The sequence below is a fragment of the Lampetra fluviatilis genome, chromosome 39, assembly GCF_964198595.1.
Source record: "Lampetra fluviatilis chromosome 39, kcLamFluv1.1, whole genome shotgun sequence".
Classification (NCBI taxonomy): domain Eukaryota; kingdom Metazoa; phylum Chordata; class Hyperoartia; order Petromyzontiformes; family Petromyzontidae; genus Lampetra; species Lampetra fluviatilis.
Window position 1 is genome coordinate 6096940 of NC_136313.1, and position 70938 is coordinate 6167877.

A 70938-nucleotide genomic window follows, 5' to 3' on the forward strand; every position below is an offset into this window, starting at 1 on the left:
CCGCTATAGTAAATACTAAAACAGTCAGTATATACCACTACAGTCAGTCAATACTGCTACAGTCAGTATATACTACTATACAGTCAGTACATACTACCACGGTGAGTAGCTACTAGAGTCAGTAGATACTATTATAGAGTGAGTAGATACTGCTATAGATTTTGTAGTTACTACTATAGTCAGTGGATACTACTATAGAGTCAGCAGATACTATACAGTTAGTCGTTACGAGTATATAGTCGGTAGCTACTACTGTAGGCCCAGTAAATACTACTATGGTCAGTAGTTATTACAGTCACTAAATACTACTACACAGTCAGTAGCTACTACTGGCTCAGTAGATACTACGATACAGTCAGTAGATACCAGAGGTGGGACAAAGTCATTGTTATGCAAGTCCAAGTCGAGTCGCAAGTCATCAAATTCATGACTCGAGTCTGACTCGAGTCCAAGTCACATGACTCGAGTCCACATCTCATAGGTGGGACAAAGTCATTGTTATGCAAGTCCAAGTCGAGTCGCAAGTCATCAAATTCATGACTCGAGTCTGACTCGAGTCCAAGTCACATGACTCGAGTCCACACCTCTGGTAGATACTACTACAGAGTCAATAGATACCACTTCCTCTGTTGTATGTAAGGTGTTGTTAGTATATATACCTACGAGGGGTAAAGATATTTTTTGAGGGGGGGGTAGACCACAATTTTCGGAAACATTTTGACATCAACTATTTACCCTACACTTTCTACAACTTTTTGGACTTGTGAAAGCCTCTTATATATTTGTTGGTGGAGAAATGTACAAACAGCCCACCGGGTTTTGACAATACCTTAGTATCTGTGTATACTATGAGATCTCTTTTACCAGTGGCAAAATATAATAGTAGGTTTTTACCCTTTTAACTGGTACAAAACTGACACCTTTATTCAAGGCATCATGTTTGCAATGACCACAACACAAGTAGTCAAAAAAGCAAACAAAAAGAAGCAACTCTGATAAGGATGATAATATGCACTGTCCTTGAAGTTGATTGGCCCACACCCGAGACGGCTTTCTTTAGAGCCTAGTCCCCATTGGTGTATGGCCAGATGACACCAGAAGGCGTACAACTCAAACACAGTGCAATATCAGAGTATTGAGAGCTCGGGGTAAGCATTTACACTATGATATCTCTTTTACCAGTGGCAAAATATAATAGTAGGTTTTTACCCTTTTAACTGGTACAAAACTGACACCTTTATTCAAGGCATCATGTTTGCAATGACCACAACACAAGTAGTCAAAAAAGCAAACAAAAAGAAGCAACTCTGATAAGGATGATAGTTGTACGCCTTCTGGTGTCATCTGGCCCTACACCAATGGGGACTAGGCTCTAAAGAAAGCCGTCTCGGGTGTGGGCCAATCAACTTCAAGGACAGTGCATATTATCATCCTTATCAGAGTTGCTTCTTTTTGTTTGCTTTTTTGACTACTTGTGTTGTGGTCATTGCAAACATGATGCCTTGAATAAAGGTGTCAGTTTTGTACCAGTTAAAAGGGTAAAAACCTACTATTATATTTTGCCACTGGTAAAAGAGATCTCATAGTGTAAATGCTTACCCCGAGCTCTCAATACTCTGATATTGCACTGTGTTTGAGTTGTACGCCTTCTGGTGTCATCTGGCCCTACACCAATGGGGACTAGGCTCTAAAGAAAGCCGTCTCGGGTGTGGGCCAATCAACTTCAAGGACAGTGCATATTATCATCCTTATCAGAGTTGCTTCTTTTTGTTTGCTTTTTTGACTACTTGTGTTGTGGTCATTGCAAACATGATGCCTTGAATAAAGGTGTCAGTTTTGTACCAGTTAAAAGGGTAAAAACCTACTATTATCTGTGTATATATATGTAAGGTTTTTAAGAAATATATTTTTCACCCGGGCAAAGCCGGGTACTTCCGCTAGTGAATAATATTGGTCTCGAAAGCCTACGTGCTAAATTGGAATGTTTGTTCGCGCCTTTTCAAAAGCGCTTTTACCAATATTGCCTGTGCCCTGCTCGTTAGTTTAAGCTCGCCTTGGTAAACACGGGGCGGCAAACACATCCCTTAAAGAGCGGCCTTGAAACATCCAGCCACATCTCGCTCGAGAACAATAAAACATTCCTCTGGATTTCCCGAGGAAATATTTTCCATCTCTTATCTTATCTCAGTATCTCAGCTACCCCCCACCTCACCTCCACAATCTTCCCTTCCCCTTTGTAAACATTTTTATTTTACCCAGAATTCTGACTCGGTAATAAATTGTCTCGTTCCACCGAGAGAGAGAGAGGCTGCTCGTTTTGTTAAGTCGCTGCGCAGTTGGTTCCAAATATTCTCAATACCCGTTTGAGTTCAAATCCTGCGCACGGGCGTGTGCGTGTGTGTGTGTGGTGGTGTCGTGCCGTCCAGAGTCTTCAGAACGATGTTCACCATGGGAAAATGTATCCTGGTCTCATGTCTCATTTGGATGGTGGTATTGAAGGTAACGTATGGTGCTTTAAAAATAGATGCTGTATTTGAGTTATGTAATGGCCGCAAATATGTATTTTATCTATAAAATATACAATTTGGAGTGTTGGACCTACTGTGTGTAAACTATAGACAGTATAAACTATTTTTTTTATTTTACCAGGTAAGGCCCACAGCTATATGGCTCTTACCTGGTCACAAAAGATAGCTAAACGAAGTGGCTTATGTAGAAATGTATAGCAGACAAATACTTTAAAATAATGTTGATTCTTAATGTGCAGGGAAAATCCGGAACAATGTATCGCTTTAATTTTAGTTACATACTGTACCGAAAATCATCATTGATAACTGCATCTCGCCTGGCCTACCCTAGGTCGACTCAGCCGCAAACGAGTTAGTGACGGCCTGGCCAATCGCAGCACTAGGGAGATAAATGTTGTTTGGGAATGCCGCTGGCCACACCGCAGCTAAGTTCATAGGAGCTTACTCACAACACCTGTCGTGTTATATGAAGCATGCACGCTGTGAATCTTCGTGGTTGTGTGTGTGTCTTTGTGTGTCTGGTGAGTGGTGGCACAGCGGTTAGCGCACTGCGCCATGAACCCGGCGAACCGAGTTCGATTCCCGCTCACGGCCAACATCGGTGACGAATATCTGAACCGGTCCTGGGCCTCCCCTTGGTCGACTCAGCCTTAAATTAGTACCTGATGCGGTGTTTGTTAAACATCGACACTGGGGGAGACATAGGTGGACACGCGCCTGGTGCTGGCCACCCATCCCCTCGTGTGCTGTCCGGCCTCCATAGGTGCTCGCTAACATCACTAGCCCCAAAAGTATGTTAAGGTTATACGGGGGGGTCTTTGTCTTTGTGCAGGTAAAGGCATTCGGGCGTGGTGCTGGCCACCCACCCCCTCGTGTGCCATGCCGGCCTCCATAGGTGTTTGCCAACAGCACTTCCTCCAAACGTCTGTAAAGCCTAAGCCGGGGGGACCTTTGTCTTTGCAGGTCGAGGCATCAGGGGCCCCGCGTGTGAATGCATCCCAAGCGCAGGACGGGATGTGCCAATGCACGGTTCTCGTGGCTGACTCCGTCTTCCCAGCCGATCGAGTCGAGTCTCTGCAAGAGACTTCACGGACTCTGGCTTTACGCGTGGAGGCGCAGGCTCAGAAGGTGCGTGCTTCAGTGGGGTACAATCACGCGTGGGGGTTGGACAGATCATTCTCATCTGCAGCGCCACGAACCCGCCTGGAACAAGCTTGCCGTACACTCGACTCCATCATTTCATTCGAAGTCACAGTAACAACAATGCGCTTGCATACAACAACTAACTCGCAGCCACAGCTTGCTTTGAATTCAGATTTTTTGTATTTACTATATAACATTCATATTACAGATTTGTTTTGGGTTAGATCGCGTAAATATTAATTTGTCGTTAAACCCACAACCACCCAACACAGCCAATTAGTAAGGTTTGTCACGTAAACAAAACGTGTCAATTCGTTACTACTTCAGGGAGTAAACCCACAACATTTACGATTTGAGTACTGTGACATTTTCTTGATGATTACAACCGGCTTCATCAGGCGATTTGCCGGAATTGTGAAGAAGTCTTCCTGTTTCTGGTATTAAATGGAGTAAGATGATGTAATCAATGTGTGCCCATCAGGTGAGAAGGTCAAAAACCTTCATTAAGAATAATATTGGTCTCAAAATCCTACGCGTTAAACTTTATTACATTGTTCATATATATTTAAAGAATTTAATGATGTGATGGCACTTTGGGTGTCAGATTTGTGCCAGGAAGGCACCACGTGTTAAGCAAAAAGTTGACTTGGCTTGACTTCTCTTTTCGTACGACGGGAGAAGCTTACAATTGGACACGTCCAGTGCGGTGATCCACTCAGTAGTGGTTTCCTGAGATGCTGAGTGGAGAAATGGAAAAAGTGGCAACAGATCTCGGTGTATGTATATATGTTGAACTTCTTTCACACCGTACGTAGCCAACCGCGCTAATCAGAGGTGCGGGGGAAGGACAACAAACTAAACACAAAAAGCAGTTCTAAAGAAATTAGTTTTAATCGAGATGATGATGATGATTGAAAAGTGCGTAGCTCCCAGTGGCTATCGGAAGCAATAGCGTTCCAGACGGCCGCAAAAGCGCATCTCAAAGCACGCGATGTGGTGACCACCGCCTTTGTTCGATGGCCAGCCAAAAGCCGCTGCTGGGAGGATAACCACCGAAGTTCGCGTGATGATTGATGGTTTACGCTCCTTGATGAGATCAGCAAGGTATTGTGTGCTGCTGGGAGCTTCAGCAAACCGAGAGCATGAAACGTCGGACATCGTGCCGAACAAGACTCGGCACAACCCGAAAACACACTGGGGACCAACGCAGCACCCGGAGGAAAATCCACGCCTGCAAAGGGGAAACGCGATGCTATATCAACGATGAGATCCATTTTTATGCCTCGTGATGGCTGTCTTCCTGTGTCTATTTGGTGATTGAACAACTTAGCGCCTGTGTACGACTTCCACGACGACTGTTGTAAGAGTGCTTCTTTATTCATTGTTGTACTGCACAGCTCCGATCCTTCCCTCTCCGGGTAAGTTCCCTTCTACAATGCCATGGACGAGACGTCTCTCTCTCTCTGGTCCACCCGCGAGGCTCGCTCCGCTCTCCCGGTCTCGCCGTTGGCTGGCGGCGTGCTGGAGAGAAGGGCGAGCTTCACTGGGGAACGCCGCCACGTGGCCGGTGGCGAAGAGAGGAGATGACGAGCAGCGATGAAGTCCAGACCCCAGGCTCCCCACACCAACCACGAGTCCTCCCCTGCCCTTGCTTATGTTCTCCCCGGCGGAGCTAGGCTCCGCCTCTAGCCACGCCCCCTCGAGGAACCTTCCCGATGGTTCCTGAAGCATTCTTCTTGACTCTGCCCGTCACCTTGGGTCCAGATGTTATACCCTCTTAGGATTGGATGCCGATGACATAATAGTGCCCTCTGGCACCCACTGGATGGCTCTCTCTCACTCCACCTGTATTCTTGCCGGGGAAGGGTAAAGCCTACAAAAATAATGTAGTCAACACTATGCCATATCAGACAGACAGACAGAACGAGTTCATTATGAATTGAAACAAGCTATTATTCTCGACAATATTCTTAATTATTATAGGCGGAGTTCCGTATTGTTTTTGCTCTACCACGGTCTCGTGGCGAGGCAGGGGTACGCCACCTTCTCGATGCCCACGGTGGGAGGGAGCTTCACAACAGAATTAGAATCTCGATTTAGACGACATGAGGAGGAATCCGATGAGCTATGAAGCTCTTCACAGATTTCCAGTAGGGGCACGGAGTCAGAACGTAACAGCGACAAGCAATAACAAAAACACGATAGGAGTGCAAAAGTATAGGAAAGGTAAACAAATCTCTTTTTAAAAAACCAACAAATACTACTAAACTACTCTTTGGTTCTTTCGGTAAGGCCACGTACAAAAAAAACAAGTTAAATAATAGAATACGAGGTTTCGATTGCAACACAAGCAATCGTCATCAGGTAGAACTAAATTTGAGAGAGACAACACACCGACAGAGAGACACACAGACAGACACACAAGCAGAGAGAGACAACACAGAGACACACAGAGAGACACAAACTGTGGCAAAAGAATCCCACTCATTGCATCCCGCCTCCCGATGATGAGCACGTGTTGGCTACGTACGGTGCGAAAGAAGTCCGACGTACAGGGACTCTACTTACGAACGAGTTAGGTTCCAGGGGTTTGTTCGTAAGTCGATTTGTTCGTAAGTCCAACTTTACTCCCGTCGTTTCTGAACATGTTGTACAGCGTGTACACTAAACACGAGGAATGGATTGAAAAGTTGTATAATCTCCTGTAGATGTAGATGCCACTTGTTATTCATGTTCTACAGATGTAGATTCCACAACCGCCATCTATTGCGCGGCGGTTGAACTTACGACTCTCGGTCCGAACAGGCAAATGGAGATACAGACAGGTTTGTTCGTATCTCTGAAAGTTCGTAAGTCGAATGCTCGTAAGTAGATGAGTCCCCGTACGTGCATTTCTCTGAAATTAAGCAGCAGTTGAGCCTGGATAGAGCTTGGAAAGGTTTGCTATTGGCTGCTGCGGGGCTGCATGGTGGGCAGCAGTGGGATGTGCCAATGTGTTGGTGTCACCCGACTTGCATGTCACTCGTACGACGATGACGACGACGACGATGACGTTCCATGTAAACAGCTGCAGCACATGGAGGCGACCGTGTCGCTGTACGCGGTGAGACTCGCCAACTTGACCCGGAGGCTCGAGAGCTCCTTCCTCGGCGACGTTTCCATCACGGAGCTCGACTTTGAGCTGCTGCGGGCCGAGGTGAAGGAGATGGAGTTGCTCATCCTGGAGCTCAAGTCGACGATGGCCGTCAGCAATCCCGTCCTGGAGATCCTCCTGGAAGAGGTAACGAGACCCAACGCAGCAGCCGCAGCCGCAGCAGCAGCAGCAGCAGCGGCAAACGACGACAACTTGAATGTTGTATACAGTAGAAATGAAAATCGTGTCTCAAGGTGCCTTACACACAAAAAAAACAAATCTTAAGCTTTATACAGATTTATATAGCAGCGCCTTCATAGAAAGCACGTTATAACAATGCATACATTGTGCATGAGATGGTAGTAGGGCAGGTGGGAGAGGTTAAGGAGGGGTTAGGGTTGGAATAGTGTTAGGGGTAGAGGTAGGGTTAGTGATAGGGATAGTGATATGGGTATCAATAGGGGTAGGGGTAGTAATAGGGGTAGTGATAGGGGTTGGGGTAGTGATAGGGATTAGGGTAGTGATTGGGGTTGGGATAGGGGTAGTGATAGGGGTTGGGGTAGGGGTAGTGATTGGGGTAGGGGTAGTGATTGGGATTGGGGTTGGGGTTGGGGTAGTGGTTGGGGTTGGGGTAGGGGTAGTGATTGGGGTTGGGATAGGGGTTGGGGTAGGGGTAGTGATTGGAGTTGGGGTAGGGGTAGTGATTGGGGTTGGGGTAGTGATTGGGGTTGGGGTAGGGGTAGTGATTGGGGTTGGGGTAGTGATTGGGGTAGGGGTAGTGATAGGGGTTGGGGTAGTGATAGAGATGTATCCCCCTGCCTTAGAGGCCAAGGCAGGGAGATATGCGAGAGGCGAGGGAGAGGGAAATACCGCGGTATGGCCGAGGAAGAACGATGTGGCCCACCAGGGCTTCGCTTGGGCAGCCAGGGCATGGCCAAAGAGTCCCAGGGCATCTGCGGTGGCCTGGCACCGTCCACCAACAAGTATTCCTGCCAGCCCTGCTGGCAGACACATTTGGCAGTCGTTGTGTAGCAATGTAGTTATGCTATTTGAACTCCAATACTTTATTGATATTTATTGAAAGTGACTCGCTTACCCTTTATCTATTTTGCACTCCTATCGTTGTTTTGTTGAGGGTGAGGGGGGTGTTTGTTTTGTGTAACTTTCGCTGACACGCCTCTTACTGGGCACCTATGGGAAAAAGAGATTTATAGCTCATCGAATTCTTCTTGTGTAGTCAAAATCAAGATTCTGATTCTGTTGTGAAGCCCCCCCCCCCCCCCCGTGTGTCGAGGAGGGCGTGTACCCATGGCTCGCCACGAGAAAGGCGGTAGACCAAAGACAACGTGGACTCCACCTATAATTAACAATAATCTAAAATAATCGTTTTATTTTTATTAACAATTAACGTGTTGCGCCTAAAACAAAGATTCTCATCCTGAATCCCAAGCAGGACCATCATTGTCGTCGTGCGCGGCGTGACCCGAGTGAGATTTGACTGGGTTCGAGGGAGACACGGCCAAAACAAATGTTGATCGGCTCTCCCTCTTACAGCCACAGACCTGGGGATGCGTGACAGGAGGTCACAGGGCGACTGAGTCAGCACGGATCGCTCAAATGCAGGGTTCGAATCTCCGGGGGTTCAGCCGTCTGTGTGTTATGCAGTGGCGGATTAAGATAGTACGGGGCCTGCAGCATACGTTATAAAGGGGCCCTAAGTAATCATAAAAAACATACATATTAAAACACAAATGTTTTACTTGCATAGTAAATTCATTGTATTTTTTCATTTGCTATACAGCCAGATAATAGACACATCGCTAATATTAAACACCCAGTCGTTCATAAAAGTTTAAGGTGGTATAGTACTATAGTAATAGAGCAAGTGCAGTGAACCGGAATTAATAGCTTGAAAGCATTTAGCGCGGGGCCCTTGAAAGTGCGGGGCCCGTAGCTACTGCATATGTAGCTAGTTTTGCGACTAGGATAATCCGGCACTGATGGGATGGTCGCTGGGTTCTCAGTGCCACTGGGTGTGGTGAGTTCACATGCCTGGTGACAAGGTGTCTATTTGTGTCTATTTGGTGACTGGACATCTTAACACCCACAATAGATCTCTTTTACCAGTGGCAAAATATAGTAGTAGGTTTTTACCCTTTTAAACTGGTACAAAACTGACACCTTTATTCAAGGCATCATGTTTTGTACCAGTTTAAAAGGGTAAAAACCTACTACTATATTTTGCCACTGGTAAAAGAGATCTCATAGTGTAAATGCTTACCCCGAGCTCTCAAGACTCTGATATTGCACTGTGTTTGAGTTGTACACCTTCTGGTGTCATCTGGTCCAACACCAATGGGAACTAGGCTCTAAAGAAAGCCGTCTCGGGTGTGGACCAATCAACTTCAAGGACAGTGCATATTATTATCATTTTCAGAGTTGCTTCTTTTTGTTTTCTTTTTTGACTACTTGTGTTGTGGTTATTGCAAACATGATACCTTGAATAAAAGTGTCAGTTTTGTACCAGTTTAAAAGGGTAAAAACCTACTACTACCCACAATAGAGGTTGTTTTGGGGTTAGATCGCGTAAATATAGAAATGTGTCGTTACAACCCACCACCACCCAACACGGTCAATTTAGTAAGATTCGGCACGTAAACCGAACGTGCCAAATCGTCACTAGTACAGCACACCGGTGTGTTGGAGAGCCAAGCCACAACATTTACAAACTGAGCACGACGTTTCGCCAGTAGTAACAACTCGCTTCATCAGGCGACAGTCAGATTTGTGGAGAAGTCCTCCTGTTTTAATATTAACACCTGTATTCCGGCCGGGAAGGGTAAATCCTAATGTTTTACCAACACTATGCCATACAGACCGACAGAACGGGTTAATAATTGATTGAAGAAAGCGATGAATGTACAATATTATTAATTATAGGCGGAGTTCCATATTGTTTTTGCTCTATCGCCTTCTCGTGGCGAGGCAGGGCGACACCCACGGGCGGAGGAAACTTCACAACAGAATCAGAATCTCAATTTAGACAATAGGAACAGGAATCCGATGAGCTATGAAGCTCTTTCTTCACAGATGTCCAGTACGGGCACGGGGTCAGAAGGTTCCAGCAACAAGCAATACGAAAAACACGATAGGAGTGCAAAAGTATAGGAAAGGTAGCAAAAATATCTTTAAAAACATACAAATACACCTAAACTAACAACACAGTCACCGAATGGCCTCACGACCCAGCGCGACAAATCATGTTCTTCACTCAAACGTGACTTAAGTTTGGGAACTAAACACATATTTTTGTTCGGCTGCCATCCACGTTGTAAACGTAACTCCGCGGTGGCGTCGCGTGTGCTGGGATGGTTCTGTCCTCACACCCCTCCCCCCGCCGTGTGTGACGTTAAAATGTTCACTTCGGACCCGTGGTTCTTAACCTTTACTGCGAACTTGCAACCCCCGTTTGTCCTCAATCGTAAGAAAATGTATGTTAATAAATACCGAGGTTCCACGAAACGAAGTAGTTGTACTTACGTGCCCGTGCTAAATTTGTGTTTTTGATTATTTACCTTCTAAATAAAATCTGGCCATCTCTCGCACCCCCAGACAGGGCATCTCGCACCCCCAGGGAGTGCCTGAGCCCCAAGAAGAACCACTGCCCTAGGCTAAACTTAAAGCCGTCATTGCAATATGGAACGCGATGCAAGCATACCTGTAAACCCATACGGCTTACCCCGTATTATTGTACAGGGAAATTGAGTGTTCAGGTCTATACGGGCAAAAAATAATAATGTGTCTATTTGTTTGTGTGTCTCCATTGTGATGGGACTTTGTAGGATGAACGTTGAGATTTATAAGGGGCACCGGGTGACCAGTAAGGTCTGAGTTGGTCTGTAATCAGGTAGGGCACTGATAAGGGGTTCACAGGTATGGTATTTACACACACACACGTGTGAGTGAGAGTGAGTGTGCCTCAACCCTGAATCGAGTACCTGGTGCGGTGTATAAACATCGCCACTCGGGAGACAAAGGCGACCGGGCGTGGTGCTGTCCACCCACCCCCTCGTGTGCCGTGGCGGGCTTCATCGGGGCGCTAGCTAACAGCAGCACTTTCCCCAAAAAAGCATGTGAAGGCTATACGGTGGATGGGTGGGTGGGGAGATACTCTTAGTTCTTTCGGTAAAGTCACGTAGGTAAAAAATGAAATTAAAATTAATAAAAATAAAACAATATAATCACGACGTTTCGGAGGCAACACAAGTCTCCGTCATCAGGTGGGACCGTCACAGCCAGATTTGCTGCATCAAGATTTATTGTTTTATTTTTTATTAATTTTAATTTCATTTTTTACCTACGTGACTTACCAAAATAACTAAGAGTATGAATCCTTGCAGTCACGAAAGCTTCAAATCTAGGGTGGGGAAATATCTTAGCCTTTGTGTTGTGTTAAGATTTCCCCAGTCACGAGGGAGAGGAGGAGGAGGCAGAGTTTGTTTTTGTTTTAATCGAGCCAACCCTTCAAAATGCAGATTCCCCCCCTCCCCCTGCCCTGCGTGGCGATAACGAGAACGATTTCCTTGGCATCAGGTGGGCAATGCGAGCGCGACGGTGAACGCGCTCGAACGCTTCGACAAGAACAGCGTCCTGGAGGTCCGACGGCAGGTCGCGGGGCTGCGGAGACGTCTGCAAGAGTGCCAGTCTCAGAACCACAGCTCCACGCCTCGTCCGCTCCCACATTGTAAGACGCTGCGCACAGCGCGAGATGGGTGACGGACCGAGTTACTCGAACATTTGCCCTTCAAGGGGACAATGTATATATAAAGCGGTGGTATTCGCTCGTTTTTTAGAGGGGTCACTTACGCCGATAAGGGGCCGTCCATAAATGAGGTCACGCACCTAGGTGGGGGGTGGGGGGGGTCAGACATTTGTGACGATGTGTGACGAAGGGGGAGGGTGAGAAATGTGACGTCACATCAAAATGCACAACTTTAAATGAATATAGACAACACGTTCTACTTATTTAAATAGACTTTTTAATAAATGTTTTCTCCTACAACATCAGAGTGCAGCGCCACATTAAATACGCACTACAATGACAATAGTTTAAAGCGATTTGAAGCATGTTTTAAAAATAAATTGGGGGGGGGGCGGCAGAGCTTTGTGACGTCATATTTGAGGGGGGGTCTGACTTTTTGTGACGTCGTATAACGAAGGGGGGGGGGGGGTCAAAATTCGTCCAAAATCGCGTGACGTCATTTATGGACGGCCCCTAAGACATCGTCAATGCGAGGGTCGCCACGCGTGTGAAACCATTACTGGGTTTGACAGCAGCACGACGATGATGATGGGGGGGGGGGGGTTGACTTCACTCTGTGGATTGTCGGGGGCCGCACTAAAGGCCACCAGGGGCCCACGGGCCTTGTAATGAAGAATGCTCATGCAGAGTTATAACGCAGCTTCAATCAGGCCACAGTTATTTCTAGACCGCAGAGGTTTCCATGTGTTTTTTTTAAAATGAAATGTCAAAGTGACCCCCTGCTCAGACAAGTGGGGTGATATCGCCATCCGCTCTTAACAGCGCTGAGTCAGCAGTGGAAAAAATACACCCACATTTTTATGACACTGGCCATTCTCACTGTAAGATAACCCACTAGAGCACTGCCATACCACAAAACGTTGTTTTTTGCCCCACAGGGATGAGATGTTAACTCCCTCGCCTGGTATACAGGAGGTCCTGCATTCGATCCCGACCCTGATGCCTGTATATTTGGAGATCGCATCTGTTCACCGTGGACGTGTGGATTTTTCTCTGGGCCCTCCGGGTTTTCCCTCCACATTTAGAATCAACATCCGTTTACAGTGTTCGGCTCCTATACATTTCCACCTGATAAGCCAATTCGTTGAGCTCTCATTTTTGATAGCCAGGTCGCTTAAGAAAAAGAGTTATATAGCTCAATGGGCCTTACCTGGTACCATTCCCTTGGCCCCTCCCACCCACACCCCATCGCGAGCCCCAGGCAGTGAAGGTACGAGTACCCACCTACTGCCCAGGTAGCCCCACCCACTAATCGAGTAATCCCACCCACGACTTCGGTTGCCCCGCCTACGGCTTAGGTAGCCCCGCCCACTACGCAGGTAGCCCCGCCCACTACTCAGGTAGCCCCGCCCACTACTCAGGTAGCCCCGCCCACTACTCAGGTAGCCCCACCTACGACTCAGGTAGCCCTACCCTTTGCCCCCATCATGAGTCGAGCACGAAGCCAGATATTTTAAACTGGAACACAAAAAAATCTAGATTTTTGCAAATGCTTCGGAAAACTGGAAGGGACTTCTTATCCCGGGACCATCCTGGCCAAAGCAGGAAGTTTGGTAACTAGAACCTATGGCAGTGGTTCTTCTTCTTAACCTGGGGTGCACCTCTGCACCTCCTGGGGGTGCGAGATGCTCTTTCTGGGGGTGCGAGACATGGCCAGATTTTTTTAGAAGGTAAATCATCGAAAACACAAATTAAGTACGGGCACGTAAGTACAACTACTTTGGTTCATCAAACCTAGGTATTTGTTAACATTATACATGTTTTTACGACTTAGAACCAAAGGGGTTGCAAGGCTGCAGAAAAGGCGAAGAAACACTGGACTATTGTTTCAGCGTAAATAATGCCCCTCCAGAGATCACTGGCTAGATCATTCCCCAAGGACCTCAGCCAGACATCCAGACAGGAAGGAACACCTTCAGCACGCCTTCAGTTGGGAGGTGGTGTTAATCCTGGCAGCATCAAACATGAGACGCAAACAAATCCTTGCCTTTGATTCTTTCCACCTGCTTATTCTTATTCTAAGCCGAAAGCCCCATGACTTCTGCATGGGGTCGGCTCAGATTTTCTTTCTCCACGCGGGAGAAAGAAAATGCCACAGTGCCACGGTGGCGAGATGTTATCTACCTCGCCAGGTATTCTGAAAATCGTGAGTTCAAACACGACCCTGATACCTGCTGTATATTTGGAGTTTGCAGTGTCTCTTTCCCCATGGTCACGTGGATTTTTGCCGGGTCAATCGGTTTTTCCTTCCACATTTAGAATCAACGTGCGTTTAGAATATTTGGCTGCTATAAATTTCCACATGATAAGCCACTTGGTTGAGCTATCATGTGTGGCCGCGTCGCTTCTGAAAGAAAGCTACATAGCTCAGTGGGGCCTTACCTGGTAAAATAAAAGTAGTTTTTAACATGTTTGTTGGTTCTTTTGGTAAAGTCACGTAGAAGGGAAATAAAAAGATAAAAAAATAAAATCCTCACGACGTTTCGACTGCAACACAAGCAATCATCATCAGGTGTGGATTTCACACCTGATGATGATTTCACACCTGATGACGATTGCTTGTATTGCAGTCGAAACGTCGTGATAATTTTATTGTTTTATATATATATTTTTTACTTGACTTTACCGAAAGAACCAAGAATATGAATCCCTGCAGTCACGTAATCTTTAAATCAAAATTTAGTTTTTAACAGTTTTATATTTCTGCGTCTCATCTCTCGTCACATTCGCTGCCCTCGCATCCAATTTCTCCACATCCTCCCACGGCAGCCTCGATCTCCCTCTGCTCCTTCAGTCCTGCACCAGTCCCATCTCCATTATCCTACCTGAAGGCGTTGTTTCTTCTGGATACGTGCCCATCTATCTAAGTCTCGCCTCCCTTACCTTCTGGAGAATATCCGTAACCTGCCGCGAAGGCGCTGATCGTTTTTTTTTTCTTCACCACATCTCTTGCACGACACGGCAGCATTGGTTGTATCACCGCTTTATATTTGTGGGAAGTGTTAGCTTTAATGCGTTTTCACGCAACGCGTCTTCGGCTGCGACTCGCGATTCTTCTCTCATCGTAAAACGCTTTCGCGCAATGCGCGCCGTTATAACGTGGAATGCGCACTGTTATAACGCGGAATGCACGCTGTTATAATGCGGAACGCGCGCCGTTATAACACGGTTTCTAAGCAGTCGATGACGAACTGCTTTCTGGAGCTGCACGGCCGAGCGGCACAGTGATACGGCACGCAGAATGATACAGTAACACGTCGTACCCTCATCTCAGTTTTTCGTCCCACCATGGGATGACTGTTGGCCGATTTTAAAGTGCGAATGCGGTGATTCCTTGCTCGACGCGTTTTTTTTTGCTGAACGTGGGAAATCTTCAGGATACGCACCCACCGTGTTAAAACCGAGGGATCACTCTAACTCGTTCGTAAGTTCCAATTCCGCCATACCAACAATTGGCCACTTCACCGGACAAACCTATTGCACGTTGTTCTGTCTCACGTTTACTTCCGCCCCCCGTCTCCCAGGGAGCTGCGAGCGTAGCGATCTTGTCGGCGTCGGCCAGCCACTGCTGCACCAGCTCAACTGGCGCGGTTTCCCCTACAAATACGGCGCCTGGGGCAAAGACGGTGACCCTCCTGCCGGCAAAGAGGAGTCATACTGGGTGGCACCGCTCAACACGGACGGTCGTCTCATGGAGGTCCTGCGAAGCCACAAAAACTACAACGACCTGCTGACATTTCGTGCCGCGGTCGACAAAAACCTTTTCACAACCGACTCCCGGGGAAACAAGATCTACACCAACACGCCACAGGGCGCGGGGATGGTTGTGTACCGCAACCACCTCTACTTCAATTGCTACAACACGCGGGACGTGTGCAAGGTGAACTTGGACACCAATGCCGTGTCGCGTAAGCCCCTTGCCGATGCCGTGTTCAACAACCGTTTCTCTTACTCCTCCAGCACCTGGCAAGACTTTGATTTCGCCGTCGACGAGAATGGGCTCTGGTTAATCTTTTCCACCGAGGCGAGCGGTGGGAACGCGGTGTTGGGCAGGGTCAACGAAACCGACCTCTCGGTGGGAGATATCGTCAAGACGAATTTGTACAAGCCAGGCGCGAGCAACGCGTTCATGGCATGCGGGAAGCTCTACGCTACTCGTACGGTCAGCACGAGCAAGGAAGAAGTGTTTTACGTGTTCGACACGAGCACGGGTCGCGAGACGGTGATGGAAAAGCCGATAGTGATGGACAAAATGGTGGAAGTCGTCCAAAGCTTGAGCTACAATCCAATCGACAACAAGCTGTACATGTACAACGATGGCTATCTCGTCACCTACGATTTAATTTTCAAGCAGTAATAGCCATGAGCCGGGATAAGAATGTTCAGATATAAGTGTGTGCTGAATGTTTTTTTTTGCCGATAAGTTCTCTCTTGCTCCTTTCGATGATGTTTTTGTTACTCTTACTTGCATTATTATGATGATTATTATGATTATCCTAGAAATCTGCCTAGACTACGAGATGCGGAGCGCCACTCATGAGCATGGCAGCTTTCCTCCGAGCCGGGTGGTGGGGTTGGGTGGGGGGTGCGGCACGCCATTGGCTACGTACGGTGCGAAAGAAGTTCGAGGTACGTGCGTGCGTACGGACAACATACACGAACGGCACGTGACGAGGATGGGATTGATGCGGGCCCGCATCGATCGCACGCCGTCCAACAGCTGTCACGACGGGACGGCGGCCGACGTTTCCCACCGGCCTTAACCCGGCGGGGGAACGGGCGCGTGAGGACGCGCGATTCGAGCATTCTTCAGCGGCTACTCAAGAATCTTCATGGCCATAAAGCACCGCAGCGTAGCAATTGATCATATTGAACGCATCAATAAATAAGCGTCTGAACGTCAAAACATTCTTTGCGTTGTGTGTTTTAAACGACGATTCAATGGTTTAAAGATCAATGAAGGGACAAATGAATGATGGAGTCTGCACGCTGCTGCTGTGCTTGCTTGTGTGCACAGGCGCGGTTCGTCCACTAGGGGCGTTGGGGCGCCGGGAATGAGAATTTATTTTTCTAAAAAATACTTTTCTCTCCATTGTTTTGTTATGTTTCAAATATATATAATGTTCATTTCAAGTTGATATTGCCCAATGAAGATAACATTGGAAGTTGTTCGTATTAGAAACCGCTGCAACGCCACGGTCTGATTTGAGCCTCGGGGAGGTCTCGGCGCGGCTGTGAAGGCGTCCTCCGAGTGAGACATTTTCCCTTAAATTTCGATTTAAAGCTTTCGTGACTGCAGTAATTTATATTATTGGTTCTTTCGGTAAAGTCACGTAGAAGGGACATAATAAAATAATGAAACATAATAAAAATTCTCACGACGTTTCGGCCACAATGCAAGCAGCCGTCCTCAGGTGAAGAACAGAGCTGTCGGAAAGCCAGCGTCCTAATGAACACTGCTAAGCTTGGCAGCGTATTTTGCTGCCAAGCTTAGCAGTGTTCATTAGGACGCTCTGTTATTCACCTGAGGACGGCTGCTTGCGTTGTGGCTGAAACGTCGTGAGAATTTTTATAATGTTTTTATTTTTTTATTTTTTTATTTTCCTTCAACGTGACTTTACCGAAAGAACCAAGAATGAGATTTCCCCTTCTTCAGTCATCGCGATCAGCTTCGAGCGTCGTCGCCGCTCCACTTTGAGACGCATTCAGGGCGGTGACAAAGGTGCCCGGTGGCTGTAATGACGATGTCACAACGCGAGGCTGCACTGTGCAATTGTAGCAGGTCACGACCTCCACGCTCGAGGAGGAAACAGCAATAGCGATGCCAGTCGGTGCAGCAAATGAAGAATTAACAAAGAACACTGTGGGAGTCACTCCGGAATATTCACTTCGAAAGGATGACTATGCCGGAGAAGTTAAAAGTCAAGCAACTGGGTCCTGATTAACCGACTTGAAGGTCATGGGGATCAGCATTTGAGTGATTTGTTGTTTTATTTCGTATTGTTTATAAATGCCTAACATTGGTAGATAAGGCAGTCGTATCACTTTCACGGGAAGGCCAATAACACGACGAGGTTTTCTTAATTAGAACACCGTCTTTTCAGAGGTCACACACAACGGCCCCACCACGTGGCAATGTCACCAGCCGCCACTGCTTGCGCGGCACGTAAAATAATGTACGTACAGATATATAACGCTTACATAAATACACACAGCACGCATGCCAATAATATACATTACTCGCACACAAACATTTTGCAATGGGTTGCGACAACACGGTGATGCCGCAGTAGATCTTAAATCCCTGCGACATTAGGCGCAGTATCATCTTCATGTGCCGTGCCAGGTGATCAGACCTTTGCCAATGACCTGTTGATAAAATCAAATTATTTATTCATACTGGAGGAATCCGATGAGCTATAAAGCTCTTTCTCACAGACGTCCAGTCGGGGCGGGTAAGGACGTTACAACAACAATCGGTACAAGAAACACGATCGGAGTGAAAGGTACAAGAAAGGTAAACAAATCACCAAAAATACATACAAAGCGGAATGAAGATCACTTCGAAGCTACTCCTTGAGGAGGGCCTTGGGGAGCTCTGCTGCTTTCTCCTTCGCGACAAGATCACCGTATGGCCACGTTGAGAATATTTGGCTTCTGCTGTACATTTGCACGTGATGATGGTAAGCCACTTCGCGTCGAAGCTACCATTTGTGATAGCCAGATTCCCAGATCGCTTCTCAAAAAGGGCTGTGTAGCTCAGTGGGGCCTTACCTGGTAAAATAAAAGGATAACACGCCACGCAAAAATAAGATTAAGCAAACAGAATATTCCATGAAAAGTAACATTCTATTCGTTTTGAACTCTCAGCGTTATTTTAATAACTGACCAAATATTGGATTCAAAGTAATGTTCAACTGAATTCGTTTTTAAAAGTTGCCACCTCGGTTACTGCCAATGTGGTGAGAGCGAAGGCAGACGTTTAATGAAAAGTAAATGTATTTGGCGAGCCGCGATAGTAAAGGAACATTGTGTAACGACACTATCTGCGTGGGAATATCCTCGCGAGAATGTTTGTCCATTTTACTTCGGTTTCAAAGCAGTAAATTATTAATTATGGCTGGGGAGAGATATGGAAGCGAGCGCAATGGCTGTAAATCAAATTTGAGGGTAGGCATTGTATGAGAACGAATGCAGTGGGGGGGGGGGGTTGGGGGGGTGATGTCAATCAAATTGCGCAAACAGCCACTAGCGTGACCAAAACCGCCAACAAACACGTAACTTGCTCAACTGAGATTGCTTAATGTTCCAAAATACATATTCGCAAGGTATCAGGACAAGGGGACGTTACCTAGCCCAGGCTATTCACCGACGTCTTTGGTTCTTTGGGTAAAGTCACGTAGGTAGAAAAAATATATATATCACGACGTTTCGATCGCAGCACAAGCTGGTTCAGCAGTTCCACTGCTGGATTATTAATTTTTCCGCCTGAGGACGACCGCTTGTGTTGCGATCGAAACTTCGTGATATATTATTTTTATTATTATTTAATTTTTCTACCTACGTGACTTTACTGAAAGAACCAAAGAGTATGGATGCCTGCAGTCACGAAAGCTTCAAATCAAGATTATTCACCGACGATCGGAAAAACAAAGATTGTAACGACCCTGAAGTCACTGTAACGCCCAATGGGAACCAACTGCAGGAAATGAGAGAATAACTTCGTGAGGACGACCGCAAGGCGGGGGGTCAAACCAACGGGGTCAAACCAACGGGGTCAAACCAACGTGGTCAAACCAACCAGGTCAAACCAACGGGGTCAAACCAACGGGGTCAAACCAAGCAGGTCAAACCAACGGGGTCAAACCAACGAGGTCAAACCAACCAGGTCAAACCAACGGGGTCAAACCAACGAGGTCAAACCAACCAGGTCAAACCAACGGGGTCAAACCAACGAGGTCAAACCAACCAGGTCAAACCAACGGGGTCAAACCAACGAGGTCAAACCAACGGGGTCAAACCAACGGGGTCAAACCAACCAGGTCAAACCAACGGGGTCAAACCAACGGGGTCAAACCAACGGGGTCAAACCAACGGGGTCAAACCAACGGGGTCAAACCAACATCAAATGAAAAGCCCAGTTCAGCAGGTTCGCTAAACAAGTGAAGTTATCTGTTGGGGGGACACGACTGAAATTAGGGGGGGCTCAATGTGAATAATGTGGGGGGGGGGGGGGGTGGAGAGACCACATTGAGGGAACTGAGTGCTTTGGTGTTCCTTTACACGGTGACTCACGTTATAATGTTTGAGTTGTCTCTTACATTCATCATTATCGGATAAGCGTTACGCAAATAAAAGTCTCCAACGTCAATGGTTATGACAGCCTATCTCAATTTGCTCAGGTAAGAGGGTTGTGAGAACCACAATCAACACGTGTTGCCAGTGTTCACGTTGATATTTCGCAATCTTTGCATTGAATTACGTTTATCTGGAACGTATTCGATTTTAGTGATACATTCACCACACGTGTTGGCAATCATCACCCAGAATTTCGCCTATATATACGACACCGTGTTCCGTGATTCCATCAGGTAAGGAGTCGTTTGCGATTTTTTCGTCTGTGCATTTCATGGTTGCTCACTCGGGAGTTTGATTTGTCTAAACGTATTTTGTCTATTACTGCATATCGCTACGTAGTTTTTGAGGATGGAGAAGATTGCCCTACCATTATGCATTTTATGGGTGATGGCTTCAAAGGTAATGTATTGTGCCTAGGCTGTATTGCACTTATATACGTACATGAGTATCTATATAAAGACCTGAGTCTGTATGTCTCAAAAACCTCTATGGTACTTCCCGACAAGGTAAAAATCTGACATTTGGTGCACGTGTAGCTTTTAGGACACAAACAACAGGAAACGTCTGAAAATCCAAGATTTGTTTTATTTTAAGGCCCCCAAATCTCGATTTTAAGTGCACCGTAAACATGTTTGTGCGTGTCATTCAGAAACCGTTAACAATATAAGATTGCGGGTTTATGAATGGCGAGAACCATTCTTCTATCTTTTTTTATTTTTGAGATATTTCCGATTCAAGCGGTTTTGAACAAAAAAATATGCATTTTATGTTCAAATCTAAATAATTGGAAAACGGTAAAAAGATAAGGGCTTCCCGTCATAGCGTATTAAGTTAATACATTTGTGTTCTTTGTAATACAATGGCATCTTTTAATTGAGCGGTTTCTGATGGGTACGTCTTTAAATATAACAAGTTGAATCAAGTAAATTGTTGTGAGTTTTTTTCGGAAAACTACACATTTTTTGAGTAGTTGTTAGTGTCTGATCGTAGATAAAAATAAATACATGCATATCAAGTTCATTATGAAATTTATTTTGAAAACTTTTGCCTGGCGAAGACAGGCTTCATCAACTAGTGTATATAATTAAAAATGCATTTTTATCAATTCGCTGTTGGACGACTGCCTCCAACAATTCGCTCTTGGATGACTGCCTTCCCATGTCGATCATGGGAGTTTAACCATACTTCACCACGCTCGTCAGCGTGGGTTGGTGAAGGGAGAAGTTGGGAGTTGGTGGCAAGGACCAGTTCAGGTATCACTCTTCACTGATGTTACCCGCGGGTGAAAATCAAACTCGATGCAAATTGCAAACGTGTGTAATAAGGATTCTGCAGGAAGCGTGTCACTGGCAAACACTGCACCCGCAATATTTAAATTGCCGGTTCGATCTCCCCGCTCGGTGATTAAAACAATCGTGCAAGTTTCTTAAATCCCGCCACCTTTGTCCGCCCAGCGGTAGACATTGGTACACCACAGTTAATCGGCGTCTCGTGCGGTGGGGTAAAGCGTGGGTACTTCCTCTTCCAGGATGCCTCGCCGGCGAGGACGAGTAGGCAGCCAAAATACCTTCAAGAGGGTCGGTCCAGAGCTCCCTCGACTGGAGGAGCTTCCTTCATTCTAGATTTGAAGCTTTCGTGACTGCAAGGATTCATATTCTTAGGTTTTTTCGGTAAAGTCACGTAGGTAAAAAACATTTAAATTAATAAAAGTAAAATTAAAATAAAATTAAAATCACGACGTTTCGGAGGCAAGCTTCCGTCTTCAGGTGGAACCGTCACAGCACGATAGCTGTATCTTCAGGTGGAACCGTCACAGCACGATAGCTGTATCAAGTCACTTGATACAGCTATCGTGCTGTGACGGTTCCACCTGAAGACGGAAGCTTGTGTTGCCTCCGAAACGTCGTGATTTTTATTTTATTTTTATTTTACTTTTATTAATTTAAATTTTTTTACCTACGTGACTTTACAGAAAAAACCTAAGAATATGAGCTTCCTTCAACCGTGGCGTTCACAAACATGTAAACCGGTGCTGGGTCTCGCTTCAGGTCGGCTCGGCCTTAAATGAGTGTTTGTTGCGAACACTGGGATTGGAGAGCGAATGTCGCTGTCCGTGGTGCTGACCACCGCACCACCCTGTGTGCCTACCTCATCGGTACACACGGTCGTGCCGTGCCAATATTTGCGCTCCATAGCAAGGAGGACCTAGGTTCGATTCTCGGCTCGGGTGTGAATTTGTATGATCTGCCCTTGATCTGTGTGGAGTTTCCACTAGGTTCTCATACTTTTCCCGCTCCCACAAGTAACACACAAATATACGGTCGATTTTGGTTCAAATAATCGATAAAAAAAATATCTAATAAATAAATCACCCACGATTTAGCATCGACCCCTATTGGCAAATAAATGCTCATCCCATTGACACCCAACATTGGTGACAAATATCTGAACTGGCCCTGGGCCTCCCCAAGGTCGACCCAGGCTTAAATGAGTAACATGGGGCACTTAGCAAACATCAGCGTCGGGGAGATAAAGGCGGGGGGGGGGGGGGCGTGGTGTTGGCCACGAACTCCCTCGTGCGCCGTGCCAGCCTTTCATTTGGTGCTCGCTAACAGCGCTTGGCCCCAAACAGCGTACAGTGTATCTCTTGTCTTTGCAGGGAATAGCAGCATTGCCACCGCCCGTGAGTGCACTCGAAGGCGAGAACGGCACGTGCCAATGCACGGTCATTTTGCCTGACACCACATTCCCAGCCGACAGAGTCGAGTCCCTGCAGCTGACATCGGAGAGGTTGACTGTGCGCGTGGAACAACAGATCCAGAAGGTGCGTGTGTGTATGTACAGGTACAGTTATAAAAATTAAACATAAGTGATTTCCTGCTCACATAAGCATCTCCCGTTTATGACCCATTGGTGGGAATTCCTCAGTCCTATGGCGGAGGGTTTCTGGGAGTATCCGCAAGACCACTTTTGGCTTGCCACAAAGTTTAACTTTAATGGCCTTTCTGGAGGGATGATGAAATGTTATCATTGTTATTGAGATATAATCACCTACTTCTTAAGTACGGCTTACGGTGATAACAATAATTCACCATTAAAATGAATAAGAATGTTATCTTCAATTAACATATTCTGATCGAGACTAGAATTGCCATGGGTATTTATAATTAATAATGCTGTTTGCGTTGTGGCCGAAACGTCGTGAGAATGATTTTATAATGTTTTATTTTATTATTTTATTATTTCCATTCTACGTGACTTTACCGAAAGAATCAAGAAGATGAATCCCTGCAGTCACGAAAGCTTTAAATCGAAATCTAAGCTTTAATATGATTGCTTGTCCCCGTTATCTCATATTTAAACATCTGGGTGTAAGGTTACACGGTTATTCACCTCCTTGATTCTGACCCCGAGGATGCTGATGCAGTTTCAAGCTCAATTTCATATCTAATTGGTGCTAAATACAGTCGTGAGAATTGTTCTTCAATTTACCCGTGTGAGCGGAACCAATAATCGCTTGTACACATGACAAAGTTATTTGGCTATATCGGGCGTTGGAAGGTTACACAAAAACATATTGGCCAGATCATCAAGTGGCCTAGCCCCAAAACGAAAGAAATGAATCAACCTTCAAGCCATTCGCTCTACTATTGAGAATTGGAGGGGATGAACAAAGGAAGCAATTACTATAATAGTGGGTGCCGACAATCCTGGTTGTGTTGCAAATGGTGGGAGTCGGCGGTGGTGGTGGTAGTAGTGATACAGATTGATAAAGAGTATGATAACGTCCAATCAGAGCACAATGTAGATTAAATCGATGGTGACCTCTGCTCCGTGACACAGCTGCACTATCTCGAGGTGACCGTTTCAGCGTACGGAGCGAAAATCGTCAACTTGACTCAGAAGCTCGACCGTCTGCTGCTGGGCGACATCTCCATCACGGAGCTCGACTTTGAAATGCTGCGAGCGGAGATCAAGGAGATGGAGATACTCATCCTTGAGCTGAAGTCGACAATCGTCGTTTCCAACCCCATACTGGACGTTATTCTCATAGAGGTAAGAAAACAGTTGTCGCGATGTCGCCAACTTCTCTCGCCGTGTGCGCCGCTGTAGAAATTCCAAGCGGGGCCTCTCTTTAAAGCGTTTCATTAAAGGCGAAAAGGCTTCACCGAGCCAACTGACATTGACCCCTTGTCCTGAACACCTCTTATCGCAGGTTACCTTCAGTCAGAGTCTCTCCAAGTCTTATCTACCAGTCCTTGACTCTAGCCGCCCCCTCCCACCCTCCGCCCCCTCCCGTCGTCCTTACCGTACCGCACTTGGGCAAATGCACCTGGTCTTCCTCTCCCAAACCTCTGCCATTCAGTCGATGCTCTTTTCTATGTCCTTCGTATCCAGTCGGTTATGCGCTGCTGGGTAAAGGCCTCCCCTTGCCAGATGGCTCGGCGGGGCTATTTGATAAAACTTTACCACACTGCTCAATACGGATTGGTGAAGTTGTCAAGTGCGGTGGTAGATATTGCTGTATGTACGTTGGACTTCTTTCGCACCGTACGTAGCCAACCGTGCTATTCCGAGGTGCTGTACTGCCCCATGCTGACCACCAAGTATATCTGCAGCCTGTAACAACCTTTTGTGCAGGGCGGCCATCCATCGAAGCACTATTCATGTCAGCCTGGTCACTGGGCTAAGCCCATCAATTCTAGATTTGAAGCTTTCGTGACTGCAAGGATTCATACTCTTAGGTTTTTTCGGTAAAGTCACGTAGGTAAAAAAAAGAATATAAAAAAGCAAAATAATTATTTATTATTTGTATTATTTAGTTTATTTTTTTATTTATTTCCCTACGTGACTTTACCGAAAAAACCTAAGAGTATAAGCCCATCAACTCACAACACCGGAGAACACCGTTGAATTACAGGCAGCTGCCTGGATTCAAACCCAGGTTCTCAGCGGTTGCTCGCTCAGTGCTCGCACCTCTGTGCCATCAGATTACCTACCTCCCAACGTGTCATTTAAAGTATATTGTTTTCGAAGATATTTGCTGGACAGAAGAACAAAAGTCTGCTGCAGAACGCTGGGTGACAAAAATAAAACCGCACGCGAATATCCGCCAGGCCCAATGTACCCGACGAGTCCTGGTTGATGAGAGGGGGTAGAAAGTATTATCTCAATTACGTGGGGAAATCACACCCGTAGAACATTCGGGATAATTTTTTTGTAACATAGGGGGAGGGCGGGAGGGGGGTGAAAAAGTACAGGGACTCATCTACTTACGAGCATTCGACTTATGAACTTTCAGAGATACGAACTTGGTTCGTATGTCCAGTTGCAGCCTGTTCGGATCGAGTTGTAAGTTCAATCGCCGCGCAATAGGTGGTGGTGGTGGCGGCGTCTACATCTGCAGAACGTGAATAACCAGTGGTATCTACATCTACATGAGATTATATAACTTTTAAAGTCATTCCCCCTGTTTAGTGTACACGCCGTACATGTTTGGAATCGATGGGAATAAAGTTGGACTTACGACGAATATACCTCTGGAACATAACTCGTTCGTAAGCAGAGGTGTCCCTGTCAAAGAGAAAAAAAGAGGGGGGGGGGATTGTGTTTAGCATACGGGTGGGGAGTGCCCGGCTTGTATGGTAAAGGAAGTGGGGTGGGGGTGGGTCGCGAGTAAGCCGGGGGTCGTGCCCCAACCAACGTGGCATTTTTTTAAGCGAAAGTGTCTCCCTTGGTGGCCCTAATCCAGTAGTGGAAATTTCACATTCGCCAGGGTGGTTTTTAGGACTGTCAGTATGGCCCCTCCTGAAAATGCCTCTTGGAACTCGGCGAGAGGCTGCTGTGTGCTGATAGCGATAACGAGGTGCGATTTCCTTTGTACCAGGTGGTCAATATGACTGTGATGGTGAACGCGCTGGAAAGCCTCGACCAGAACAACGTCTTGGATATCCGACGGCAGGTCGCAGAGTTGAAAAGGCGTCTGCAGGCGTGCCAGTCCCAGTATCACAACTCCACGGGTCCCGAGCCTTCATACGGTACGACTGGACGGTTGTTCACACAGAAACCCGATGGCTAATCATTTCTTCATCCACTTTTTTCCCGTTATCATCGGTCCCCCATTTTCGCCGTGAACATCGTGCCGTGCGTCGCCAAATGTCTCTGGCCTCGCTTTCCAAAACCTTTGCCAGTCGGTAGACGCCCCTTTCCTCCTTCCTTTGCACTCGGTTGGTTATATTCAGGGCAATGCTTTCCTGGCCTTCTTTCTGTCAGACATTGCGAAGCTTGCCAGTAACGGCGGGGTTTAAGGTTAATCATTTGCCACTCTCGAACCCGCATTGCCGACGGTGATCAAGTGCACAGGAAGTCTAAACAGTTCATCAGCAAGTTCCGGTAAAAAACAATCCTGTTTACCATGACAGAATTATGTTCCAGCGAAGCTAAAGTAAAATAAATGTACTGTGGTTCATGATTTTCCTCTTCTGCCCGCCTCCCAGGAAGCTGCGAGCATGGCGATCTCGTCGGCGTCGGCCAGCCGCTGCTGCACCAGCTCAACTGGCGCGGTTTCCCCTACAAATACGGCGCCTGGGGCAAAGACGGTGACCCTCCTGCCGGCAAAGAGGAGTCCTACTGGGTGGCACCGCTCAACACGGACGGTCGTCTCATGGAGGTCCTGCGAAGCCACACAAACTACAACGACCTGCTGACATTTCGCGCCGCGGTCGACAAAAACCTTTTCACAACGGACTCCCGGGGAAACAAGATCTACACCAACACGCCACAGGGCGCGGGGATGGTTGTGTACCGCAACCACATCTACTTCAATTGCTACAACACGCGGGACGTGTGCAAGGTGAACTTGGACACCAATGCTGTGTCGCGTAAGCCCCTTGCCGAGGCCGTGTTCAACAACCGTTTCTCCTACTCCTCCAGCACCTGGCAAGACTTTGATTTCGCCGTCGACGAGAATGGGCTCTGGTTAATCTTTTCCACCGAGGCGAGCGGTGGGAACGCGGTGTTGGGCAGGGTCAACGAAACCGACCTCTCGGTGGGAGATATCGTCAAGACGAATTTGTACAAGCCAGGCGCGAGCAACGCGTTCATGGCATGCGGGAAGCTCTACGCTACTCGTACGGTCAGCACGAGCAAGGAGGAGGTGTTTTACGTGTTCGACACGAGCACGGGTCGCGAGACGGTGATGGAAAAGCCGATAGTGATGGACAAAATGGTGGAAGTCGTCCAAAGCTTGAGCTACAATCCAATCGACAACAAGCTGTACATGTACAACGATGGCTATCTCATCACCTACGATTTGATTTTTAAGCGGTAATAGCTGCAAACCAGAATACGTTAGTTCAAATTGGCGTGTGTTGAATTTCCAATCTTAACCTTTTCTTCCCCCCCCCGCCCCATTGAAATTTTATTCTTGTAACTTCCTTTTATTGTTACCATAGATCTTCTCGGGGGAAAATGTGCATTGCAATGGGCTCCGGCCTGGTTTGATCATCTCTCAATAAAATCGCATTGACCGACGGCACCAACGCGATCTCGGGTGGACGAAACGTGGCACGGGGTGATATCGTCACGTGCACGTCACACTCAACCGCGTAGTGCCACGGGGTGATCTCGTCACGTCACACTGAAACGCGTAGTGCCACAGTTATTGTCGTCTTGCGATTGCAGCCGCACGAAGGCATTGCCCCTCTCCCCATTGTATTGTGCAACCACCATACGCGATTGCATATTGATCAGTCATAATCGTATTGATCTTGCGTAATACACCGCCACTCCAAGTCTTGGATCGGCAAGTCCAGTCCTCGGTCTTGAAGCCAGCTCAAGGACATTCACAGCCATCCTCCATTGACCTTTGGCCTCACGCATCGAGGGTGTATCAAGCTCGTCAGCAGACAGTTCCTCGCGACGTTTCTAGATTTTCATAGATTGCTTTTTTGAGTGGCTAAAATCAATTGCCTATTTGAGTGAATAAAATAATTTTCCGCAAAATGTCTTGCATCAGTTGTTCTCCAATCCACGTTGTCCCTCGTTCTGTCTCTCATTGTTATTCCAAGTGTGCACCTCTCTCCACGCTTCTTTGTACACTTACCAGTTTTTGCTCCATCTATTTTGCAAAATGTCCCCATCTCTATCATTGCAGGATATGTGCACTTAATTCACAACATAAATATCGAATATATCTCAATTAATTATTTGATATTCTCACATGTAAGGAATTCCGATTAATATAGAAACACCAAGGCATGCATTTCCCTTAAACTAATTTACAAATATGCCCTCCACCCCTTTAATAAAGCCATTGTATTGTGCAACCACCATAAAGATGTCAGTTTTTGTACCAATTGAAAGGGTAAAAACCTATCACTATATTTTGCCACTGGTAAAGGAGATGTCTCAGTGTAAATGCTTACCCCTAGCTCTCAATACGCTGATAGTGCGCTGTTTTTGAGTTGTATGCCTTTTGGCGTCAACTGGTCCAACACCAATGGAGACTAGGCTCTAAGAAAAGCTGTCTTGGGTGTGGACCAATCAACTTCAAGGACAGTGCATATCATTATCATCATCAAAGTTGTTTATTTTTGTTTGCATTTTGACTGCTTGTGTTGTGGTTATTGCAAACATGATGCCTTGTATAAATGTGTCAGTTTTTGTACCAGTTGAAAGAGTAAAAACCTATCACTAAAGCCATTGGGATTCCACCTTAGAAGCTCGAATCCCAAAGTCACACGCGGACCAATCAAGAAATGCAATGAAGATTATAAGACTTGGCTCGACAATGATTAACATTAAATTTATCGGCTCACGAATGAGGAAGTAATCTATACATATAAGGGAAATGTGTGAATGTGTGTCTGTTCGAAATGTTTAGCATACTTCCCGACATGCAACAAACTTGAAATTTGGCATGTGGGTAGTTTCCAGACTGTACACAATGCAAAAGTATAAAAAAAATAGACTTTTGTATTTTGGGGGGAGGCGCAATAATGGATATATTTTGCACGGCAAGTGAGCGGTGACGTCACATCTGTGATGTCACCCGCATGCGGCAGCGTCACGCAGTGTGCCTGCTGACGTCACGCATCCCCCCCACCCTCCGCGTAGGCCGTGTATTAATCCAAGACAAGAACTCAAGTCTCGGGCGAAGCCGGGTAGTAAAGCTAGTTTAGTATAAAAAATACAATTATATGGAAGAATTCTGATGGGGTAAAAAGATACACAATTAAAATATATTTTACTAGATACGCAAGGAGTAACAATGAAATGCATTCCTTCCCCTGGATCTAATTGCGTTTTACTATTTTATATTGTGCTGCGCATTAATCTACATTAAAATCATGATATACATTACAGCTCTTTATAAATGTTTTTTGTTCGTGCCATTGTGCCCTCGGCATATACAGTCAATGATAACAGCCAAAGCAGCGTTGATGCAGGCAGGTGAAGGACGGGTGGGTAAGGCAAAACACGAGTTACTTAGCAGTATGAATGAATAAGAGCAAGTGCCGAGGCATGGGGGAACAAGGGTTGACAAGAGTGAAAATAGATTCGAGGTATCACTCGCCACCAATGTTTCTCGATGGTTGGGTACTGATCACTGCGAGTGACCAATGCTCGACCTGGCACTTTCCCTTCCACCCGTGTGAGGTCTTGGCTTCATTAGGTCCACATCATCCTCCTCCACTCATTCCTGTCTGGGGGGGGGGGGCCCATTATCCTCCACGTCCGCTGAAGTCCGTCGCACCCTGGTTCTTCGCTCTGAACTGCCTCCTTCGGACTAAACCTCTCGGCCTGGCGACGATGGCGTTATATCGAACACGAGCACGCACAGAGTTTGATACGCACAGGTTTAATGTATTCAGAGCATTGTTGACGTTACACTTGTTTGCCCAGGGAAGCCTCACCGAGTCCCGCGACTCTTTTGCCAGGAGGACCCTGCAAAGTCTACGTAGTAGGAGGCCAATGATTTCACGGTATAAGCAATACAATTATAAGGGTTAGGCATTTTAAACACATAGGAACAAAAACATATACGTAGCATTGGCTTTTAAATGTCCAGTCGACCAGATGTGGTTGCTAAATAAACTTATACAAACATCATGAGCACAAAGTTCACATTTGTACAGCATTCACATAGCTTTGTGCTATTAAATCCATTGTATGTTAATTCATGTGCGAGCACTTTATGCATAAGTAACAATTCATTGTTGATTTTAACCACGTGACAAATTGTATGTATACATTCGTATGCACGTGTACAGAAAACATGAAAAAGTGCTGTCAATTAATAGTCTTTCTTAAAACAAGGGGTGGTGGTGCTCCTCTCCGATGGCGACCTTAAGCCAGCGGTGGAAATTCCACATTCCCACGGCAGCACGTAAATCCACAAGGTGACTGCTGCCGACTTCCACAAAAGCGGTACTCATTTTATCAACGCGAGAGGGTTGATGATGATGAGGATTCGAGGGTCAACCCGGATTTGAGTTCAGACCCTTCCAATTGCAAGCCAGGTATAGGTACATTTCCATGTGCATATTATCACATGATCACGATGGTTGGAACATCTCCACCGCGAGGCTGAGAACCCAATTTGCACAACTGGCATTTGGAAAAAAAGGAGCAAGGAAGAGAGAAAGAACCGAGAGAGAACTAGAGAGATGCCATCAACAACGATTGGAATATCTTGGAAGATTGGCTCAAGTGGCTCAGCCTGCAGATGCCGGGAAGTTGTGGAGAAGCTGTGTGTGCTGTTCATCACGGGAAGGACTAGGGGGGGGGGGCAAGGGCATACCACAGAATACCTTGCGCACTTGGAAGCACAATATACATTACATACGCATACAAGGTGGGCAGCAGAGGGCAGTGCAGTGCAGTGGAAATCCATTTTTGCTCTGCAGTTATATGCTGGCACGTTCTGGGCTGCCTACCTTCACCGGATCCACGCTGACCGCCGTGATGAAGTATAGTCAAATAGTCCCTGCGACCTGGCAGGCGTAGGGAGATGCCTCATCCACAGCAGTAGGTTAACTGAGGATTTGGGCTACAACACGGGTACACCATGGCATAATCTTGTGAATGAACTCACAGGGTCTTTAACGTGTGCCTTAAAATAATTTTAGTGTTATTTTACCAGGTCAGGCCCACTGAGCTATATATAGCTCTTTTTCCGATGCGACCTGGCCACAAATGATAGGCCAACGAAGTGGTTTACCACGTGGAAATGTGTAGCATACAACGCATGTTTCTAAATGTGGAGGGGAAAACCCGGAGGACCTGGATAAAAATCGACGTCACCACGAGATCATGCAAACTCCAAATATACAGGTGTCAGGGTCGGGATCTAAATCCACGACCTCCTGCATACCAGGCGAGGGAGTTAACATCTCGCCACCGCGGACAGAGAGCTGTTGTGGTCTCACGGTTGGTACACTGGCCTTGCCATCCAGATGGGTCCGATTCAGTCTTCTGGTGGCAAAGATAAAAATGATGGTGCCAATTGATTAAAATCACCCCTCCCCCGCCTATGTCCACCCAGCGGCCTAAACGGCTGGACCACAGTTATTCGATCGGCAATGTGACATGCGGTGGGGTAAAGTGTGGTACCGATTGTAACACGTCCGGTCAGAGTGTAAGAGGAGACCAAACGCCCTCTAAAGGGAGCCGTAGCAGAGGCCCTTCTGCCAGCAGTGGAGTGAGCATTTGCAGGGTTCCACCTTTACCCTTTTACCTCTTGAGAGCAGACCACAGGTGTTTGCGTACAAAAGTCACGCGGAAATCACTGGGTGGCCTCACCGTAGGCTACGGAGACAACAGTCGGTGGGCAATTGTCTGAGAGGGCAGGACACAGTTTGGGGGTGGGGTGTGGACAGCACCGTGCCCGACCACCTTTGTCTTCCCAGTGGTGATGTCCATTACTCCCTGTACTTGCGTAAACACGCAGGCATGTGCAATACAGAATGTTGGGGCAAGTGCTGTTAGCGAGTAACTATGAAGACCGGCACGGCACATGAGAGGGTGGGGATGGCCAATACCATGCCTGGCCACCTTTGTCTCCCTAGTGGTGAAAATTGAGGTTGAGTCGACCAATGGGAGGCCCAAGACCGGTTCAAATAATTGTCACCGGTGTTGACCGTGAGCGGGAATCGAACCCGGGTCGGCGGGATCGTAGCGCCGCGCGCTAACTGCTACACAAAGACACATGCACACACACACGCGCGCGCGCACTATTCACCACACGCACTATTTATCACACGCTGCTCTATCATTCGAAAGTGGTCAAGTCCTCGCGCCGATGACAGCCGAAGCGGCGCCACTCACTCCGCCGGCAGCCGCGATGCGAGAGCTGACGACGCCAGCTGCGTAGAGCAGGGCACCGTGCACGCTGTACTGCAGCAGCAGCGCCCCCACGCCCTTCCACAGCCCCGAGGTGCCCTCGTCGCGGCGCACCGAGCGCACGCAGTCGGCCAGGCCCTCGTGACGCGTGTTGATCGGCAGCAGCAGCAGCTCGGGGGAGTTGGCGTCCGTGTTGTCGATGATCGTGCGAGTGCCCTGCGCGTGGTGGGTTCGGGCAGTGTGGCGGGGGGGAAGGGCAGGAGAGAGAGAGGGGGGGGGGTGAGTAGGTGGGTGGGCAAACGGTTCAGGTATTGGGTGTGCGTGGGCCTGAGTGGTTTCATCCATGGATGGGTCAGTAGGTGGGTTAGTGAGTGAATAGATGAGTTGCTGAGTGAGTGGGTGAGTGTAATTAGTTGTTTGGTGGGTGAGGGAGTGATTTTGACTTTTGGTTGGGTAAGTGATTCAGTTATTGGGGTGGATGAGTGGATGGGTAAGTGTAATTGGTTGTTGGTTGGGTGAGTGGTTTCATTATTGAATGAGCAAGCGGGTGGGCGAGTGGTTCAACCATTTGGCGGACGAACGAACGCTTCAGTTGTGTGCAGGGGGCCAAGCAGTTGCGCTAATTTATGCCACACCTCCCCCCCCCCTAAAATTCAACCGAAGCAGACGTAACCTCGCACTCGAACACGACGCCACTGCAGGGCGGCTCTCGCCCGCGACCCAAAACCTCCCGGCCGTGCCGCGCGTCCCCAACCTGCACGTGCAGCCGGTGCACGGTCGTCTCGAGCGGGAACAGCACGACGTCCGCTACGAGCCCCCCGAAAAACCGCGCCACCAGCTCGGGGAGGCAGGCCTCCAGCGCGTTCTCCTCCACCGCGACCCCAGGCTCCGGCACCTCCGCACCCCTCCTCCTCCTCCGCCAGGTGGCCTCGATGGCCAGCCCTGCCACCCGCTGCACCAGCGCGGCGATGGCATAGTGCAGCAGGGCGTGCAGCAGAGTGGGGCCTGCCAGGAGGCGCAGGGGCAGCAGGCGCTTGCTCTGCGGGATGCCGAACCCCAGCACGCGGCAGACGCCCTCGCGCACGCACTCCAGGATGCCGGGGTTGTCGCGAATTATGTCGCTCTGGAATTGCGTAGGGGGCGCGTAGAGAGGAGAGGGGTGGAGAGGGAAGGTGGTGGTGGTGGTGGTGGAGAGAGAGAGAAGGTGGAGAGAGGTGGTGAGTGTGAAGAGGGTGGGAAAATGTACAAAGAGAGAGGGTGGTAAGAGGGGAGTGAGATGGCAGAAAGGGTGGTGAATGCAGAGAGAGCAGAGTGGGTGGAGAGGGTAGAAAGTGCACAAAGGGGGATAGGGGGATAGATATGTTGAGTTGAACCGCACACAGCGCAATATTTTGGCGGTGACGTGGATGAGTGGTAGCACATTTTGGGGGCCAGTGTAGACTGCACAGGTACTTATTTCATGGTGAAATCAACGAGATGGAAGCCCACAACTGGTTCGGCTATCACTCGTAACTGATGTTAGCGGCGTTTAGGAATTGAACTCAGATGGCCGGATTGGTAGAGCAGTGCGATAATCACTGCGCCACCGCTCACCACAAGCGTACACAACAACGGCCACCTTTCACCACAAAGTGACAGTGACGTTAAAAGATCGCTTGTGCCAGGCTGGGTGCACTTTGAGGCCACGTGAAGTGTCGAAGGGTTTCTGGCAGGAGGTCACAGAGCAGACCTTCGCACAAGAGCCGCCATTCGCCACGAAGTGGCGATGACGTCACCACAGCGCTTGTGCCAGGTTAGATGTACTTAGAAATTATCACGTAAAATGTAGAAGGCTCGCTAGTAGGTCTTGAGACAGACCCAAGTGTTAGGGATTTACCGAGATGACTGACAGATGCACCACCTGCACTCCCTACTGTGCCAACCCACATGCAACACAAAGACACACAACAAAGACAAAGATCCCCTGTATATCCTTAAAAGATTGTTGAGGCAAGTGCTGTTAGCGACCACCTATGAAGGCTGGCATAGCACGTGAGGGGTTGGGTGGCCAGCACCATGCTCAGACCACCTTTGGCTCCCTAGTAGCGATGTTTACACACTGCACCAGGTAAACATTTCAGGTCGAGTCGACCTAGAGGAGGCCCAGGACTGGTTCAGATAATCGTCACTGGTTTTGGCCGTAAGCGGGAATCGAACTCGGGTCGCCTGGTTTGTACCGCGGCGTGCTAATCGCTACACTACCACCCCACACACACACATCCAACATGCATGCACATATGCACAGACCTGTACTGTGTCAATGAGACTTGCTGAATAGAATGGCATGGTTATCAGGCACACGATCCTGCATAGGAACAAAGAAAGCAGGAATTATTATACTTCCACTAAACACTGATGTACCGCACATCCATTGAAACCATTTTCTGGTTAACTCATTTGGAAAGAGAATTCCATGAGTTGTTAATCATTCTGGCAAATCGCCCGATGATGCTGGATGTAATTACCAGCGAAACGTCACTCAAATTGTAAATGTTGTGGAATTACTCTCCAACACACCGGTGGGCTGAAGTAGTAACTAATTGGCGCGTTGTTTACGTGACAAACCTTACTGGCTGTGTCGGGTGGTGGAGGGTTACGACACATTTATACTTACGCGATCTAAACCAAAAATTGTTAATCATCCAGCCGTACGCACTACATATTAGACACCCTTAACAATGCATACACCAGCTTTAGGACTGCGAGTTGACCATACGGCAGCATGACAATGGGTTATTGAATGCATCTGTGTGGACATTTGAGTGTTACTCCCCCCTCCCTTTGTTCGTGTGGGTTCTCTCCAGGTGCTCTGGTTTTATCCCACATGCAAAACACGCTGTAATAACAAATTGGCCAAAGATACCAAAGAAAGATTCTCCTGAAAGTCTTGAGACACAGCGAGGCTTTGCTGGGTAGTAAAGACCACCATTTTTAAGTTGTACTTCCCGTGCATTTGCGTGAGATATAACTTTAGTGAATTGAAAGAAATGTGTGTTTCATGCTATTCGTTTACCAATGACACTAACTGGCCTATTTACAATTATAACCATAAACGTATCCTAACCACATTATAATAACAACCATAACCACGTTATAACCGCAACCATGAGCACAACCACTGTGTGCGCCATGGAAGCTGGCCTGATGAAATTTGTCCGTGCCAACTTGGACTGTAGCAATGCAGCCTCATAAAAAAAATTGCCCATTTCAGCACATTTATTTACAATAATATAATGTTTTATATACATATATATGTCATGTACATTCCCATATCTTTTACACAATGTCCTGAGAATCTCCTCGACAAATTATTTCTAAGCATGCTTAATTCTGATGGAATAAGACTTTTAAAAAAAAGTCCCCAATCACACCCGATTGGCTGTTGCGGTGTCACATGATGATGCGGCTCACCCCTTCAGGAGCATGTGGCCTCCTAGCTGCTTGAGGGTCCAATTCTGTGAAACCTCCCTTGCAAAAGTAAGAGAATTGCATTAAACACACATTCACACAAACACTGCCATGACGATTCACCTCATCCACTTAGGGGAAACCTTTGTTAGCAAACATCTATTAAGGATGCTTCTCAAAATGCCAATAATCATGCCAAGCTGGATCCTCTCGACAAAGCATCTTGAGGCTCAGTTGCGGTTTTAGTGGATAAATCAGTTGAGGCTTTGAGTTCAAGTCCTGGTCGCATGTCAACTCAGACCATTTTCATCATCATCTTTGTCAGCAGCTGCAGAAGCAGCCACATGTAATACTCCATAACTATTGCTGCCAATGCATCATCATCATCCCTCTAGGGCAGGGGGTGGGAAATGTTTCCTTACAGAGGACCAAATATGAGGTTCAAAGATGTTTTGGGACAACACATTAACACACCTCGGCCACTCCTGTCACTACAAGAGGCTCTTCCACTTACGGAAGTTACCGAGCATGCTAAAGTCACATACGGTGTTGCCAGGTTCAATCTGCTCCCCTCTCGTGCCTGATTAGTGCGACTAAGTAGCTTGCAGTGACAGATTAATACCGCCTGTGGTCGCAAGATATGCCTCTCCTACCTTGCCTAAAGGAAAGACATCACCCAAAGGGCAATACTTTCCGTAGTGTAATAATAGACGTGATTTGGAATTTCTGAATGTATAGAAGCGGAGTTCGATTGATTGATTGCTGTGGATCGATGTTGTTTTCGAGAAGTAGGAATAGGTGCAGTAGTAGCACAGTGGTCAGCACAACGAGCTACGAACTAGGCGAGTCTCGGTTCGATTCCTGCCCATGATAAACAAAGTGACGAGTGATATCCGATGCAAATCTGGATTCTCCATCTTCTCCGGCTTGCACAAACCAGCATGATAAAATATGGTCAAACAGCCCCCAGGACTTATAGGGCAAGGGGAGGCCCTCTTCCAATAGTGGATTTACACAGGGCTGTACATTAAATCAATCAAAAGAATAAAATTGCAACCAATAACATTTTTTGGATTTCATTCTTCCACTTGGTACAATGTGTGCCGGGTACCTGGGTAGTTGTGTGAGCTCTCCAACTATTCCTTCAACACCCAGGCTGATGCCTTGCACTATGAAGGTACTGCCCATGCCTTTCCATAAAGCTCGGATGCCCTGGTTCAGAGAAGGAACAAAAAAAACCCATCTGTCATGATCATCAAACAAATCATCAAGACCAATGCTACTGACGCCAACACACCTTGTCATCGCTTCCTTACTTCTGCTGGGTACCGTAGCAGCTGTGAAGTCAACTTCTGAAATAAGGTTCGTTCTTACAATCTTATCACCACCACCACCGCCGCCGCCGCCATAATCTGAATTTAGCACTCACCTTGTTACATCCAGGACTCTCCTGTAGAGTGCCATCATCATCACCTTATGGAATTAGGTTTTACTCTTGGTCACCAACCTCTGGGTACCACTGCAATGCCCGTCTCAGTAATCTGCCCTCCTCCATTCCCACCCATCATAACATCCTATTCCTTTTTACGTCTACTATGTTTTCCTGACCAATTACATTTGAACCTTCGAGTTGCTTAACCTACACTGCAATGCAATGTACAGCTTTCTCCTAAAAGCTAGAGTATATTTTCTAGTTGTTAAAGTCCAGCTCTCTGATGAGTACCATACCAAAGACATCACACCTCCGACAAGTCCTCCTCAATCCTGCATACATCCTCCCCAGTGCAACATGTTTAGCCTTATCATATCTACAGTCTAATTGATGCTTTGACTTTAATTTCCAGTCAGTTATTCCTCACCTGTGATCTTGTGAAGGAATACATTATCCTGATGACAGAGAAGGGTGTTAGGTGGTATTTCTTGGCATGGTAATTTATCTGCAAAAAATGTTATAAAATTACAAACAATGACAACCAATTTGTTTCAGACTGTCATTCATCTATTGAATGTGCAACCAATGGAAGTGAACAGAGGCATATTACATGATTACGAAAATAAAGTGTCCATTCAGATCATTATCACCCAGAATGCCAAATAGAGCAGTGCAGGAAAATATGTTGTACTGTACTTCTATACCCCATATTATGTTCCCTGCCATTAACAACCAGGTCAAGTATAGTCAAACCTCACCCAAGATCTGGACGACATGGGAAAACTTTCATCAACGTTTTATTTGTGTATCAAATGTATGTGGTGGTGGTGGTTTTAACTGTATTTACATAAACTAAAGTATTAATTTGGAATGTGGAATTTCTTCGACTGGCTCAGAACCTCTAATGGAGAAGAGCGCTTCCCTACACTCGTTAGAGCAGAGGGACGTTGTGACTTCATAGTAACGAGAAGTATTTGTTTTGTAAAACTTCACCTGGCATTGTCTCCGGATCACGATGCATGGATGAGCCAACACATTCTCAATAAAGAGACTGTAAAGACATGGGAAAGTGCAAATTCACAAGCTAATACAATTTGTGAGCATTTTTACATGTGTACAGCAGGGATGTGGAATATGTTCCTTACCAAGGGCCGAATGGGACTTTCAAGAAGTGACTGAACGTGCTAAAATTCGAAACCCAGTCTTGTTGACAGGTTGAAAATGTTACTGATTAGTACTCGATTGCTACGGCTACCATGCCTGCAGTGACGGATAGCTATTGTTTGCAGACCGATTCAAAAGCGGTGGGCGTCACACATACGAAATGTCCCTATGTCCGTAAGGAAAACACTAGGCACACTGGAGTGGAGGGTTAGGGAAGTACTAAAGTTGGTACCACAGAGATGATGAGGTCTAATCTAGCTCCAAGCCCTTTGTGATCAAACCAGGTTCTAAAGGTAAGTCAGTTGATGGCCTCCGCCCGGTAACCAATAAACGCACAAATATTATTCATAATACATTTGGTTTAGCGCTTCATTGAAATAAATTCCAATTGTAAAAACTACAAATGTCAGTTTGACTATCATGCCATGAACATTAATTACTTCCCGTGGTTGGGAACGCGAGAAAGTTCTGCCCCCTACTGTGTGTACCAGACGTCGCATCAAGGGATGTCAGGTAGCTCTATGATAGATATTTCACGGGGCGTTCTCGAACACGGTGGGTTGCACTTCTCTACAAGCGAGCCGAAGGGAGTCTTTTTATTATTACACGCTTTCTATTAACTCACTCTGTCTGTTGTTGTTGTATCCTCAAATCTTGTAACTCAATTTTAACCCACTTCCCAATGTGGTATCGACTGCAAACTTGGTATACTCATGTTATACTGATGACAATACTATATTCTATCATGAAAAATTTTTAAACAATCTTTTTTATATGTTATGTTTCGGCTTGGGTCTAATTGTCCACGCTCAACTGGCTGTAAATCACCATGACCCCTTACGTTACTTCCTGGAGTCATGGAGTTCTTCCATTACTGGTACAGTACATTTATTAAAGCGTGTTTTTAAAAAAGTTTTTAAAAATATTACTTATTTATCTCACGACACCAATAGCATTATTGGATTACATTACCTCGTCAGACCAATGCCAAAGCCAGCAAATCTTTGCAGGTTTTCTGTAAGAAACAAACACACAAAAAGGCCACTATAATCAGCCAAGTGACGAAACAAATCTCCACTGACATTAGTCATCAGCACGTAACGATGCATGAATTAATCAATTAAAATCGATTCCCAAGCATGACAATTGCAGTATTTACAATTTGTGCCAATTACATACACAGTATACCCTATTGTCACGCTCCTGTTATGCATTTGAGCTCATGGGGGAAACTAAAGTATACGAAAACATTAAAAAACCTGACCTGAGAACTGGATTGATGTCCCATTCGTTGTAAGGCAATGTCAATGTAATCACATTCCTTCACGGTTCAAGAAACTCTACCTCGGAATCTCCAGATATTTTTGAGGGCCCTGAAAATTGGATGTTTGGCCAGTTCCTTCATGAGATGTTTGTAATCAAGCACACAGCGTATTCCACTTGAATTGTATCTAGATTTGAAGCTTTCGTGACTGCAAGGATTTATACGCTTTGTTTTTTTACGTGACTTTACCGAAAAAACCAAAGAGTTTGAATTGTATCTTTCTAATAGCGTCCTTAATGTGTATAAAAAAAATACTTCCTATTGACACCACCGCAACTGTATCTGTCACGGTTTGTCAATGACACTACGGCGTTAATGCCCCCAGCAGGCTTACACAGCCAGGTTAAAAGGCACCTTTAGGCTGTTTAGGTGTCCTGTGACAATGAGCGCCAGTAGCTACGCCGCTCCTACGATGCTCTGGGTGTTGTGTTCATCAGTGCCCAAAAGCTTATTAGACAAAGACCCGAGGCACGTTCTGACGCTAGTTCAGAGCGAACCGCTTAGCTAATGAGAGAGAATCTTGATTACAACGTGAATTAACAAGCAACGACCCGGCTTTCAAAGGTCACGCAGAATACGGGCACAACACCAACCAGACCACAACCAAAATTTTTTTTTTCCAAACGTCTCGTCAGATGAATAAGAACGCTCGTAAACATTTACAAAAGTGAAATATTTACCGTTGGAAGCGCCTTCCGATGTAAAGCTCTCCCCTTTGTAGGCCGCGAAGGACCCTGGGCTGTGGCCTAGCTGCCCTACCGCAGAAGGCGAGGGGAACCCGGCGAGGCTCCTCGGCCGAACGGGTCCCCTCGCCCGCCTCTCCGCCTGCACCTCGGCTAATATCCTCTGCTGTATGGCGAGGACATCTTCTCCTCCTCCTCGTCGTACTCCTCCTCCCCTTTCCTCTTCCTCCTCCTCGTCGTCGTCTTCGTCATCATTATTTTCATCATAAGTCATTCCCCACCGATCAGACATGGCGAGTGATCATTTAACCTGTGCTGTATTGCAAATAGACGATTCCGATTAGTCGCCGCATAACAAAGGAATCGATTCCATTGCCTTATTTAACGTTGCCTATCCGTTCGATTCTCGATTAACGTCATCCCGGAGTTCGATTACAGACTCCGCCGACTGGCTTGCGGTTGTTTACATTGAAACGCGCGAGTCGATGGAGGAATCGGATATAGAAATCGAATGCAGTTGGATCGATGTGTGCTGTCATCGATTGAACGCTCATTGAACCAACATACTTGTATGTCTTTTGCAGTGACAAAGTGCCCAGCGTTGAAATGAGTGAAAAAAATCCATAGAAATTAGTGTGTTGCCAAATTGGAGAACAATTAAAAACACACTCAAATGCAACTGTTAAATTCCATCATCATACACTTTAATTGCGATGTTAATGCATCCTTTTTGTCCCCTTCGTACAACTTCACGTGAATGATCCACTGTTGGATGAAGGATTCCCAATTCCGCGTTGTTTAAAATTTACCAGACTTCTTCACGCGGCTGCTCAGGGAGGTTGCAGGATCATTTCAGATATATTTCTCACCACTGATGTTAGCTGGGGCCTGGAATCAAACTCTGTGTCGCGGGCTTCATCGCAGTGGCGTGCGGTGAGGTCAATGGCTGGGGAGGTACTGGCTAGTGTCAGAGCCAGATTCACACACCGAGAGGGCGTGGCTTCACGGAGGGGGCGTGATCTCACTGAGGGAGGCGTGGCCTCACTAAGGGGGCGTGTTAGACACGTCCCCCTCAGTGAGGCAGATGTGATAGCTGCCTCCCTTGGTGCTTTTTCATTGCAGTTTCATGACGAGACCAGCGAGCCTAAATATATGTATACACATACGTGAAATAAGTTACCTGGAGTATGGAAGGCGAGGACATGAATTGAAGGGGTCTACAAACATTACATTGGTGACATACTGAGATAGTAACAGGCACGTGCTTATTGCCTGTGCTCCATCCAGTTACTGAGGGGTTGCGCAATCAGAGGGGAGGCTGAGCTCGTCGCTGCCTCACCTCTCGTCTCTCCCTGTATTTGCAGTGGAGCTCCGCAAATTTGGTGATTTTGACTATAACAATGATTGAAATCGTACAGAAATGACATTTATAACACAGATCAGTGGAAAAATCTTAAGATTTAATTGATTAGATGATTCTTTGTTTTTTACTTATCGTAACAGCTATTTTCATTGGAGTATGGCAGGTGAGGCTCTGCCTCCCCTGCCTCCCCTGACCGCACGTCCCTGCTTCATAGTGTAGTGCGCTCACCACTGCGCCACCGCTACACCTCATAAATGCGAAGGTTAAGACACCAACATTTACATCAAAAAAAAAATGTTAACGATAATCACGGTACGGTTGATGTCTTTCAAAGGGGGTGATGCGATTATCGTGGATATTTTATCGCACGATATATCGCGGTAAAATCGCCATATCGTGGCAACCACAAGCCAGTGTTGTGTCAATAGACTCTCTGCATGGCTGAGAGCCTTAAGCTGAATGTTACCATAGCGACAAAGGACGCCAGCCTCTTTCTCAAGCCCCTGTCTATAGACTCTACCACTAAGTGGACAGACAGAGCCGATCTTATAGCTCGTTCTGCGTAACATATTAAACATGCAGGAATGTGTAATCCATCATTATCCTGGGTTCCGACTTACAGCTGTCTACAGTTAAACAACAAAGTCGGCGATACTTTAAAGGTAAGCTGAGCACGCGACTATCTGGCAGAACGTTTGAGATGAGGCTGGGTGGCGCAGTGATTGGGGTTTTCGAAACACGAGCTGAAGGGTTGTCAGTGTAAATATCGGGGATCAACTCAGCAGCAGCAGCAGCACCACCATCATCATCATCATCTCTCTAGGGGGCGATAAGGTGGTATACAACTTTGTGAGAAGTCGAAAGCACACTTGTACTTTGCGACTGGCTCAGGGATAGGGATGAGAGTGGCATCGCTTCATGTGAGAAACCAACGGCGGATCTCCTTCCAAGGAGAGATTGCTCCTTGACATAAGAACGTGGAATTTCCACCGGCGGTTAAGGCCATTACGGCTTGATAACGCTTCCTATGCGTCTACCTTTACCGTGATGTTTTCTGTAAGAGACGTCAATACATGTCCAGTCCTTTATCAATCCGCTGCTGGATGAGGACCTCGCGGGGGTTTTTTGACCATACTTCACTGCCCTGGACAGTACGGGATGGTGACAGTGAGCTGCATTGGACATGGGAGTGTACAAGAAGGGCTACACCAACACATTGACACTACCCTCTGCTGCCCACCATGCAGACATGCGGAGCCGAGAGCAAATCTGGTGTGCATGAGCCGTCCCAAGCTCGATCCAGCCTCAACTGCTGCTTAACTCCAGAGAAATGTATGTGTGTTGGACCTGTTTCGCACCGTACGTAGCCAAACGAGCTAAGCGGAGGTGCGGTGGAAGGACAACAAACTAAACACAAAAGGCACTTCCACGGAAATGAGTTTTCAAACTAGATGATTTAAAAGTGCATAGCTCCAGCGGCTTCCTAATATCGGACGGAAGAGCGTTCCAGACGGCCGCAGAAGCGCATCTGAAAGCGCGCGATGCGGTGACCGCCTTTGTTCGATTGCCAGCCAAAAGCGAGGATGACCGCAGTTCGTGTGATGGTTTATGCTCCTTGACGAGATCAGCAGCAAGGTGTTTGTGGTTCATTTGTGGCGAGCACTTTGTGTGTATGTGTAACGAGTGCGACCTTTTCATGCATTCGTTCGGCAACTAGAAGCCAATGCAGCTCGGCGAGCACGGGACGGACATGGTCGGATCTTGCAGTACCCGTCACGACACGTGCCACAGGATTTCGTACATTCTGCGTGATTTAGTTGTTGTCTGTATTGGAGATGCGATCATAACACGTCTAAATTAACATAAGTTATAACAATGTAAAGTAATAATATAATAACAATATAAAGGAATAATATAATAACAATATAAAGTAATAATATTTCTCTATCCAGGAAGCTCCACGGATTCTCACGGCCTTTTTAGGAGGGTCTGGCATTGTATTTGTTTAACGAATTCAATAAGGCACGCTGTTTTTGGGAATAAGCTCACAGCGCATTGCACTTTTAACAATTTACTGCAATTGCTCGTGCGCTCATCTTTCTTTTTGAAATCCTTTATATTAAGTTCGCTTGCTTGCTTAGGACCGTGCAAATATTTCGGTCGTTTTTTAACCCACTTCCCGTGATCCAATCGAGCTGACATTTTGCACACAGACTCGTTGTGCGTGACAATGCATTTTCGTGAAAAAAATTCCAAAATCTTACACTGTTTAGGGAATTTTTTTTAATATTTAATTACCAATTGTTTAATGCTGCTAGACAATCATCTGACCCATAGGTGGCAGCCATCTCAAGCCAGAGGACGAGAGGACTCTAGCCGCCACGCATATAAAGGATTTATAATGAAAAACTTAGTTTTTACAGGTTATACTTGTTTACCACCTCCAACGCGTGCTCTTACATTGATTTTGCTTTTATATAACCGCAGGTATTCTTCCATCAGGAACGTGTGACGGTCAAGTAACCCAATTACAGACCGACCGACCTGTTGTTCACCAACTCTCAGAGCCACTGGCTAATATGGCCGGGCGTGGCAAACCGAGGGCGATCGCATCCAAGGCACCGCGGTTTGGGATCGTGTGCGAGGCTCAAAGGCAGCTCCTCATACAGCGAGCGCGCAAGGAGGCGGAGAACAGGGCCGAGCGAAGTCTGACTCATCGCAGCACTCATCCGTGAGTTCACACACATATCAACAACAACAACAACATATATTGAGCGGACACAAGATTGCACAACGGTGCACGTTTGGAGAAGGCAAAGAGACTTTGACTTTTAAACAACTTTTATTGCCGCCAGCAGCAACAGCACTGGAGGCGATTCCGATATGAAATACACAGTCACCAGCGAACAAATACACGCTATAATTCCACGCGTCGTGGCGCTAAATGCACCGCGCACAACACGAAAGAAAAGTCACTTGGTGGTGGTGGTGTTCATCGCGCACGCCACGGTGACGAGCGAGCGCTTCAGAAGGTGAACATTAGGGTGCCGTCCACGCTGGTACAGAGGGCAAAGAGAGAGTTTGGGGATTGCAGGCCATTCATCATCCGATTGTGGACATGACCACGCAGGCTGAAATGCAAGTTCATGACGGCGTTTAAAAACAAACAAAACTCACACACGTGTTCTCCCAAATGTTATCAGCGTCATGTCGCGAGACAAATGATCCATTTGGATGTCTCGCAGAGTGGTGCAAACCCTTCGAATTAGAGACACGGCCCGAAAGAAAGGGAAAATCGGACAACTGCTTCTGAGATACCGTTCAGTTACTAGCCTGGTCCACACACTGAAGAGGGCACACCACTTTTTTTTTAACCCGCTGTGCCACACGAGAGCAACGTCCGTCGTGTGACAGTGACGCTGATATTCATCTTGATTTGAAGCTTTCGTGACTGCAGGAATCCAAACTCTTTGGTTCTTAAGGTAAAGTCACGTAGGTATAACATAAAATAAATCACGACGTTTCGGGCGCAACACAAGCGTCCGTCATCAGGTGGGAAAGCATGGTCTGCTGCTGAGGCAGACTGTTTTTAAAGGTTTGAAATGGGTGTAGCCCAAGGGTCATCGTTCTCGGAGCTGGAATTGAGTCAGCGCAGAGCGAAATTGAAAGTGACGGGGGCGGTTTTTGTTGTTTGCGGTCATTGCCGACCTGGCTGATGGCATCAACTCACCAGACTTGCGAGCACAGTTTCATTACAGGCAGCTGCATGGATTCAAACCCAGGCTCTCGGTCGTGCCAGCTCAGTGCTTTGACCTCTGAGTCACCCAACCACCTCCAAGTTTTGACATATAATTTTTAAACCGTAAATCAGCCGATGTATTCTTACAAATATGTGACGTTTCAAGCAATGGCCCTTCTTCACATGAAGATTACTGACATATATTTTAATCGTCTAATGCAGGGGTGGGGAACCTTTTTTCTGCCAAGGGCCATTCGGATATTTATAACATCATTCACGGGCCATACAAAATTATCAACTTAATAATTATCCTGTTATATTTGGTCAAAATTTAATTAACTCACCCCTAATGTGACGGCTGGAACTGCTTCTCTCTCTTTGGTGAGGCGTGTGATGTTAGCTGGTATTGATGATGTTGCTACTCGCAACTGCTTTTCCAGGTTTGCTCCTAGATTTATTGAATTTCGAGTCCTGCCTGCAGTTGCCTTGGCAGGGCCAGACCAAATTATTTCGCGGGCCTTACACGGCCCGCGGGCCGGACGTTCCCACCCCTGGTCTAATGATATACAGTAATTACTATTTATTTCATCGGTTTGCCTGTGATCTTCTTGTGTTGTAACACACACACACCACACACGTGTGTGAGTAGCGATCCACTGCTTGTGACGGAGGAGTTTGTTCATCGCTTCAACTCACATCAGCATTCGGCGCAGGACAGGGAGAGGCTGAACAACACAGCACAAGCTATGCTGGCCCGCTGTCGAGTGAGTTTGATGCGAGACAAACACACAAAGACAAATATCCCCCGTGCAGCCTTTAACAGACTGTTGGGGCAAGTGCTGTTCGGCACACGAGGGGACGGGTGATCAGTACAGTACAATGCCCGGACGCCTTTCTCTCTCCAGTGGTGATGTTTAAACACCACAACAGGTACTTATTCAAGGCTGAATCGACCCACATGTACATGTGTACACCACACACAGTCAGTTTAATGTATAGAGCAAAACGCCGCACGAAACAAAGTGACTCTTCATTGGGCTGAATTCCAGCTCTGAGACTTAAAATATCGGGTTGAGAGGCGGCAGAGTGGCTCAAGAGACCCAGGCCCGGAGCTTGCGCTGCCGAGATCCTGGTGTCTAACCTTGTCAGAATCAGAAATATTAATTCACAAGGGAGGAATCCGGTTGAGCTATGAAACTCTTTTTCCGCAGATGTCGCTCGCACTTTGTGACGATCGATACGCTTCCTTAATTTCAGCGGCGAGCGGGGATCTTTACGAGAGGACGCGGCCCCCACGTGAATTTGCCAAGCGCCTGGCTGGAGCTTTCCGTCCTTTCTCAATGCAGCGGACACACAGGAATCGGTAAACCCGCAACGGCGGAGTTCCCGCCGGAGTGATTCGCACGTTCGTCCCCCGCGTGTCTTTCCTCGGGGCGGCGTCCGACGCGATGCGCTCCTCGCGCGCCCTCTCCCGTCAGCTACTTCAGGAACAGATTGCGCCCAACGACAACAAAAATCCAGCGCGTGCCGTACGGCGTAAAGCCGAAGACGCGGCACGACCGTGGACACCTACGCGAGTAGCGACGCGCTGCAGAATTAGCGGAGTAATCATGGCTGATTATGATGATGATTTTATAGCTTATAATACGCAGTTGGAATTTCAAGTATAATAATAGGGGTTTTCCCCTTTTTTCTGGCGACAAAACTGAAACCTTTTGCAAGGAATCATGTGTATGTGAGGGTCGCTAGCCCCCGCGATCCCTCCCTCGGTACCCCTAACGGCCGGGTTAACCTCATTACTCGCCCCCTCGCTGCTAGGCGAACCGCTGCTGCGTTCTTCACCCATGGGGTGAGAGCCGTCGCTCCAGGATTCCCCTCCCCCGCGGGTCCGCGTAGTAGGCATGTTTAATTACGTACGCGCACACCCACACACAGCTTTGCGCGGCACTCACTCAACCCTGACCACTCACGCTAGGATCGCGCACCTGTATTATACACGTCGTGAACGTGCGCGCACACACGCATACAGCTCCACACGCGATACCCACTCTTGCGCCGCTCTGCGCCGCGCTCGCCGCTCCCGTTATGATCGCGCACCTGGGGTACGCTGATTACGCACGCCGCGAGCTTACACATACACAGTACCACACGCGTTCACACTTATAACACGAGATCACACGAGGCCACGATCAGCTATTAATGATTTATTGTCTGCTACGTGGGACTGGTTGTTGAGTCAGTATGAATCGACGAGGCTGCCTACTCTACTAACCCGGAACCTATTCCCTATTTATCGTTCACGAAACACTTTTACCTCCTTACTCACGGTTTGAGGCACTCGACGTTCCGTGGGTTTTCCTCGCTGCTTGCCTCGACACGTCGCACGGACGTCCGGAGGGCAGAGCTGGGGCAGTCCTGGACGTTGGCTTCTCGGAGCAAGAGAGCGATTTCCCCTTTGCGCTCCCCATTTACCCTCCCTACCTCAAAGGGAATGCGACTCTGGACAATAGGCTCGCGACCCTCTCGCATGCGCACCGCCGTTCCGGGCGCTTTTGATATGCTACTCAATGCTCAACCTGCGCGGCGCAAATTCCAATCAATCCGCTTTTGATATGCTAATTAATGCTCAACCTGCGCGGCGCAAATTCCAATCAATCCCTTTCTCACGCAGGCCCCCCCCCCCCATTATCGCAGTTTATGCGGCGGCGTCCGTCACAAAGGTGCGCCGTGGGAATTTGTGCACGGCTCCCCGCGTGACCCCGCTCTCCCGATTACTCATACTAACAGAATTATTCCTTTAACTCCCCTAACAATGGTGCCTGCGTGTTTTCTAATGATGCTCCTCCATCACAATGCTTATTCCCTCTGCCTGCCCCGTCGATACTTGCGTGTGTGGGGTGTGTGAGATGCGTTTCCCCCGCGGTGGCCGAGTGGCCCCTCGCTGCGACCTTGCAATCTTAAGGCCGGTCGCAGCGCCGCGGTGCAAAGTAGCGTCGGGGGAGGTCGTCCAATTCCCTGGTCGCCGGAAACCGTGAAAGTTTAATCCCGATAAGGGCTTCTCGGATAAAAACCGGTCGGCCAGGTGACCTCCCCACGGAGCTCTATGGGGGGGGGGGGGGGATGCGTGCGGGTGTGTTCGTGTGAGGTGAGGTGAGGGGGACGCGGGGTCGGCTCCGTCGCTTGGTGGTGGCGAGGTCTTAGATGGGGCGCCTGCTGAACGGCTTCGTGGCGGCGGCATGACATGTACATTAACCACAATACTTGCAGTCAGAATGCAAACAAAAAACAACACTCTGAAAATGTATGCATTGTCATTGAAACTGATTGGTCCACACCAGAGACAGCTTTCTTAGAGCCTGGTCGCATACGGTAGGAGTGTTGTTTTTTGTTTGCATTCTGACTGCAAGTATTGTGGTTAATGTAAACATGATTCCTTGCAAAAGGTTTCAGTTTTGTCGCCAGAAAAAAGAGGAAAAAACCCTATTATTATATTTTGGTACTGGCAAAGGAGGCCTCATGTTGTAATTTCAAGTGTTCGTAAAAAAAGACACCCCCGTCTACCATGTGCTGTGTTTACAGAAGCTTTGCAAATGCTGTGCACTTCCGCTGAGCAGACCGAACTGGAGCCGGCCGTTGCGTCTCCCTTGCTAGCCCTGGCTAAGTGGGCCGTCGCCCACCTGCTCGTCGACGGGGCGAGATTGCAAGGTCTTCCCGTGTTCGCTGCCAACACGGCCCTGAGTCACCTCACGCTCCTACGGGTGACGTTGTGCAGTGCGTGCGAATCGTTGTGTGCGTTCAACTTCTTTGCCGCCATGCATAGCCAACCGTGCTGATCGCAGGGAGGATGGACAACAAACTAAAATACACACACACAAAGGCAGTTCTAATATATACAAGGTCGGGTCTCTTGGGATACAGCAATCGTGTTGTGACGGTTCCACCTGAAAACGGAAGCTTGTGTTTCCTCCGAAACGTCGTGATTTATTATTTTATTTGTATTATTTCTTCTATTATTTGTATTATTTATCTTTAATTATTTATTTTTTACCTACGTGACTTTACCGAAGAAACCTAAGAGTATGTCCTGAAGTGCCGTCTCTCTCTGGCCGTCACCAGAACCATGCCCCCGAGGGCCCGCTGTATTCCATAAACACTCTGGTGCCAGACGCTAACATGCACAGTACCACTCTTCTTCCAATAGCGGGCGCTAGACGCCATAGTGACTCAATATACATCACGACAATTGACTTGAAGCTTTCGTGACTGCAGGAATTTATATTCTTTGGTTCTTTCGGTAAAGTCACGTAGATATGTTCAAAGAAAAAAAAATAACAAAACAAACTAACATTTTTGTGTTATTTTCTTTGAACCTATCTACGTGACTTTACCAAAAGACCCAAACAATATCACTGCAATTGTAATAAACAAAAGCCCAGCCATATCAATGTGGTTTTCCACTGACTTTGGCGAAAATACCAAACCTGGGATTTTGCTCAACTGCCTCGGAGTCATCAGTGGAGATAAATGGACTTTTTAAAAAAAGTATTTATTTCGACAGTCTGAACCAGCGTCGTGATGAATCTTCATTGTCGCTTTGCCTGCAGCTGTGTGAATGTGTTTGTTTGAGACTCTACTGCCTGAAGCTCACAGGAGCCATCCCCGAAAACAACGCCTTTGAGGAATACATGTACGGTAAGTGTTTATTTATACATATTATTGAACTCGATCTTTTTATTTAAATGTTGGCGAAGTATCATTATTATTATTATTCGGGCTATGACCGCATCATCCAGGCTGCCCCCGATCTCATCAGACTCTCAAAAACTCTTCATGATTGAGCTTTAATAAGTTATCGCCTTGCGTGCCAGGTGTTATAGGTTGCAGGACTACACTGTGGGCAACAGAGAGTAGCACATCAACATCCATTGTTGCACTCTATGCCCCCATGTGCGTACTTCCCCGCCTTCACCAACCCACTCTGACCAGCGTGGTGAAGTATGGTCAAACAATCCCCACGACCTCGCGTGGCAAGGCGTGACCCTTATCCAGCGGTGGATTGACAAAGAGGAGCACATGCGCGATGTCGGATTTGTGCGACAGCGCGAGACGGGCGCACCGTGGCACATTCTCGTGAATCGACTCACGGGGAGGTGGTCTTCTAACGCGCACCTTACAGCAGACGGGGATGCAGACACGTTGCGTGCGTTATGATCCTTTAAGTCTCTTTTTTATTGTCCAGTGCACGTGTCGGATAACGGTGCAAGCGCTGCCACGCCACGCCCACACAGCACTGCCCTGTGCCGACGCTCGCGTAGGGCTGCGATCGAACGCGCGTCGGCTGGCGTCGTAGTTCAGCGCGCTAACCGCGGTCCCACCGCTCGGTTCTGTAAACTTCCCCCATCGACAGGACTCGTTGAGCTGGAAGACGCTTACTCGCTCGTCCCGTGCGCTCGCCTCTCGGTCAACATCATCGTCGCCGCCAGCGTCGCGGAGTCGAACTTTCTCCCCGAGAGCGCGTCCAGTCAATTCCTCCGACGGTCTCTGATGCTGTGGCTTTGCGTGCGGGATCGGAATCGTCACAGCGACCACCACCAGCAGCAGCAGCACCAGCAGCAGCTGCTACTTGGACACGCACTCAACAGTGCCCGGTTTATCCGCGAAGATGAGTGGTGCGTTGTCATGTCGCACTTTAATTCCATGTGTGCCTATCGGTCTCGTGTCGTCACGAGACGGAGGGGGCATTGCGATTCGCAAACTCTGCAGCGAGCGGCGCACCACCCTGCGTCAGAGAATTAATTAATTAATGGCTCATTTCCCATTAATTGGATACATTCAGCGTCATTTACGGTCATCAATTTCGCTTGCACCGAATTCACGCATCACAGATTCGCCCCCCCCCCTCCCATTGCTTCCTCTCATCTATATCACTCACCTCATCTCCACCATTACATTCATACTCACGTTGTTGCTGTTGTACCGTTCTTAATTCTCCGTAAAGGGCCTTGGTCAAGCGGCTGTATAAATGACGTTAAGATGAGATAAAGAGGATGAGGTCACAGGGACACTTTTGAAATCCTCGGCTTGATACGTGGAGAAAACTGCACGTGAAAATGATTTCACCTACCCACATTAATGCTGACTCGCCCGAAACTAAAAGTAAACAAGGCAGCCACATGTAGTGACCCGAGGCGTTTCTCCCACTTATTATCTTATTCGGACTCATCAAGTCATTGGCCGCTTTCACTTTGCCAGATTCTCCTGGGCATCTGTGAAAAAGAGCTTCATAGCTCATCAGATTCCTGCGGTATAACTCAACGTTCTCATGCTGCTTCCGTGTAGCTGCAATGGGGCCGTCCATAAATGATGTCACGCACCTGGGGGGGGGGGGTCAGACATTTGTGACAATGTGTGACGAGGGGGGGGGGGGTTTGAGAAATGTGACATCACATCAAAATGCGCAACTTTCAATAAATATAGAATTGTTATACCAACACTAATTGTTATAACAACACTCCTACAACATCAGCGTGCAGCGCCACATTAAATACGCACTACAATGACAATAGTTTAAAGCGATTTGACGCATGTTTTAGTTTCAAAATAGAAATATGGTTTTGGGGGGGGGCAGAGCTTTGTGACGTCATATTTGGGGGGGGGTCAAATTTTTTGTGACGCCGTGTGACGAGGGGAGGGGGGGTCCAAAATCGTCCAAAATCGCGTGACGTCATTTATGGACGGCCCCATACTCCTCACCGCGAACGGCAGCTTCCCTCCTTGCGATAAGTTTCTAATCGGGGGGCACGCGCGCGTCGCAGGCCTCAGGGAGCGGTGGGACTCCTCGTTCTTGGCGATGCGGCAGCCAACGGGGAGACCTTCATCCTCCGGGAGCTGCAGCGAAGCTTCGCCGGTGTGCCGCCGTACCCCGAGGTGAGGTGTTCCCAGAAACCGCGTAACTTTCGTGACTGCAATGAATTCACATTCTTTGGTGCTTGCGGTAAATTCACGTAGATAGAAAAATAACGATAAAAATAAAGTGAATAAAAATAATACTAAGTAAAAATAATACTTTAGCCTGGTTCTTAATCGGAGTGTACTGGCAGTCTATAATGTAGACTGTAGCCTGGTTATTAAGTTTGGTGAGTGTACTGGCAGTCTATAATGTCGACTGTAGCAATGGTTATTAAGCTAGTACACTTACCAAACTTAATAACCAGGCTACAGTCTACATTACAGACTGCCAGTACACGCACTCCAATTAAGAACCAGGCTACAGTATTATTTTCATTTCACTTTATTTTTGTTATTTTTCTATCTACGTGACTTTACCGAAAGAACCAAAGAATAAGGCTGCCAGCAATGTCACGGGCAGGCTTGGGCATCACGCAAAGCCGCACCTCCTGTTTAGCACGGTTTGGCTACGTACGGTGCGAAAGAAGTTCAACATACAACGACGACAACCGCCATTCGCCACTAAGTGGCGGTGATGTCACCACGACGCTTGTACCAGGCTAGGTGCACGTTGATGCCACGTGAAGTGTCGAACGCCCACTGGCAGGAGGTCACGGGGCAGACCCAGCAGGTGCCACGGGTCGACTGACTGAGATGACTGAGATGACTGGCTGATGCACCACCTGTGCCCCCTACTGTGCCAACTTGCTGTGCTTTAGCCACCCGGCGCTCCGCTCGTTGTTGTGAGCGTCGCTCCTCCGCCCTCCGTTGTTGCTGGAGGGCGACTGCCTCCAACTGCCCCGTAGCGTCCTTCACGAGCCTCTTCCACATCCGCACATATACATACATACAAATCAAGGGGGGGGGGGGGTGGTCATTGAGAGATGAAGAGACGAGGGTTCCTAAAAAGAGAGTGAGACACAGATGGACTGAGAGATAGATAGAGGGGACACTCCTAACTATGGATGTTTGTGGTATAGTAAGAGCAGTCCTTGAAGGACTGCAGGAAGGGGAGCCCAGATGGCTGAGATAATGTGACGCGCGAGAGTGGGACCTTGAAGCCAAATGGCCAATTGGTCAACCAGCCATCGAGCACGCAACACCTGCGGGTCCTGGTGAGGTGTGGTTTGCATCTCTTTTGTTGTTTATATTTGTTATGGTTGTTGTTGTTTTTTGCAAAAAAGAAGAACCCAGTACAAGACACAGACTTCAAGGGGGAGGGGGGGGGGTTACAAAAACTCCGTGGACTGAGGCCGTGGGCCTCAATCCTCCGGGGTCCGTTCAACGAGGAGGAGATTGAGCTCACTGTCCCACACACACGTGAGGATTACGAGCACGGGAGCGTCGGCTATAAATATTATTATCATCATCATATAGGGGAAGGAGGAAAATAAGGGACTAAAAGTAGCTGGGATGCCTACGCGCGCCAAGATGGAAACTCCTCGCCCTCCTCGGAAGCCCCGCGGGGCGGTGACTGAATCCCGTCTATCCCCAGAGCGGTGATGTGGTGGCATCTCGCGTAACAATCCCCATCCGTTGCTTGCGAGCGTGCGTCCAGGGGCTTGGTGAGATCGGAGCCGCCGCTACGGCCACCGCCGCGTTCCTCTGGCAGTGGCCGTGGCAGATGTCCTGCATCTTCCCCTCCGTACTCAGCGACGTGGCCCTCCACGGCCGCACAGCCGAACTCCGAAAGATGGCCCTCGTTGGCGAGGCGGGCTCAGCCGACGAGGCCCTAGTACCTTGTGGGCCCGGATCGGGGCCAAAGGGCGGTGGACTCTTGCAGCTGACGCAACTTAACCACGGTAACGATCAGGATGATGACGGTGAGGTGATGTGGTGACAATGGCAGTGGCCACGGTGGTGGCGGTGTTGTGTGGTAGTGTCGCGACGATGACGGTGGCGGTTGTGATATTTGGCGTTGGCGTTGGTGGTGATTTTAGCGGTCGATGTTGGGTCGCATAGAGGGGGCTAAACGGGTATGACGCGGGCTGGAGAAGAGATGGAGCTGATGCGGTACGAGAGGATGTGGAGCTGAGTGGACTTGCCAACGACTGGTACCAGCGGTGTCAAGATCGGCTTCTGTGGAGGAGGCTCACGAAGGACGATGCTGGGCAGTTGGAGGCAGTCGCCCTCCAGCAACAACGGGGGGCAGAGGAGCGACGCTCACAACAACGAGCGGAGCGCCGGGCGACTAAAGTACAGCAAGTTGGCACAGTAGGGGGTACTACAACTGGTGGTGCATCTACCGTTCATCTCAGTCAGTCGACCCATGGCAACTGCTGGGTCTGTCCCAAGACCTCCTGCCGGCAGCGAGCCTTCGACACTTCACGTGGCCTCAAAGTGCACCTGGCCTGGCACAGGCGCCGTGGTGACGTCACTGTCACTCAGTTGGCGGATGGCGCTGGGCATTGGTATTGTTCATCAAACGGTGGCGATGGTTTTAACGACGTTTTCAGTTTCAATGACTTTGACGACGACGGTGTTGCTCAACGGCGACAAATGAACCCCGCTGTGCAAAAAATCGCCCGGCACTCTAACCGCTACCGCGGACACTCTCTCCAATCGCATGCTGCTGCTGCTGCCACCACAGCCGACGGAGCCGGCCCCCCCGTCTCGCTCAGCGCCGCCGTGCGCTGCTCGTCGGCCCGCGCCCTCCACCGCCTCTGCCGTGGCCTCCAGCGGGCGGGCGGGGAGGACGGCGCCTCGCCCCGCGGCCTCCCGTCGCTGCGACCTGGGGACCCGTTCCTGGGGAGCGCTCTCGGAGGCGCGAGCGTCGCGGAGGAGCGCGAGAGAGATGCGGCGGTGCAGGCCGCCTGGAGGTTCGCCCAGGTGCTTTGACGCTTGACGGATTCCGCCGGGGTTTTTACGATCCTGGGGGTCACCCGAAACGCGCGTGCCCGTTCGGATGCACGTCTGCGGCCGTCTGGAACGCTCTGCCTTCCGATATTAGGAAGCCACTGGAGCTATGCAATTTTAAATCATCATCATCATCATACACGTGCCACTGATGTTAGCCCTTGACCAGGAATCGAACCTGGGTTGCCAACGGCCCCATGATGCAACGAGAAACTCGGAGCAGTTTTTTTTTCCTTTCCTAGGGGACCCCCTGATAGCAGCTGTTCCTGTGCAGACCAACGTGAGCGTAACACCGTCCTGCAAGTGGCAATAGTCTTCCAGCGGGGAGGCAATATCACATACTAACAAAGCTAAGCGCTTCGTACAAATCTACGGCACTCACTGCAGTTGTAACTTTTAACCACGTTGCTAATATATATGAGATCTTTTTGCCAGGATCAAGAATTATGAAAAATAAGAGTAGGTTGTTACCTTTTCTGGCAATAACAGAGGAGATGAAGATGTTCAAACAACAAACAGATACATTTGTGCAAGGCATCATGAACTATAAATGCTCTGATTCTTGCATTGGCTTTGTACTCGCCTTTTTGCGTCCTCTGGTCTAACATTGGTGAGACGAGGCCTTAAAGAAGGCTGTCTCTGGTGTTGGCCAATCAGTTTCAAAGACAATGCCATATATACTATCACAGCATGTTTATTCGCATGTTTTGCCACAAGCACGTGTGGTGAATGCAGACTTGACACGTTGCTAATGTTCTGCCCGCTCGCAGGAGGAGTTCAGTTACTCAGCGGGACCATTGGCCGGCACTACAGGGTCCACCCTGGCCAATCTGCTGTGCGGAACACAAAGTCACCACCACCACCACCCACCACCACCACCACCTAAGCACGACGACCAAGCCAAGACAGCGCCGACGACCAGGGCCTCTCGAAGAAATCTGCGGCAGCCACCTGAACCCTCCGCGGGAAAGCTTCCTCGGATTTCTATCCCTACAGGTCGACAATCCGGCCCCTCTCTCCTCGAGAGGGCCGACCTTGACTTGCGACAGATTGTGGACGGCCAATTCGCCGGCTGCGAGTGAGAGATTGGCCGGGGGCGATACATAGGTTTATAACGGGAAAAAAAAAGTTGTCTGTTTTGTTGCTGTTGGTTATATCGCATAAATATAAGATGTGTCGCTAAACCCGCCACCACCCAACATGGCCAATTAAGGGTCGTCAGGTACCCAAACGTGCGCATTAGTTACTACTTCAGCACACCGGTGTGTAGACTCCTAAGTCAGTGTTCTTCATCGCAAGGCCCCACGGGCCACTGGGTGGCCCCTGGTGGCCTTTAGTGTGGCCCCTGACGTGGGCCCTCCCGACAATCCACAAGGAGTGAAGTCGCCCCCCACCATCATCATCATCGTCGTCATCGTGCTGCTGTCAAACCCAGCAACGGTTTCAAAGCGTGGCGTCCCACGCACTGATGATGGCTTATCGGCGACGTTGGCCCGGACCCCTTTGAAAATTAATAAAGACCACCGCTCTAAGCCCTCTGCGTACGGACCCCCCTCCCACCCAGGTGCTCAGTGGCGCCAGCATCGAGAGCTCTTGCGGGTCTCCGATCATCCGAAGCCACTCGGCCACACTCCATGCTCTGTGCAAGCAGCAGATGGCGCCATAGAACGAGAGTCGAGTTGCAGTCGTGGAGCCTGCCTCTTGACTGCGGGTATCTATGTTGAACTTCTTTCGCACCATACGTAGCCAACCGTGCTAAATCGGAGGTGCGGGTGGGGAAGGACAACAAACTAAACACCAACATCAGTTCAAAAGAAATGAGTGTCAATCTCGATGATGATTAAAAAGTGCCACAGCTCACAGTGGCTTCCTAATATCGGAAGGCAGAGCGTTCCAGACGGCCGCAGAAGCTCATCTGAAAGCGCGCGATGATGCGGTGATCACCGTCTTTGTTCGATGGTGAGCCAAAAGCCGCTGCTGCGAGGATAACCGTAGTTCGCGTGATGGTTTATGCTCCTTTACGAGATCAGCAGCAAGGTAATTGTGGTTCATTTGTGGCAAGCGCTCTGTGTGTGTCTAACGAGTGCGACCTTAAAATGCATTCGTTCGGCAACCGGAAGCCAACGCAGCTCGGCGAGCGCCGGACTCATCTTGCAGTAACCTCGTCACGACACGTGCCAGAGAGTTTAACACGGAGCAGGTTTCGCGAACAAAATCATCCATCATAGTTTTTTTTGGGGGTTAGATCGCGTAAATATATTAATGTGTCGTTAAAACCCGCCGCCACCCGAAACGTCATACTTAGATTGTAAATGTTGTGGCTTGGCTCTCCAACACACCGGTGTGCTGTACTAGTAGCGAATTGGCACGTTCTGTTTACGTGAAAACCCTTACTAGTTGGCTGTGTCGGGTGGTGGCGGGTTTTAACGACATATTTATATATTTGTAATGAGCGACTTCCGCGACACGTCGTGTTGAGGGTACTCTTCTTTATTTCACACACGGGCACAACACAGGCCAACGTTATCTTCTTCCTTTTCCGAGTACAACACTTAGATGTTAGCGTCCCTACAGGCTACACACACGGTCGATCATCTGGTGTGGTTCCACCCGTCCACTCCCGGCCTCGCCGCTGGCTGACGGCATGCCGGTAAGGGCGGTGGAACTCGGCAGGAGATCTGCCACGTGGCCAGACGACGGAGAAAGATGACGGCGAGCAGTGACGCAGTCCGGACCCAAGGCTCCACACACCCCCGCTTATATTGCCGCAGGCGCGGCTAAGCTCCGCCTCCGGCCACGCCCTCTAGTGGAACCTTCCCGCAGGTTCCCGGAGTATCTCGGCCAGCCCCGCCCCTTTGGGACTGGATGATGTTTTAGTGGTGCCCGTACCCGTGCTTCCCTTTTCCAACCAGCAGGTGTCATCATGTCATTACATGTTTAAGCGATCTAACCCGAAAAACCTTTGTTATGAATGATGTTGGTCGCGAAAACCTACGTGTTAAACTAAGTAGATTTTGTTTACGTACCAAACCTCACTAAATGGCCGTGTCGGAGTGGTGACGGGTTTAACGACACGTTTGTGTTTTTACGCGATCTAACCCAATACATTTGGCAGAGAATTGTGTGAACGCTGCAGCGGGTGAACCACTAACACTGCCGCTCCCCACACATGCACTATGATTACGTTTTAGCAGTGCACCGGGTACATTCCTTTCAGCCTGAGTCGACATAGAGGATACCCAGGAAAAGTTCATGAATTAATTGGCACTGATGTTAGGCGTGGCCGGGTGTGGATCCCGGGCCCCGTAGTGCAGCGTGTTAGCCACGATGCCGCCACTCCGCACACACAGATACTCATACACAGACATGCACAAATCTAAACATAGACACACATCACAAACACAGACGTCTGGTCAAAAAAATATTTGGCCTTATAAACCATATGGATAATTGCTGTTGGCGAGCATCTATTACATCGACACACAGTGTGTGTGTGTGTGTGCATGTATGTAGTGGGGAGAGGCAGTGCAGCTGTTAGCGCGTTGCACTACGAACCTGACAACCCGGGTTCAATTCCCACTCACGGCCAACACCAGTGACGATTCTCTGAACCGGTCCTCCCCTAGGTCGACTCAGCCTCAAATGAGTACCCGGTGCGGTGTGTAAACATCGCCACTGGGGAGACAAATGCGGTCGGGCGTGGTGTTGACCACCCAGCCCCTCGTGTACCGTGCTGTGCCGGCCTTCATAGGTGCTAATCGCTAACAGCACTTGCCCCAACAGCCTGTTAAGGCTACACGGGGGGCCTTTGTTTTTGTGGTGAAGCGGTTCGCACGCTCCGCTGGGAACCCGTCGACCTGGGTTCGATTCCCGCTCACGGCCACCAGGAGTGACGATTATTTTAACCGGTCCTGGGTCTCTCTTAGGTCGACTCAGCCTCAAATGAGTACCTGGTGCGGTGTGTAAACGTCGCCACTGCCGAGACGAAGGCAGTCGGGCGTGGCGCTGGCCACCCAGCCCCTCGTGTGCCGTTGCCGGCCTTCGTAGGCGCTCGCTAACGACACTTGCCCCCCAAAACAATCCCAAAAAGGGACTATACGACGGATCGTTGTCTTTGTTGCGTCTCTGTGTGTGTGTGCGCGCGCGTGTGCACCCATAGCCAAATGAGGAACGCGCTGGGCAGTCGCCACGTCTCGTCTCAAGCCACACTCAACCTCTCGGCAATGTGACCTTGACACAACCCAGACCCCAGTCCGAAACTACCACCCCCACCACCACCACCACCCACCTCAAACAACCCCCCCCCTCACCCCAACCCACTCAACATCACACCAGTCAATCACGCTCGCCCCTCTTTAAAACCTTCAGGCAACAACCTTTTAGGGCGACATTTTTTTGGGTTTATTTATTATATATTTGTAAGCGGGCTTTAGGAGGGTGCGAGAGAGAGAGGTGGGGTGGGGCAAAGAGAGTGTTTCAGTTCACATCGATCCGTGTGTTTTAGACTTAACCATCACTGGGCAGGGGAAAGGGGAAACATTTGGCGAAGCCTGGGACACCCACATTTGCAGACAGAGGCGTGTTTACCTCCTCCTGCTGCTGCTGCTCAGTTTCATTTTCAGTTTCATTTATTTGGTATAGCCTTGTGAGCCATTTGGCTCTTGAATCGGGTGCAACCGCAACAAACAAAAAACAAAAACATTAACAAGAAAACATCTTAAAGTGACTATGCGCAAACAAAAAAATCCAGGAAAAAACAGCAAAAAAAATATCCCATTTAAAGCACCGTACACCAACGCTGTGTGCAAAAATCCTAGTGGGATGCAAGTCAAACAACAACAACCACAAGACAACTTAGATTAAAGCCATCAGTCTAACTCCGTACTACAACAAACAAACATGGCCAAACCAAAAAACGTTTCGAAATCACCAAAATAAAGCCATAAAAGCAATGTTACAGTGATCATAGGAACTATGACCGAAATTAAACAATAAACGACATAAACAACATGTACCACCAATACCCTGCATCCATAGCTGGCTGCATGAGTCACTTCACAATAGCAGGAGCATCAGTAGGAGTATCAGAATTTTTCAATGCACCTGCGATTTAGCACGGTTGCCTACGTACGGTGCGAGAGAAGTTCAACATACGTAGAGTACGAGCCTGCCAACCGCCGGCAAGTGACGTTAAACGGTGCCACGTCTGCTGCACGCAGCTGCGCTGCAATGTTCGGGGATTACAATTATCATCATCATCATCAGTCGCAGCAACAGCAGTAGCAGCAAGAGCAAGCCACCAGTTAGCCACTGCATGTTGGATGAAGGCCTCCCCACGGCATCACAGCTCCTCGGTCCTGCGCTGCCCCTTCATTATAATCTAGCGATTGCAATGTTGTACAGCAACGGTTCCCAACATTTTTAGCACCAGGGACCGGTTTCGTGGAAGACAATTTTTTCACTGACCGGGGTAGGGGGGGGGCGTCATCATTGGGTCTTTCCCCATTTTCAAAGAAGCTCTCCAGCGACGTTTGTTTTTTACTCATTTTGGCTCGGGGTTAAAGCTTGTGGGCTTACCAAAACTGTGACTGAGACAGTGCGCAGTGCGGGAAAGAGGCGCGGATGGAAGTGGTAAATAATAAAATAATGGGGGCAGGCCACGCACGGACTCACCTCTCTCACCTGCTGCTGTGCGGCCTGGCTCCTAACAAGCCACGGACCGGTACCGGTCCTTGGCCCGGGGGTTGAACGACCGCTGTTGTACGACACGCACGCGCCTACGAGACAAATCGTGTCTGACCAAATCGCCCAATGTCATCAGATATGGGAAGCGAAGCTAAGCAGGTTTGAGCCCGGATAATGCTTGGATTTGTTCAAGAAGGAGGATCCTTGGACTGGGTGTGACCTTTCCTGGGTGAATGAATATGCATTCTATTTTATTGTCATGGTTATCACAAGTACATGATTAGATTGTGGGTGATGGTGATGAATATGTTGTTGAATTTAAGTTGGGAAACTTTGGGAGATCGTGGAGGGCTTGTTGAACGAGATGATTTCTGCGCTGATCGGGACATCTGAACGGATGGAAATGGTCAGCCGTAGGAGGCAGAGGAGAGAGAAATGGAAGTTCTGCATCCCGGACTTGAAGGGACGGAGTCAGCTGAGCAGATGGGTAAAACGGTGGAGCGAATTCTCGACGCAGGAGCAGCAGCGGAAAAGAAGCAACCACCGCACGTCGATGTGGACGCTGGTGAATATGCGCCGTGATGTTGATGATGTTGATGATGATGTTGATGATGTTGATGATGTTGATGATGATGTTAATGATGTTGATGATGATGTTGGTGCGATGTCTGTGCGACCGAGTTGCTGGGCCGTGATGTTGATGATGTTGATGATGTTGATGATGTTGATGATGATGTTGATGATGTTGATGATGTTGATGATGATGTTGGTGCGATGTCTGTGCGACCGAGTTGCTGGGCCGTGATGTTGATGATGTTGATGATGTTGATGATGCGATGTCTGTGGCAGCGAGATGCTTCGCCGTGATGTTGATGATGATTATGTTGATGATGTTGATGATGATGTTGATGATGTTGATGAAGACGTTGATGATGTTGATGCTGTCGGTGCACGTAGCGATGGCGATCCGGCCGCGCTTGATGCCGCTGATGTTGAGCGGCCTCCCTCCGGTCAAACACCACCCCCGTCGGAGTCCCTAATGCGACAACTATTGATCTCGCACAGCATTATACAGACGCACGCGACCATGATAAAAAAAAACTGGGCTTTCACACAAAACCCAACGCCATTCGCCTCTGGGGCCATGGAGCTCACTCAACGATGAGCGGAGCAGCGACGGATGGAGTTGCTGCATTGTTGGTATTGTTGTTGTTGTGATTGTTGTTGTTGATTATCAACATTTGTTGATGATTAGATCCGTCCCGTATCCCACCGCAACTTGGTCGTTTGGCGACAATGCCCTCTTTGTTTGTACGTTGCACTCCTTTCGCAGCGTACGTAGCCAACCGTGGCAATCGGAGGTGCGGGGGACGGCCAACAAACTAAACACAAAAAGCAGTTCTAGAGATATTATTAGTTTGTCAATCGAGATGATTTAAAAGTGCATAGCTCCGGCGGCTTCCAAATATCGGCAGAGCGTTCCAGACGGCCGCTGAAGCGCATCTGAAAGCGCGCAATGCGGTAACCGCCTGTTCGATGGCTAGTCAAAGGCAGCTGCTGTGAAGATGACCCTGAGTTCGCGTGATGGTTTATGCTCCCTGACCAGATCAGCAGCAAGGTATTTGTGGTTCATTTGTTGGCAAGCACTCTGTGCGTGTAATGAGTGCGACCTTATCACAATGTATTCGTTCGGCAAACCAGAATCCAATGCAGCTTGTGCGAGCAATGGACGGGCATGGATGGTATGGATCACGAAAGTTGTCAATAAAGAGACAGCCGCCGATGGCTATCGCTCCGGTGGGTTTGTGGGTCGTTCGGCATGGCGGCCGACGTTTCGCTGCACGTTTTGGGAGCCTCGCTAGGGACTGAAAATAAGAACCGCTCAGTACGCGGAGCGTTATCGGGATCAGACTGTTCATTTATCCTTGAGCAATCCGATGAGCTATGAAGCTCTTCTATTCACAGATGTCCAGTAGGACAACCCGGACGACCCGACAAACACGTCGACAACATCAGCGTGATGTCCGACGTTTCGCCACGAGGGTCCCTGGTCCAGCGGGATGCTTGGCCAATTTCAATAGTGAGTGCTTGGCGTCACGTTCGGGGAAGAATCCCGGAGAGAAACAAAAATCAATCGACGACGCTCACGGAAAAGAAGCGATCTGCGCTTTGAATCCAGGGGCATGCAGTGCAGGAGAACGATGGGAATTCCGTGACGTGACAGGACAAGCAACTTGGAGGTTCTGCGTAGCACGTGACGGGACAGTTCTGTACATGTGATCGGGAAGAGGTGGTTGCGATGGGTGGGACACGTGGTGGGCAGCAGGGTGGAGGAGGAGGATGGGAGGGAGGAGGATAGGGGGTACGCAACTTGGAGGTTGGGAAGAAGAGCGTGGCTGGAGGAGGAGGTTGCGATGTGCGGGACGCGTGTGCCGGGAGGAGGAGGAGGAGGGCAGGCGACCAGAGACGGGCGTCTGTGTGGCACCCAGAGGTCAGCGACTAATGGGGAGACCTCTAACGATGGTGGTGATGGTGGTGTGGTCCTTGAAGGCCGTGTCGCGCCCGTGTAGATGGTTGGGGCACAGTTAACGTTGGGGTGTGATTTGTATCACAAGCAATTGTTGACTGTAATCAGGTTACAGTCATGCCATATCAATTACCTCATCGCCAGTGTGTACATCAGATTACAGGGAGTTAGCACGCACCCACCCACCTATAACTTTTCACAAAATAACTTCCATTTGTTGAAACAAAACACATCTAAATGCTTCCAACAACAATAATTAAGAGGAGGTGGCGGTTAGGGGCCGTCCATAAATGACGTCACGCGATTTTGGACGATTTTGGACGATTTTTGACCCCTCCTCCCTCTCGTCACACGGCGTCACAAAAAATCAGACCCCCCCTCAAATATGACGTCACAAAGCTCTGCCCCCCCCCAAATATCACAAGCCTCAAATCGCTTTAAACTATTGTCATCGTTTAATGTGGCACTGCACTCTGATGTTGTAGGAGAAAACATTGATTAAAGAGCCTATTTAAGTAAGTAGAACGTGTTGTCTATATTTATTTAAAGTTGCGCATTTTGATGTGACGTCACATTTCTCAAACCCCCCCTCGTCACACATCGTCACAAATGTTTAACCCCCCCCCCCCCCTACGTGCGTGACGTCATTTATGGACGGCCCCTTAGTAGCATGGGACAATGTGGGGGCAGTATCAGCCAATTCACGCAGATCACGAAACAAACGGCCTCAAACGGCCTGCAGTCAATGTTAGGACATGGCCCTCATAAATAATGGCACCAAAGCGTTCCGTGAACAAATCGCCTGGAAGTTTCCCCGTCTCGTTTCCGATCTCGGAAGCAGCGTTGGGTCGATCCTGGACAACGCTTGGATTGGTGACCACTGTGGTATCGAATGTCGGGGATTGAAGTTAATTTCGTTATTTCAGGTTGAGAAATCAAAGGGACCAAGGAAGAAATGTGTAACATGTAGAAGGCTTTCGCGAACAATATTATTTCATGATAAAGGTTCTGGGGTTAGATTCGCGTAAGTATGAATGTGTCGTAACCCTCCCGACACAGCCAATTCGTAAGGGATTTGTCAGGCAAACAAAACGCCAATTCTTCTTGTTTTTTTCGGTAAAGACATGTAGAATGGAAATAATTAAATAAGGAAAAACCCATTATATAATTCTATTATTATATTTTCTTACTATTTTATTATATTATATTTTTATTATTTTATTACTTCCATTCTACGTGACTTTACCGAAAGAACCAAGAAGATGAATCCCTGCAGTCACGAAAGCTTTAAATCGAAATAAAACGCCAATTAGTTACCACTTCAACCCACCAGTGTGTCGGAGAGTAAATCCACAACATTTACAATTACGCGATCTAACCCAAAATCCTTTATTATGAGAAAAGACGGAATCTCCAATTTGTGAGAGTGACCTGGGGCAGAAAGTCTGCCAGGAGGGGGCGATGATCGCCGCTGTGCATTGATCTGTACGCACACTGTGTATGTTGAACTTCTTTCGCACCGTACGTAGCTAATCGGAGGGTGCAAATTGAGCCCTGTGATTCGTTGTTGTAGGTTTCTCTGGGGGGTGCGGGGGCGACGTTGCAAGCAGTGGAGGGCAGTGAAGCGAACCCCATTGTTGTACTGTACTTGTACGCTTCCGCACCTATGCTTCCCCCGCCTTCGCCAACCCGAACTTGACCAGCGTGGTGAAGTATGGTCAAATAATCCTCACGAGCCGTGACGTCGTGGGGGAGGCCCTCATCCAGCAGTGAATTGACAAATAGAGCCGTACAAGTATTGGGCACTGGGTGGTTCGGAAACATCGCAGGATCGCGAAATGTGACGGTGGCTTGGAGAGGGCCTTCATCCAGCAGTGGTTTGCGCGCGGCTGATGATGACATTGATTAATGGTGAACAACTCTTAATTACACTGGTCAACAAAAACAAAATTCTGGCCTGGACTTTTGCAGCTGTTTTAGACTAATTTCAGGGTGCTGATTCCAAATCTGATCTCAGATTTGCTCTAGCACATCTCATTTTATGCTATCGGCATACCCCATTTTCATTGATTTTACCCGAAATTAACTCTGTAACTTATGATTGCAAGTTGTTGCGAGTCAGTGACTGCTTTAGTGTTAAAATATGGTGCTGTATTTTTAGGATAGTGTGTTTATAATATCATTTTATGTAGATATCCACATTTATTTAATATTTTTCTTCCGCAGTTTTAATTGAAAATGCAATATTTGATATCTCAAAAACCTGATGTGATAGACAAAACTGATGCCAGATTTGGAATCAGCATCCCAAAATTACCTTAAAACCGTTGGAATACATTACGTCAGAAAAAGTGTGTTGACCAGTGTTATTGGATGAGAGGAAAGCGTGGTCTGCGTTCCTGAACAATGTCCCCGAGACGTGAAATATTTCAGCGAAAGTGAATGCGCCACGATGTGCCGACATTTATCGGAGCGACGGGCACGTTGATCTTGGCGCACGGTTGGCCACGTGCAGTGCGAAAGAAGTCCAACGCGTACGTCCAGTAACGCCTTCCACCGTGCGGTGATACATTTCGTCGATTCATGTAAAGTATAAAGTATCGCCGGTGACCCCGGTCTGGAATCGCAGCTGGGAGGGTTTTTATTTTATTTATTTCCGGCAGGCTCAACCTCGTTCCGTGCACACCCCCCCCCTCTCGACTACTCTCGAGCCCCCCCCCCCACACACGACCCCCCCCCCCCCCCCGGGCTGTTCTGCACGAACATCCTCCTCCTCCTTCTCCCGCCGCACAATCGATATCGGCGTAACGCCCCGTGAAATGCTGCTGAAAGGACGTTTTGTTGTTCTGTCACTTTGGCTCGAGACTCATCGAACCAACATGTGGCAACGATGCGTGTGCTTAGCTTCGGGTGATATGTGTGTGTGGGTGCGTGTCGGTGCGCGTGTGTGCGTGTGTCTGTCTCAGTGGGGTGGTGTGTGTCTGTGGGTGCGTGTCTGTGCGTGTGTGTGCGCGTGTGTGTCTGTCTCCGTCTGTTCCGCTGTCTGTGGAAGTGGGGTGGTGTGTGTGTCTGTGTAAGTGGGGTGGTGTGTGTTTGTCTAAGTGGTGTGGTGTGTGTGTGTTTGTGGAAGTGGGGTGGTGTGTGTGTGTGTGTGTGTAAGTGGGCTGGTGTATGTGTGTCTGTGCAAATGGGGTGGTGTGTGTGTGTTTGTCTGTGCAAGTGGAGTGGTGTGTGTGTGTCTGTCTAAGTGGGGTGGTGTGTGTGTCTGTCTGTGCAAGTGGGGTGGTGTGTGCATGTCTGTGTAAGTGAGGTGGTGTGTGTGTAAGTGGGGTGGTGTGTGTGTGTCTGTGCAAGTGAGGTGGTGTGTGTGTGTGTGTCTGTGCAAGTAAGGTGGTGTGTGTGTGTGCTTTCTGTATATGTTTTTGCGCCTCTAAGACAAAGACAAAGATCCCCCGTACAGCCTTTAACAAACTCTTGCGGCAAGTTCTGTTAGCGAGGCACATATGAATGAAGGCCGACCCAGCACACTCATGGGTGGGTGGTTTGCCACACGCCCGGCCGCCTTTGTATCCCCAGTGGCGATGTTTACACGTAGCACCAGGCGCTCATTTGAAGCTGAGTCGACCTAGGGGAACGCCAAGGACCGATTCGCCGGTCCTTGACTTGAGCCATGGCTAACCATCTTTGGGGCGAGTGACGTTTTCACGTGTTCTGGACCTCCCTACATTGGATCAGCCTTAAAAGAGTACAGAGAGAGAGCGGCGTGTGAACATCCCTTTGTCTTCGCAACAATGTAACAAAACACGTTTTTGTGCTTTAAAACACCGAAATGAAATCGTCACCAAAATGTTCACCGAAATGCGACCAGCTATCATGCAACGGAATGACAACGTTTCAGCGTGCGCATTAATGTGCCGACCCAGAGTCATCCCGAGTGTTCCTGCACCGCTGCAGCCTTCCCTTCCGTCTACCCACTGCTGGTCGATGGGGCTCCCCACGCCGCGCGGGTTGTAGGGGTTTCCTGGACCATACTTCACCACGCTGGTCAGCAGCTCGATGCAATACCGTGGAGTGCATACACAATAGGGTGATTTGGTTTTGCAGATGTAATGACAATAGAGCCTGCATGCGGTGCTAATTCCACTAGTCGCCACGGGAGGTAATGACAGGGGAGTCAGCCTGCAGTGCGAGTGGACTAGTGGCCATGGTAGGTAATGACAGGGGAGTCAGCCTGCAATGCGAATAGACTATTGGTCACGGGAGGTGATGACAGGGGAGTCAGCCTACGGTGTGAGTGGACTAGTGGCCACGGGAGGTAATGGCAGGGGTATCCGTTGTGAGCGTGAAGGGACCGGTGGCCACGGGAATGTTCGAGAAGGGAGCGTGGTCAGCCGACGGAAGAGGACGGTGGAGTCTGCCGGTGGAGCGAGCGTCCAGAGTCAGCGAGAATGATCGAGAAGGGAGGCGTGGCCTCGTGTCGGTATACAAGGGGGAGATGCGCGGGAGACTCGGGGCTGTTGCAGTGGGGGTCTCCGCCTGATGTCAAGTGAACGTGTCTTTAATAACGTGCCATCTCAAGAGAAGTGTGTCAAGTCGTCATCAGACAGAGGCTAATGCTGCCCCGCTTTGTGCCTGTAATTCCGTTACCGTGGGATCGCCGTCAATATCGTTATGTCCAACGGTCGGCAAATGAACAGAGACACGGACATTACGAACTCCCCTTAGCGAGTAGTGCATCACCCAGTGCCAGAGAATGAGCCCAGAAGGCGACTCCGCACACCCACTTCAGTATGAGCCGTTCCAATATGAGCCGTTTCAATAGGAGCCGTTTCAATAGGAGCCGTTTCAATATGAGTCGCTTCAATAGGAGCCGCTTAAATTGCCCCGTCTCATCCACCGCGAGACGACAAAATGCACAAGCGAGGTCTGCTTCTCCGTCTCCGTCTCTCCACCTTAAAATAAAAAAACCGAAAAGTATTTCTCAAACGATGTCTTACACTGCCCTCCCTGTGAGTGCATCATTTCAGCAGCGACGCTTCAAGACAAGCAAACTGTGGACCGGTTTCGCCACGCAGGGTCTCGTCAGCAGGTTTGCTCGATTATATTGGCAATGGCCCCTCTCGCGCTAGGCACACGCAAATTGCTTCCCGCAAATGAACCACAAAACCTCGCTGATCTCGTCAAGGAGCATAAACCATCACGTGAACTCTGGTGGTCATCCTCGCAGCAGCTGCTTTTGGTTCACCATTGAACAAAGGCGGTGGCAATCATCGCGTGGTGCTTTCAGATACGCTTCTGCGGCCGTCTGGAACGCTCTGCCTTCCGATATCAGGAAGGCACTGGGAGCTCTGCACTTTTCAATCATCTAGATTGACAAACTCATTTCTTGACCACTGATTTTTGTGTTTGTTGTCATTCCCACGTACCCTCAGATTTGCACGATTGGCTACGTACGGTGCGAAAGACGTTCAACATAACACGGCATGTGGCTCCAAGTCCCACTAGATGGCGCTACTCGACGATTTGTAAACAGTGAAGCTGTCAGACAATTTATTTTTATTTGACCAGGTATGGCCCACTGAGCTATTTAGCACTTTTCCAGAAGCGATGTGGCCACAAATGATAGTTCAACGAAGTGGCTTAACGTGTTGGAAATGCATAACAGCCAAATACTCTAAATTTGGAGGGAAAAACCGGAGGCCCGGAGAAAAAAAAACACAGAGAGAGAGAACGACACGCAAACTTCAAATGCACAGAAGGTGTCAGGGTCGGGATCGAACCCACGACCGCCTGTATACCAGGCGAGGGAGTTAGCATCTTCTAGCCACCGTGATGATGATGAGAGAGAGACACGCAAACTCCAAAATACACAGCAGGCGTCAGGGTCGGGATCGGGATCGAACCCACGAACTCCTATATACCAGGCGAGGGAGTTAACATTTCGCCACTGCAGCTGTTCTCCGCGTACCAGCAAACGAATGCATTGTGTTAACTCCTGTCCACGGCGCTCGGTTGGGCCCAGTCCGCTCGCCGAACGTAGAAAGTAATTCCCGAGTGCTCTCCGATGCGTTTTCCGGCACGACATTCGACGTTTCGCTCTGCGTGCTTCTTCTCGAAATGCAACTCCCGCAGAAGCTTCCGCAGCAGGCAGAACGAAACGTCGAACCGCGTGCTGAACAACACGCGGTCGGTGCAACCCGAAAACGCATCGGAGAGCTGCACGACTCTTAACAACAACAACAACAGATCCTACGGCGGCGTCATAGTGAAAGGTTTAATCCGCAGAGCCGCAATAATCCAGATTAGGTGACAATGCAGACTAAATGCGATTGTTTTGTGTTTGTGCGCGCGTGTGCAGTCACTCGCCGCAATTGAGAACTCGGTTTACTCAAAGTTCAAAGTTCATTTATTAGGTATAGGTACAAGTATCTGCAGCAGTCTTTCGCGACAAATAGTATCCACAATAGAGGTTTTTGGGGGAGGTTAGATCAGGTAAATATATAAATGTGTCGTTAACCCCGTCGCCACCCGACCACAGCCAATTAGTAAAGGTGTGTCACGTGAACGAAATGTGCCAAGTCCGTTACTCGTAGAGCACTAACCGGTTGTGTGTTGGAGAGTACACCCACAGCGTTTACAACTTTGAGTGCCGTCACGTTTCGCCAGTCGTTACAACCGGCACCATCAGACGACAAGCCCAGAGCTAAATTGACAAAAAAACAGGATTCGAACCGAGCATTGTTTTCCTCCTGCCGTGCCGACCCAGCTCCGTGACCGTGTCCGATACGGCCACTTATTTGTTTAGACCCACTTCAATCACTGCCATCTGCGAGCCGGTCCTGCGTATTTTACAGCCGAATTTTATGGATTGCATCCCCCCGCATCGCCGTGTCAATACCCCCCCGCGGCACGCTCCGTGTCACCGCTAATGTTGCATTAAAGGCCCACCACCTCGCAGCCCGGCTATAAGTTCTCTATTTAAAGAATCTGCCTGGCCGAGAGATATCTGCCGATAAATTCTCGTTGCCGTTTTATTTGCTGTCCCCCCTTCTCGCGTTAACGGGAGCCTGGTGGGGGGTGACCGCAGCAAAGGGGAGAGCGAGTGAGACGCGCGGCGCGCGCGTGCCACGTGTGGACTTTAAATATCGAAGCGTGGCACAAGGGGAAGGGCGGCGCGAGAGTAGGACCAAGCAACTTGGAGTTTGTTAAAGCCCCACACCTCCCTGCGCCATGTGCCCACCCAGGGTTCACCACAGTGTGACGGCAGCCGCGTGAGGTGGGGGTAAAGTTTGCGGTCTCCTGCCGCATCTTCCGAGGCGTCTGTTCTGGTCAGCGTGGAGGATTGAGGTCCTTCCGCCAGCAGTGGCGTGAGCAATGCCATTGCAGGGCTGCACCTTTAACTTTTGATTCTATTTCACTTGAGTGGAAGGGATGGTGACGA

At 48.5% G+C, this 70938-nt stretch overlaps 4 protein-coding genes across 6 annotated transcripts; 3 read left to right on the forward strand and 1 right to left on the reverse strand.

The window, feature by feature from the left end:
- The first annotated feature begins 2317 nt into the window (after positions 1–2317).
- LOC144946036 (olfactomedin-4-like) lies at positions 2318–16492 on the forward strand. Its single transcript, XM_078874775.1, has 5 exons — positions 2318–2499; positions 3492–3656; positions 6739–6951; positions 11398–11548; positions 15151–16492. The coding sequence occupies exons 1-5, from the start codon at positions 2440–2442 to the stop codon at positions 15981–15983; spliced, it is 1422 nt and encodes a 473-aa protein (XP_078730901.1). The 5' UTR covers positions 2318–2439; the 3' UTR covers positions 15984–16492.
- A 3840-nt stretch (positions 16493–20332) lies between these two features.
- On the forward strand, positions 20333–27314 carry LOC144946037 (olfactomedin-4-like). The gene is made up of 5 exons (XM_078874776.1): positions 20333–20383; positions 22644–22808; positions 23828–24040; positions 25872–26022; positions 26482–27314. Exons 1-5 carry the CDS (start codon positions 20333–20335, stop codon positions 27312–27314), a joined length of 1413 nt encoding a protein of 470 aa, XP_078730902.1.
- A 2522-nt stretch (positions 27315–29836) lies between these two features.
- Positions 29837–40720, reverse strand: SLC25A46 (solute carrier family 25 member 46). Of its 2 annotated transcripts, XM_078874539.1 has the most exons (10): positions 40377–40720; positions 39345–39387; positions 38202–38259; positions 37636–37713; positions 36888–36988; positions 35780–35836; positions 34616–34673; positions 33084–33452; positions 32315–32545; positions 29837–30763 (listed from the first exon to the last, which is right to left on the reverse strand). In XM_078874539.1, the coding sequence occupies exons 1-10, from the start codon at positions 40669–40671 to the stop codon at positions 30752–30754; spliced, it is 1302 nt and encodes a 433-aa protein (XP_078730665.1). In that variant the 5' UTR covers positions 40672–40720; the 3' UTR covers positions 29837–30751. The 2 variants fall into 2 exon arrangements, with proteins under 2 accessions (XP_078730665.1, XP_078730664.1); XM_078874538.1 differs by having other exon boundaries at positions 29837–32545; positions 40377–40719.
- A 1632-nt stretch (positions 40721–42352) lies between these two features.
- On the forward strand, positions 42353–57205 carry TMEM232 (transmembrane protein 232). Of its 2 annotated transcripts, XM_078874777.1 has the most exons (11): positions 42353–42404; positions 44308–44473; positions 46131–46245; positions 46739–46844; positions 49061–49239; positions 50086–50173; positions 50889–51150; positions 52297–52408; positions 53988–54231; positions 55020–55258; positions 56056–57205. In XM_078874777.1, exons 2-11 carry the CDS (start codon positions 44322–44324, stop codon positions 56365–56367), a joined length of 1809 nt encoding a protein of 602 aa, XP_078730903.1. In that variant the 5' UTR covers positions 42353–42404; positions 44308–44321; the 3' UTR covers positions 56368–57205. The 2 variants fall into 2 exon arrangements, with proteins under 2 accessions (XP_078730903.1, XP_078730904.1); XM_078874778.1 differs by lacking the exons at positions 42353–42404; positions 53988–54231 and having other exon boundaries at positions 44234–44473.
- The last annotated feature ends 13733 nt before the right edge of the window (positions 57206–70938 follow it).

Coding starts and splice junctions, on each gene's coding strand:
- LOC144946036 (XM_078874775.1), top strand. CDS start 2,440: ATGTTCACCATGGGAAAATGTATCCTGGTCTCATGTCTCATTTGGATG. Junction 6,952..11,397: donor TGGAGATCCTCCTGGAAGAG/GTAACGAGACCC, acceptor CCTTGGCATCAG/GTGGGCAATGCGAGCGCGAC. Junction 11,549..15,150: donor GCCTCGTCCGCTCCCACATT/GTAAGACGCTGC, acceptor CCCGTCTCCCAG/GGAGCTGCGAGCGTAGCGAT.
- LOC144946037 (XM_078874776.1), top strand. CDS start 20,333: ATGGAGAAGATTGCCCTACCATTATGCATTTTATGGGTGATGGCTTCA. Junction 24,041..25,871: donor TGGACGTTATTCTCATAGAG/GTAAGAAAACAG, acceptor CCTTTGTACCAG/GTGGTCAATATGACTGTGAT. Junction 26,023..26,481: donor GGGTCCCGAGCCTTCATACG/GTACGACTGGAC, acceptor CCCGCCTCCCAG/GAAGCTGCGAGCATGGCGAT.
- SLC25A46 (XM_078874538.1), bottom strand. CDS start 40,671: ATGTCTGATCGGTGGGGAATGACTTATGATGAAAATAATGATGACGAA. Junction 38,260..39,344: donor TTTGGCATTGGTCTGACGAG/GTAATGTAATCC, acceptor ATGTCTTTACAG/TCTCTTTATTGAGAATGTGT. Junction 37,714..38,201: donor TGATCCGGAGACAATGCCAG/GTGAAGTTTTAC, acceptor CATTTTTTGCAG/ATAAATTACCATGCCAAGAA.
- TMEM232 (XM_078874777.1), top strand. CDS start 44,322: ATGGCCGGGCGTGGCAAACCGAGGGCGATCGCATCCAAGGCACCGCGG. Junction 52,409..53,987: donor GTGTGCCGCCGTACCCCGAG/GTGAGGTGTTCC, acceptor GCGTGCGTCCAG/GGGCTTGGTGAGATCGGAGC. Junction 55,259..56,055: donor CCGCCTGGAGGTTCGCCCAG/GTGCTTTGACGC, acceptor GCCCGCTCGCAG/GAGGAGTTCAGTTACTCAGC.